At 35.7% G+C, this 63,619-nt stretch overlaps 4 protein-coding genes and 1 pseudogene across 6 annotated transcripts; 2 read left to right on the forward strand and 3 right to left on the reverse strand.

The window, feature by feature from the left end:
- Positions 1–6,908: 6,908 nt before the first annotated feature.
- Positions 6,909–8,213, reverse strand: LOC145604193 (uncharacterized). Its single transcript, XM_081660134.1, has 2 exons — positions 8,060–8,213; positions 6,909–7,714 (listed from the first exon to the last, which is right to left on the reverse strand). The coding sequence occupies exons 1-2, from the start codon at positions 8,211–8,213 to the stop codon at positions 6,909–6,911; spliced, it is 960 nt and encodes a 319-aa protein (XP_081516260.1).
- A 5,737-nt stretch (positions 8,214–13,950) lies between these two features.
- On the forward strand, positions 13,951–19,718 carry LOC145605335 (tRNA-splicing endonuclease subunit Sen2-1 pseudogene; annotated as a pseudogene). Of its 2 annotated transcripts, none has more exons than XR_014105046.1 (2): positions 13,951–14,080; positions 18,820–19,718. The product of XR_014105046.1 is annotated as a tRNA-splicing endonuclease subunit Sen2-1 pseudogene, transcript variant X1 (transcript). The 2 variants fall into 2 exon arrangements; XR_014105047.1 differs by having other exon boundaries at positions 13,964–14,080; positions 18,920–19,718.
- Positions 19,719–20,481: 763 nt separating this feature from the next.
- Positions 20,482–23,963, reverse strand: LOC145605169 (dolichol-phosphate mannosyltransferase subunit 1). Its single transcript, XM_081661199.1, has 5 exons — positions 23,798–23,963; positions 21,987–22,086; positions 21,857–21,890; positions 21,707–21,783; positions 20,482–21,038 (listed from the first exon to the last, which is right to left on the reverse strand). Exons 1-5 carry the CDS (start codon positions 23,893–23,895, stop codon positions 20,628–20,630), a joined length of 720 nt encoding a protein of 239 aa, XP_081517325.1. The 5' UTR covers positions 23,896–23,963; the 3' UTR covers positions 20,482–20,627.
- Positions 23,964–29,093: 5,130 nt separating this feature from the next.
- Positions 29,094–45,151, forward strand: LOC145604194 (uncharacterized). Its single transcript, XM_081660135.1, has 4 exons — positions 29,094–29,189; positions 30,166–30,261; positions 42,236–43,269; positions 44,323–45,151. Exons 1-4 carry the CDS (start codon positions 29,094–29,096, stop codon positions 45,125–45,127), a joined length of 2,031 nt encoding a protein of 676 aa, XP_081516261.1. The 3' UTR covers positions 45,128–45,151.
- A 7,657-nt stretch (positions 45,152–52,808) lies between these two features.
- LOC145605227 (uncharacterized) lies at positions 52,809–59,249 on the reverse strand. Its single transcript, XM_081661265.1, has 7 exons — positions 58,224–59,249; positions 57,465–57,704; positions 56,686–56,775; positions 54,959–55,108; positions 54,728–54,852; positions 54,256–54,385; positions 52,809–53,181 (listed from the first exon to the last, which is right to left on the reverse strand). The coding sequence occupies exons 1-7, from the start codon at positions 58,785–58,787 to the stop codon at positions 53,056–53,058; spliced, it is 1,425 nt and encodes a 474-aa protein (XP_081517391.1). The 5' UTR covers positions 58,788–59,249; the 3' UTR covers positions 52,809–53,055.
- Between the last annotated feature and the right edge of the window lie 4,370 nt (positions 59,250–63,619).

Consider the following 63,619-nt stretch of genomic DNA (forward strand, 5'->3'; position numbering starts at 1 on the left):
CTTTATGGCCTAATTTAAGTCCCAAAATGATTGCCCCATTTGCCTTTTCCAACTACTATTAATACTCCCTCCGTCCCCTTTTGATAGTCCCTTATGGGCATTTTTCACGGGGATTAATAAACACAAATAAGAATAGTTAAAGTACATTGAAAAAGTAAATTGACATTGAGTATGCAAAAAAGTAGAGAGAGAAAGTAATAAAAGTACATGGGATAACAAAATTTACATTGGAAATATAACTTTTCACAAGTATTGTTGCAAATTGGAGGGAATTTTAGTAAAAAAATTAATATTAATGGTTGTTGGGAAAAACAAATGGGGTGAACATTTTGGGACAAAAATTTGCCCATAATGGATTATCAAAAGGGGACGGATGGAGTATTACTCCCTCCGTCCCCAAATGATAGTCCCTTATGGGCAAAAATCACGGGAATTAAGAAAATTAAATAAAAGTAGTAAAATTACATTGAAAAGATAAATTTACATTGGCATGTAAAATAGTAGAGAGAGAAAGTAATAAATGTACATTGAAAAACAAAATTTATATGGGAAAGTCAAATTTGCACAAATATTGTTGCAATTGGAGGAAATTTTGATAAAAAAATTGATATTAATGATACTTGAAAAAAGCAAATGGGACTATCAATTAGGGACTAAAAATAGGCCATAAGGGACTATCATTGGGGGACGGAGGGAGTATTATTTTTTTTACCAAAATACCCTCTAATTTACAACAATTTTTGTGCAAATTTAGCTTCCCTATGTAAATTTTGCATTTCCATATACTTTTATTACTCTTTCTCTCTATTTTTTTGCATACCCAATGTAAATTTATCTTTCCAATGTACTTTTAATACTTCTTATTTAAGTTATTTAAGTTTCTTATTCTTGTAAAATTTCACCATAAGGGACTATCAATAAGGGACGGAGGGAGTATCAAATTAGTGCATTAATTAACAATTTGTCAAGTTTTTACATTTTGGTTATGTTTCAAAATAGAGGTACAATAATGCGTTTTGTGTGTGATAGGTCACACCATGTGGCCGCTTATAAAATAACAAAGTAACCTCGACAATTGACCGAGTAACCCTGAACAATTAACCTTATAATACAAACGATGTAACCCCCGTAACACTTATTGAATAACCCTTGTGACATTGACCATGTAACCCCTATAACACTAATAAAGTAGCCCGTATAATGGTTGATCACGTATGAAAGTTTGTGATAGAGGTATTAAGTACTTTCTCCATTATATTTAGTTTTAATATTAGGAGTTTTAATTAAGCTTGACAATGCACCCTCTATATCATTAATTAACTAGTATTTGAGCCCGCACGATGTCTCAGGTCATTTCATTTATTTTTTTGTCTAATTAAATTTGTTAAACTGATTAACATTTTGTATCAAAAGATACCATAAATATCACATAACTTGGTTGTAAGACGCTCAGTTCTAGAACTAGCGATTGCTTGTTCAAATCTTGTGGAAAACTTCGTTTTTTTATTATGAGTGCATGACATGCAATGAAAAACATATGGAAAGGGACGGAGAGTCATGTGGCGTTGAGTAGGTTACGTGATGTTATAAGACGTTAAGTGGATGATGTGACGATTGATGAAATAAAGGGTTTTACATGACACATAGACTTCTTAGAAACGACTTTTCATATATTAGTATAGATATCTTTAAATATTTTTTTATAAACATTAAATATATCTAATATTTTAAAACTACATATGTATACAAATCTAATAAGTATACAAATCTAATACTCCCTCCGTCCCCTTTTGATAGTCCCTTATGGACAAATTTTAGTCCCAAAATGTTCACCCTATTTGCTTTTTTCAACAACCATTAATATTAATTTTTTTACCAAAATTCCCTCAAATTTGCAATAATACTTGTGCAAATTTAAATTTCCCATGTAAATTTTGTTTTTCAATGTATTTTTATTACTTTCTCTCTCTACTTTTTTGCATACCCAATGTTAATTTACTTTTTCAATGTACTTTAACTATTCTTATTTGTGTTTATAAATCTCATAAAAAATACCCATAAGGGACTATCAAAAGGGGACGGAGGGAGTAAGATTTTACATGATTATATTTTCTAGACAATATAAATCACCAAAGATGGGACATCTGAATAGGGTAGCATTAAAACATGGTTTCCTAGGAAGAATATAAGGGAATTAGTTGCCAATTGGCGATAGTAAATGCTGCAAGAACTAACAAGTTAACGTCAAAATAACGGCAATAATAATATAAGTTGCAATCTACATTTTCATGCAGATATAGGGTTGTAAGTCAATAGTATAAATGCTTCACCAAAAGCTTTTCTTTGTGTATACGTGCGTGCAAGTGACTTTACTGCATACATAAACATAATATATAGTTATGTGCAAGTGACCAATTAAATAACAATAGAAGTTGGTTTCTTAACTGATCGAGATTACTCACCCCATTAAATCAATCAAATAAAGTTATCTTAATTTGTATCTAAACATGTTATTTACAAATAGTTTATCTATTAACATCAACATTTCTACAAGAAATCAATGTGCATCTATCAATCTTTTCTTGGTGGGTATAATATCAATGTCTTATACAAATTTTAAACTATATCGACTTCGTGGAATCGTTCCTATTTGCTATATTACTCTTGTACGTTTTCTTGTTCAAGTTCACATGTATATGAGCAATCCTTAAAAATGAGATTTTTCTTAACTAAATTCAATGTATTGATTTCATGAAATTGTTCATATTTTATATATAATTTATGTATGTTTTCTTGATCAATTGCACATAGTAAGAGTAATTCTTAAAAAAAAAAAATGAGAAACTATTACTTTTTGTAACTAGATGCAACGTATTGATTTCATGGAATTGTTCGCATTTGCTATACTACTCATGTACGTTTTCTTGTTCAGGTGCACATAAGAGCAATTCTTAAAAAATGAGAAATAACTCCTTCTCATACTAAAGCTGTGGCTACAATTAATTACGTAACATATTATAAAATTAAAAAGACACACTAGATGTGACACATGTCATCTCCTGATAAATTCATTCTAATAAAAAATATACAATATTATTTTAATATATATCTAAAAATTAATTTGAATACCATACGTTTTCCTTATGTATATGTATATGTATATGTATATATATATATATATATATATATATATATATATATATATATATATATATATATATATATATATATATATATAATTTTATTTTTTTAAAGTAAGACCCTGTTCTCTTCACCTTAAAAAATAATATTAAGTAAAAATATTCAGTTCAGTAAACTTAAGTTCAATTCTGCAAAAATAATTTCAATTCAGTAAAAATAAATTCAGTTCAGTAAAAATAATTTAAGTTCAGTAAAAATCAATAACTTCAAAGAAGAAATATAACATGAAATCAGTAAAATTAATTTCAGTTCAGCAAAAATAATTTCAGTTCAGTAAAAATAATTTAAGTTCGGCAAAAAATAATTTCAGTTCAGTAAAAACAATTTCTGTTCAGCAAAAATAAGGTGAAGAGAACGGGGCCTAAGATACAAGAAGAAGATTAGGATGGATTTAGGGTTTCAGTAGATGAGAGCATATTCTCTATCTTTTGTTTCTCTCTATAGAGTTTTCTTATTACAGTACACAAATTATATGTTTTCCTTATATAATCACCTAAAATACATTCAATCAATCAATCAGCATCAATAATCAATCATCAATCAATAACTATATACTAAAAGACACACCAGCAATGACACGTGTCATCTTATGGTGTGTCTTTAGTATTTTTTTTTTTTTTATAAAACAACTTTTGATAAAAATGATAGAGAATATACGTAAAATATTATCTACCAAAATTTAGGAAAACAATCGTACAATAATATATTTACCAACTTAAATATCTAATCATATCTTTATATTTCTATATAAGTAATTGATTTTTAATGTATATAATTATTATTTATACTAAAAAATATCATGAATATAATCTTTGAACCTAACATAATTAGCTAATGAAATTTTTTTTTAAATGTGAAATAAAAATTATAAAAAAGAAAGTTTGAATTAAAGATACAATATGTAGTCATTAAAAAAAAATAAAAAAAAGTAGTATTTTAAGTTGCTAGATTTGGGATAAAATAAGAAATAGACTTTGGACCAAATTTTTTTTATTTATAAATATAGTTTTAATTGATGCTCCATAAGAAGAGTGAAAAACCGTGCATGGCACGGAATCTAAACCTAGTAATAAAATAAATAACAGCTTATAATATTCTATTCAAAATAAACTTTTATATATGGCTGCCCAAATGGCATGGTCAATCATCATAGGATTACTTTGTTAGTGTTATAGGCCGAGGTTATTTATTCGGTCAGTGTTACAAGGATTACTTCATCAAATTTATAGGGAGGTTACTTTATCAGTTTTATTACATGGGTTACTCGGTCAAGGTTATAAAAATTACTTTGTCTTGCCATATAGAGTGGCCACACACAAAATGCGAATAAGGATGTTCAAATTATTTTAAAAAAAGTATGAAAATTGAATTTATGTGTGAACAGTAACATCTTAGGACTTGTTCATATTTACTTAATTTCAGTTCAGTTCAGCTCCAATCAGTTCAGTTCAGCTCCTAATTTCCCTCTCTAATAAAATATTCATTTCAGCTCAATTCAGTTCGGTTTAGCTCCAATCAGTTCAGTTCAGTTCAATTCAGCTCAATTCAGTAAATGTGAACAGGCCCTTAGTCTTATCTATGCAATGCACAAGATCAATGCTAGTATTACATAAAGTCAAATTTTGAAAAATAATACTATGTATAATCATTATTAGATCACATTTGAGTATTTGACTCTTGCATTGATTGTCAAAAACCATTGATATTAAGGTGTGTTCTACTCATATCACTTGATTTTTAGCTATATATCTGACTTTAATTTTGATTATTTATTTAAATTTAGTAGAATTAATTTTAGTTGACGTAAATTGAACTTAATTAGACCTTTTTCTTTAAAAAAAAAAAAGAATTAATTAGACCTTGGTAATCCTTATTCCCAATTATTTTATCTGAACTAATCATAACTTCTTTTTCTCAAAATAAATTATAAATTGGTGACTAGATTAGGGTCTAGCTTAAATTATGGTTTTTGACAAAAGTTTATAATATGAAAGTAATAATATGATAAGATTTTTTTTCAAATTAAACTACTTTTCAAACAATTATTTTCTTTTTTTTTTTTTTTCAAATATTCTATTTTGATTTTTTACCAAAACCGGATTGCAGTAAATCTATAACATGTGTTAATCTTTGACCACAAAGTTATAATGGCCTCCTATCTATTAAAAAGTTGCATATATTCATTCATATTAAATCCTTAAACTAGAAAGGGTGGTTGTTATTTGTCTCTTACATACTAAAAGATTTAAAATTGATCACTTTCACATGGCAATCTTAATTAAATTTGTCCTATTGTTGTGAATCATAATTAACACGTTTGAAGCCAAAAACTTAGAAAAATAGTTGAACCAACCCTAATCTTGTTAAAGAAAGATGATGTATTTTTTAAGATAATGCATTTTTTAGGAGATTTCAAAGCATGCACTCATCTAAATATAGCAAAAACTAAAGCCTTAAAATAGTAAGCCATTTAATTCTTCTTCTTCAAGACAGCTAATAATTATCTCTCTTTGTCTTCCATTTTAATTTGTGCTCAGCAACATGTACACTAGTAGAAAATGGTCCATTTTTTCCTTTTTCTAATTATGGGGTTTAAGTTATACTTGGCAAACCAATTTACAGTGAGAAACAAATACACTACATCTCAAATTTAGCATTTGAGCAAGTTTTATATAGTGATAGTGACTTCATCAACCAACTCATCAATATTAAAGCTAAACCTTATAATGCATTGTGACTTATGTATAATGAGTACCAAAATAATTTAAACTAGTACGGACATAATAAAACTCAAAATTATGTGCGTAATCCTTTCAAATCGAGCATAGGTGAATTGAGTGTCCTATGTAAATTTGCAGCTAATACGACTTTATCAATACGAAAGTATCCTAAAAACCAAAGGACTATGAAAATTGCATCATAAGAAATAAAAACACATACTTCATTTGTATTAATTTAATTAATTTGTAATTTTTTTTACGCATTAATACGTAATTTAGTTAGTGATATATGCCACATAGATTTTTTTTTTTTTTTTTTTGACACATATGCCACATAGATTTACAACTATATCACTAGATAAATTCTTCATTATATAAAGAATCCAATGAGTTTATTAAAGATGACATTAATAACCAACTTACCTACACAAAAGGAGGTAATTTCTTTTTATTTCTTAGTATAACGGTATAACCAACAAGCTAAATTAATTAATATAGTTTATACCATGTACCAACTATACATAAATTTAAAGGTGCGTTAAATTATTCATGTATACTACCATCTTGGTGTAACTGTAATGTATAGTTTATTAATATTCTTGATCCATTAGCTTAATTGATCTCACTTTCACAAGAAACAATTACATAAATTGATTGAAACAACAACAATCATCAACTAGCCCATCATATATTATAAAAGTATATAATGCTAAAATAATTATTACTAGTGTAACAAACAAGTAAAACAGTTTTATAATTTATATTAGCCATAACTAGTTTATAACTAATTACTACTAAGATTTATAATTTATATTAATTCCTCGATCTCTAGTTACATGCATTTTCAGATGCTCAAAAGAAAAACAAAATGAGAAGAGAGGAGATTAAAAAGGCAGTAATTACACAAGCCGGCTTTAAAATCATAGATTAAAGGAAATAATTTATGTTTAACTAAACTTAATTATGAGAATTTTGTTGATCAAGAAGCTAAGTGTTGCCCACCCCAAGAAAATCAATAAGCTTAACCTCTTTTGTGTTACTTGCTTGTTCTTCTTCTTTCTCCAATCTTTCGAGTAATGATGATCGCCTCATAGCAGTTGATGTTGTTGTTGTCATCACCTTGTTTTGGCTAGAAAACGGAGCATAGCCAGAAGGAATAATACCCTTGTGATCGGAACAATAATTGACTCCATAAGTCGAACTACCAAACCCTACTCCACACTGACTCCCATCCAATAGTATACTCGAAGGACCACATGAAAACCTTGTATTAAAACCATTTGAGTGCTCAAATATTGAGCTACTAGTACTATTGTTATTAATACCGCGCCAATTCCCTAGTAAACATTGTGGTTGTGTCATCGAAGCTGATGAAGATGATGCCCTATAATTTCGCAATTTCCTCTCATCATTTGAATATTGTTCGAACTTGTACAATCCATGACCATGATCATTATTCTTTAGGGTACCATAATTGTTTTGGGACTTCCAAGTTTTCGAGAGAAAGTCATGAGTTGATGAAGTGGTAGACAAAACACTAGAACTACTAATTAAGCTTGATCTCTTGTTAGATTGTTGCTTGGACCGTTCTCTTTGCATCCTAGCCATGATAACATGCCAATGGTTCTTGACGGCATTGTCTGTTCTACCAGGGAATAATCGCGATATTAAGGCCCATTTGTTCCCATGGATCCGATGAGCGGTCAAAAGCCGCTCTTCCTCCTCTTCGGTGAACGCCTTTCTATTGATTCTTGGGTCCAATTGATTGAACCACCTTAACCTACAACTTTTACCTAAAAAAAAAAAAAACCTTGTAATTAGTCCATTTCACTTGATGATATAAAACAATAAAAAGCAATTCTCTAAAATTATTTTTATTTTATTTTATTTTTTCTAATAAACCTAGATAGGATGCTTAAATTTCACATCAACCCCATGAGCAAATTAATTATATAGATTATATAAAAAAAAATTAAAAAAAATCCCAAATCAAAGAAATTGATGTTTTTTTTTTTGTTTATGTCTATATATTTACAAATCGTATGAATAAAACTCCCGTGTTAATAATATCAAAATCATTCGAAACATGGAATTCGGCTTTTAACAAAGAAATAGCTAGAAGGGGAATTTATAAGTACCTGATCTCCCTTGGAGCTTCTCAGCTAAGGAATTCCAATTCTGAGGGCCATACTGCTCGACAAGTTTTCGAAGTTTTTCATCTTCTGCTGGTCTCCAATGACCTCTAGGACAGCTGCTAGAAGATTTCATCTCATTATCGTTATCATCCTCCATTTTTCTAGACTTTTCAAAAATTACTTGAGCAACAATAACAGTCAACAAACATATAGAGCTTCAGCCAGTGTTTGCTTATTATGATGAACAAGGATTCGAGGAGGACGAGGTGGTGGCGGACGAGGTGGAGGAGGAAGAGAATTAAAGACAGCTGAATAGGAGAAGTGTATAAATAGGAGGGACAAGGAAGAAAATGGGTTAACAGAATAAGAAAGTGAGTAGGTTGTGTTTTTAGGGTTGTGGATGGAAAGTCATTTTCATTTTTTTTTTTATTGTAATAAAAACATTTTTTTATTTTAGACCATGCAAAAAAAAAATTAAAAATAAAAATAAAAATAAAATAAAATAAAATATTGTGGATCCTTGTATCCATTGGTATGTACAATTCTACATACATACTACATACTTTTATTGTTTATTTTATGTACACATTAAGAATGTCTCATTTAAACAATCGAGATTTTGATCATAAATATTCACCAATACGCATGTACTTAAAGACTAAAATAATTGTCTTAAATAAGAATTATAGTTTCATGCAGATGGCAAGTCAAGTAATTAAAAACATTTACCATAAGCTATTATTAGAAATTGAGATTTTAGGAGGTGACACTTAGATTATATAAGTAAGAAGAAGTAAAATAAAAGTTGGTTTCTTAACTGATTGAGATTTCATAACCCACGAAATTAAACACTTACCTCGTCAACTAAACATGAATTAATTCTAAATAGTTTATGCTTAACATCATGATAATTACACTTAGAGACAACAAAAGAACCCATCAACAAGTTAAGGTTGGTATTGGTATTAAATCAGTTTCTTAATAATTGATTTTATATTATCTTATAACCCATCAAATGGTTGTGTTACTCAATCGATAAAGATTTGTAGCTGTGTTTAAGTTTACCTTTAATTGTTTTCAAAAAAAAAAAAAAGTTTACCTCTAATAGTTTAATTTATACTACATATACGTATATAATAATATGTAGTATATGCACGTATTATGGAATATTAAATGGGTTATCCTCTTAGGAAGTCATAACACTATTTAAATTATACACAAAGTAAGATTGTCACTACACATTATATTTACTTAACTAAAGACTTATTTATATTACATACGCATCAAGACTTTATTTTATTTTTGTCTCCAAGATAATATTATTTAGCATTGTCATGGATTTTCTTGTGTAACATTTGCCGTAGATAGAATTGAATCGATAATATTGCTCCATTAACACACCACACACACATTTTTACATTTTCAAACCATGCAAGATCATTTTACAAGTAATAAACCATGAAGTGTTAATTGCATGCCACTAATAGCATTTGCGTACTTTACCCTTAAAACATATATACCTTGAGCAACCAATGCAAGGAATAATATAACACTTTGCTAATAGTCTCATGGATGCCAGCTAGCGTACCTGATAAATAAAAGTATTGGATCGATCAAAGTGGTCCCTAATATGTAGGATCGATATCGAATTTCGTGTAATAATATGCTAATGGGCAATAATTATAAATACCCTTTAACTTTACAACTCTTTACCCCCAAAAAACATCAATATCACTTACCTTGTTTTTCAATAACAGTTCTATATTATCATCATATCATGTTAACTACTCCAATATAACCTTATATAGAATGGTCATATGTAGCGCTACATATATAAATCACTAATAATGTGCTTCTGCAAAACTCCATTTTCTGCAATAAAATGAGCTCATATCTTTAAAATTCACATTTTATTTCATTATTTTGGTTACATTATCTTAAATGCAATTTGTTACAAGGTAGTTGAATATGATGCTAGCTTCATTTAATTTTACTATGCAATGTAAGACTTCTTTTTTGCTATTTAGAGGTCTTACAAAATTTCAAGGGATACAAAGAATGGCGATTTACAACTCATATGGTAGATGAATTTAAGAATATGACTTACCAATTTAAATCAAGTTGTTTCTAAAAGAATTAGTGTCCTATTGGACCACATGACCTCTTATATATACGACAATTTTTTTTCTTTTTTAATTCATACAATTAAATTTATTTAAGTTTTCTCAACTAATTGCATATTGGATTAACTCCACTAATGAAAAACTAACATATTTGAAAATTTGAATGAAGCTGGGTGGAATTATATTTTTGCAGCTCATTTTAGTCCTTTGATAAATAAATGTATAGTAATTATCAAAGTAGCAAAAAATAGCATTCGATACACCTTGCACTTGGACGTATATATCGAGAAATTAGGATACATGTTCACTAACAATTATATACAAGTAACTAATAATACCAAGTTGTTTATAGATGTCTAAACACGATGCAATTTAGTTTAGACATCGCCTAATAAAAATAGTACATACATACACCACTACTACATTATTATGCTTTAAACATTCCAAAATAATACATACATTGCTGAATTAAGTTTTAGATGTTCCTGAAATCGCGGTAACTAGACTACTAGGGGCCTGTTCACATTTACTGAACTGAGTTGAACTGAACTGAACTGATTGGAGCTAAACTGAACTGAATTGATTAGAGCTTAACTGAACTGAACTGAACTGAATTGAGCTGAAATGAATATTTTATGAGAGAGGGAAATTAGGAGCTGAATTGAACTGAACTGAAATTAAGTAAATATGAACATGCCCTAAAGCTCATAACCTAACAATTGCTACTAATTTTTTCACCTTAATAAACTTAATGAAATTTGTGACAATAATTTATATAAGTACACCAAACGGTTATACAAGCAATGATACGCTAATAATATTTTTAGTACAATTTTACGTTGATAGATGCGCCATTTTTTTTTTTTTTTTTTTTTTTTTTTTGAAAATATAGATGCATATATTTAAGTGTCATCTAATCTAGAGAATAATTAATGTATTGCTTATGCCTAAAGTATCCAATGGAAAGGGTATGATCCAAAACCGCACAACGGAATAAAGAGAAAGTCCAAATGTACAACCAACCATTTTCTGGGTCAAGTTTGTCTATGCACTTTACCTAAGACTAATCTCTAATTTTTTTTTTTTTTTTTTTTTTTTTTTTTTTTTTTTTTTGGGACGGAGACTAATCTCTAAATTCTTATTCTTTTTTTTAATAGTCTAAATTCTTATTCAACTAAAAGCTTTAAGTATACATAAGGGTATATAAAATATAATTAGATAAATCCATTCAATATATATATATATATATAAAATAAAATTAGATCCTATATATAAAGTGAAAGGGGGTTTTGGGTGATAAATTTCACTTTCCCAAAATACCCCTCTCATTTTTGTCTCTTTTTTAAGAAAAAAAATACCATCCTTTAAAAAAAAAAATATCATTCTTTGAGTTGGCGCGAGGAAGGGGTATGGGCCGGCGAACTGGGTTGGGAGGGGGTTGTATCTAGGCTGGAAAGTGGGAGGGGAGGGGTGGCACCGTGGCAGCACCGGCAGGGGGATGGGTAAGGGAGGGGATTTTTTTTTTAGTTTAAGTAATGTTTTTTAAAAAAAAAAAAAATCATGATTTTTAAAAGAATTTTTTTTTTCTTTTTTATATAAAAAACTTAGCTAATCACAATGTGACACATATTCAATGCAACCTACAAAACAAGTTACTGGTTTTTTTGTTCCATTCTTGACAAATTTGTGTCAAAGGTCATTCAATTTTGAAATAAACTAAAGGTCGTTCCATTTTTAGAAGACCGCTGAAAGGTCGTATTATTTTTGGCAAATGTTCCTAACCATTATTGCATTACTATTATAGGAATATTATATCATAATTTAACTTATAAAAGATTTTGTGCAATCAATGATTGAAATTGTAATATATTTAGTGCAATCAATAAATAGTGTTAATATATTTTATTATAAATTGATCTTATTAGTATAAGAATATATTTTAAATTATATGAATATACATATTTATAGCGATTTAGAATATCATAATAAGATTTAGTTGATATTTGTAAGGTAAGAAGAATGAGCGGGAAAATTTTTAATCAAAGAGTGACATGTGTCAAGTTGTAGGTTGAGCGTCCTCTGTTTTAGTATATATATATATATATATATATATATATATATATATATATATATATATATATATATATATATAGATTGATATGATTTGTTATTGGTTTTCTTATATATATCTTCAATGTATATACACAATCAACTAAAATTTTATTCTAAATACTCCCTCCGGTTTCAATTATCTGCAACAATGGTACTTTTTACGGACTCCTAGGCAAAACTTCTTAAGCATGATTATTGAAAATTAAGAGGAGAGGAAAGGGATAATTAATCCAACACCCACACCCACGCAACCCTCACCACTCACGCAGAACCACCGACCTCAGATCACCAAAACCACCACGCAACCCCCACTCACAAACGCAAAACCACTAAACTCAGACCACCGAAACCACCATGCATTCCCCATTCACGCAACCCCCACTCACGCACCAGCCCCACGAACTCAGACCACCGACACCCACCACGAAACCCACTGAATCGAAACCCACCGCCCAACCCGCGACCTCAGATCTTGAATCTAAACCACCGCCCAACGCACGACCCTAAATCTTGAATCGAAACCCACCGCTCAACCCACGACCCCAAGTCTAGCCACGAAACCCACCGCAAAACCCACAAACTTAGATTAGTGGTTGTGGTGGAGTAGTGGGGTCTGGTCAAGGGTGCGATGGGATCTGGTCGGAGAATGGGGCGGCGAGCTAGGGTGTGGTCGGAGATTGGCGCGGCGATGGGGTATAGTAGCGCTATAGCGGTGGGGGTGGTGCTCTGGTTTCGTGTGGTTGGGCTGGTGGTAGGCAGGGTTGGGTTGGGATATGGTGGTAATTAGTTGGTAAGTAAGTGTAATTATAAGATGTTAAACAAAGTTTAAAAAATAAAGTAAGGGTAAGGTGGTCATTTTATTGTATAAAACTTACTAAAAAAGGAAAGAAAAAAATTTGTTGCAGATAATAGGTAGCACCTATTTATGGCAAATGTTGCAGATAATTGAATGCAGAGGGAGTATTATAAATCATATCTTTTCTTGCCAAAATTTTAAAATAATATTTGTATAATATATATAATCGATTTCCTATTTAAATATTTTTTTTGGGTAATCATACACTTTTTAATAATGAGATGCATTTTATATTGTGCTGAGAAAAATAAACTAATGTGACTATTTTCTTTTCTCCAAAAAATTGCAAGATCACTTTGACTATCAGCTTAACTCTATTTCCTCTATTTAAACCCATTTTACCATATCAAATTCCTATTTTGTTTGATTTTCTTTATCACTTCGTACATACCATTGAATTAAGGACTATAATATCAAACATTATTATTATTATTATTATTATTATTATTATTATTATTGTAGAAAGTCACGTATTGATTTTAAAACTATTTCAATAATAATATACAACTTTTATTTATGCAAAATTAAATTTTTTGGTTAAATTCGTGCATTGCACCGACACTAATCTAGTTATAATTTATATTTGAAACAAAATTATGATTTATTAGCAATTAATATTTGTTGTTGGAATCGATCCTTACCCACATCACATGCTGAAATTTCCCCCGCCCCCCGTTGTACCCGCCCTTGTGGTTGTGGCTCATATGAATCAAAAAAATTATATGTTGTTGCCGCCAAAAAACACAAGAACCAACTATTACTCCTTAATCCCTTTTCACGTACAGTACATACTGTTCTTCCTCAAAAAAAAAAAAAAAAAAAAAAAAAAAAACGAAGGCCAAGTTCAGTACGTACAGTACATACTGTTCTTCCGATCAAACTCGTCGCCGTCGTCTTCATCTGCCGCCGCTACGCCACCACAATTCCTCCCAGGTTAGTTACGCATTCTTCCCCTTTCTACCGATCATTCCATCTTTTTCATATTGCAATTTGCTAATTGCGATTTTTGGGTTATCATTGAGTTTTTTGTCCAATTTCTTATTTTAATCTGGTTTCCATTGCGAATTGCGAATTGATTTTAATCTGATTATTGATTGAATTGCAAATTGACTGAGTTGCGAATTGATTAAATTGATTTTAATCTGGTTTCCATTGCGAATTGATTGAATTGATTTTAATCTGGCTGCCAATTGCGAATTTTAGGGTTATCATTGATGTCAATCAATGTCAAACCATTCAAAATCGATTTATTATGCAAAAATCCCTAATTATTTTCAATTTCTTTATGTATACTTTGCTTTTAAACTGTCAGCTGCGTTGCAAATTAGGCAATATAGGTAATTTATGTAGTTTTTTTCATCTACAATTGAAGAGATCTAATCTGTATCGCTGTTTCTTTTACTATATTTTACCATGCTGTTTGATTAATTTCTGTTGACATGCGGTGACACGAATGTGTATACATGATTGAAAATCCCTCCATTTAAATTAGATTGCCCCAACTATTGAGTAGTGGGGAGGATTGTGGACTAGTGGTTGTTAAAATTTACGGCCAATCCAATGCATTTACTCTATGCAGAACTGAATGATGCCAGAATTAATTGATCCGTAACTATATTAGTTATGCCCACGCTTTATGCAGGATGATTTTCGGTATCAGCTCCTTGTGGCTCTTCATTATCTGTGATAAAAACTAAACTTTTGTCTTGCTGTACCAAAGCAAGTATCCTACTTCTTTAAGGAAAGAGTTGACTGTTATTATGCTGATGTGTACTTGTGTAGCTGTCGACATGTTTCGCTGCTAGGGAAAGAAGAGACTTAAGTTAAAATTCCTAGAAAATTATCTTCAGTCACTATCTCTTAGGTTTCTCGTTAGAACTTCAGCTCCTACGCTTTAGAGTTAAGGATTTTGTTAGTTTTTTTCATCTGCAATCGATATGTTACTTGTGCTAGCAAAGAGTGAGAGAAACGGAGCTGCCCATCAAGGGGTGCCCCTGGCGGGTTGATGAATAGACTTGAAAATAAGATGAAATAATGTGCTTTGTTTGTTTCATTATAAAAAGTTGCTAATTTATAATCTTTTTTTGCACATTGAACAAGGGACTTGTTTTAAGGAAATTTTGTGGTTCTCAGTAAAGTTTTTGTGTTTACTACTTTTCCTCCTGTATCACTCATGTTATTTTATACATTTGACTGACCTGATAACTGTCCTTCATATGACAGATACCTTTTTCTTTGATTTTGAAATAACTTCTGTTTTTGAGCCTAATTTGCTGCTGGTTGGTTGTCATGACCATGGTTGTGGGTGGTTGCTTGAATGATGTGGTGTTAGTTAATTGAGTTGTGGGGCGGCAAGTTAGGGGCTAGAATAACAGTAGGTTAATTGAGTGGGGAAGTATTTTCTTTCTTTGTTGCTGAATTGTGAAATACCTGTTTGGATGCAGCTTGTCATGACCTTCCCCAAGTATTATCTGTATAGCTTTTCATGATCTGGTTATGTCTGCTTCCCTGTTTCTGCATTTAGTGGTTGTAGATTAGTGAGGCGTTTTCTAATTACAGATAGCCTGGCATTTAAATAAGTATAGAAGATAGTTCGTAAGTCTTATCAAATTATTAGTTATTGTAGATCTGACTAGTTGGTTTCAAACATGAGTATTTTCAAGACCCCTTATCAATTGTTCGTTCAGTCGGTGATGTTTCTCTACTAACAGTTTTAATCACCAAACAACTTATGTTGCAAGGCCGCATTTTAACACAGTCATAGTATTGGCACTTGAGTGTTATCTATGTCTAGAATGACATGGGGGTTGGGAGGGGCAGGCCGGCCGTTTTCAGGGGAAAGGGAGGTGGCCGGTGGGCTGGGGATTGGAGCTAGGGACTGGCTAGGGGAGGGGGTGGTAGCTGTTAGGGTTCTTTGTTTTTCTTTTTTATTTACTTTATTTTTATAAAAATAAAAAAATTGGACCAATCACTTGTCATGGTTACCTGTTATAACGAGTCGTTGACTCGGTGTTGATCGGTTGGGCCTACTAGAGATAAACTCATATCAAAGGTGAAACTATTAAATAATAATCAAAAGTTGAGACTATTTAAAGTAAATTGGCCAAAGTAGGGATTATTAAAGTGAATTTTTCCTTATAAAAAAAAAAAACCAAAACCCGCAATTTGTTCACTTTCAAATTCTTCAAAATCTGGGTTGCTGAAGAACAGAGCAGCAGTTGCAGCTCGTTTAACCAGAAGAATTCTATAATATTTGTATGATTCTCTATCTAAATTATTTGTATTTGCTTTCAAAATTTAATTTGAATATTAAATATCGTAGCATTCCTATGTTTGACTCCCATCGCATAAATTCATACTTTGCTTTTCTAGTTGTTTATTGTTAGATTTTGTTGAAACCTTCTTCAATCATAGAGTTTTCTCCCTTTTTATCCGAAATTTTATGTAAATTCAACCTTAATAATCCTCATAAAAATGCTTCTTTTTTTTTTTTTTTTTTTTTTTTTGGGTGCTGAAATCTACTTCATTGATGTATGAATAATATGATGTGTAAATGTATTGATGATATTCAATATTTTCTCTTTGAGTTAGACCCTCATTAATTTTTGGGTTTAGGAGATAAATTAATTTTTGGCTGTGGGTTATAGTCTTAGTATAATAACACTTAATCTCATAATTAGTTAGATTTGTGAGTTATTGAATGTTTAATCACTTATTTCGTTGTTCTAATTTGTTAGTTATCGAGTAAAATAGGAATAGCTTCTCACCTAGATTTGTAGTAATTTGTTTGTGAATATGGTGAATTGATTGCTCTAATTGTTGTACTAATAATGGACATAATGGTAATTTTTTGTGCTAATCGATTGATTTATGTTGGTGTTGTATGAATTAGGCTCTTATCAAACATATGCATTCCATCATAATTTTAGAAAATGAAATCAATAGCAATATTGCCCAATATATGATACTCTAGTTATTTTTTCTTCATTTTCTAGTCTAGAAATAAGATTTTTATATAAAATGTAAGCCCAATATATATATACTACAAAGAAAATGTTGATTGTAAAAAAAAAAAAAAAAAAACAAAAAGCAAAAAAAAAAAATTTTAAACCTCTTAACCATACTAATACAATAACTAAATCGGGGATTGCGGATACAAATGTTGAGAACTACTTGACAATTCAAATAAAGGGGGCTGAGAAAATCCATCGCCGGCACTAGCCATAAAGATGTTCCAAGCTTGTTCCCTTGCATTTAGTATATTAATTATCTTTCTTTAACGTCATTGTATGTTTTGCTGTCCCTCGTCCTTTTAAGGTGGATTTTTGAACTATTGGTTGCAAACTTGTAATTACTGAAATTATGAATGATTGTATCCAGCAATTATGTTGCTAGAATTTTGCAATTTGCACTTTATGTTGGTGGTCTTAAGCAAGAAGAATTTTATGTGATTATTTTGTGCACCTTATGTGATTTTCAAGCCTAATTTGACAATAAAGTCAAATTTGGTTGCTATTGTGTTATAGCCTTTTGTTTATATGTTTATAATCTTTATGTTAGAATGGAACTATGATATGGATTATGGATCATTTCTCCTTGGCCCAGGATGGCTGGTGTCCGTTCGGTTTTCGGTTTGGATTAAGGCCATATCCAATCCGATCCGAAATATAATTCGGTTTTTCATTTTTTAATCCGATCCGATCCGAATTACTTTTTCAATCCAATCCGATCCAATCCGAATTAAAATTCGGTTATTTGGATCCGATCCGAAAATCCGAATTAAAATACGTTAATTATCTTCTTTAATAAATACACTAATATGAAAATATAAATGCAATTATAAAAATAATATTTTGTCCAATACAATTCTAAAAATAATCTGATTAACATAATTCTAGTTAAAACTAAAAGGACATCATTTCCATTACAATAATTACTAAGCTACATAGCAGCAACTTTCAGCTATATAAGGCTTAAGGCAGTAGTAGCAACTATCAGCAGATTTAGAGAAGCAATTGGGCTAAATGTTTAAAGCCTAATTGTAAAACACAAGAGTCCATAAAATATTTGCTCAATTCAAAATTTCGGTGTTCGGTTTAGTTTGGATCCGATTAGGGTCAATCCGATCCAATCCGAAAATCCGAATTTTCAAAAAATCTCAATCCGATCCGATCCGATTTAAAGTTTGGATCCAATCCGAATTGATAATTCGGTTTGGATTGGATTGGATTTCGGTTTTAATCCCAAATTATGGACACCCCTAGTCCCTTTTCCAAGATATGGGACAGGCCTGGTGGCATAATGTTGTGCTGAACATGTTTCGCTGAAGAATAATTTTTTTGGTCAGTATTCGGCGAAGAGTTTATCCTTACCATGCTTTATCTCTTCAATTACTGCAATTTGAATTGTGAGCTGATTGATTGATAACAAAGCCTTTAAATGAATTGTTTATTAAATATAATAGTGAAGTTACTGGAGTCTAACTCGGGTTATCATTTGAGGCATTCATGTATTGTTAGACTTGATGCATGAATTTTTGTATAGGTCTTCTTCCTTATTTTAAGTAGTTAATATGCATTTGCTTTGCTTGAATGCTTGATTGCCTGTCATAGTGAAGCATTATGCTGTTGCTGACCTTCATGTTACTCAATAAGAGATTTCTCCATTTACAGCTATATTGACTTGGATGTGAGTTCAAGATTGTGATTATCATAGAGTCGACGTTACAAAAGAAAATGTCGATGCACATAATTGAATTCTTGTTCTGAATAGAAAATGGGTCCACGGTGGAAAGGAAAAGATGCAGAAGCAAAAGCTTTTGCAGAACCAATGTCGGGAATAGTTTCTGCACTTCAATCATCTCTACACACATCAGAATGCAAGGGATCGATATCTGGATGTAGGGTGCTTTTTGAAGCAAATACAGAACAATCTGAACTTCTGGACCGTGCATGTTTTGGTCGGGTTATTACGACCAGCCAAAATGATACACACTGGTATGAATTTACATTACAAGAAGCTTTTTACTTGTGCTATACATTGAAGTGTTTGAAGATTGTAGGAGGCGATGGTGCTGTGAAAACTTATGAGAACCTGTGGCACTTCATGATTTCAAAAGTTGAAAAGTTTCCTGAGTATTTCAAAGCATATGCCCATCTAAGAATGAAAAATTGGGTAGTTAGGTCAGGATCCCAATATGGTGTTGATTATGTTGCTTATCGCCACCATCCAGCTTTGGTCCATTCCGAATATGCTGTTCTTGTTCTGTCAGAAATTAATGGCATCTCCAGTGGACGACTGAAGTTGTGGTCTGATTTGTATGGTACAATTCGGCTTTGTGGTGGTGTTGCTAAGACATTGCTAGTTTTACATGTTCTAGGCATCAGTAAAGACAACAATTCTCCGGTGTGTTTGGAAAATTATGAAATAGAACCGCGTATAATCTCTAGATGGATACCAGAGAAAACTCGTGAAAAGAAAACAGATTCTAAAATTTGTAGTGAAGCTAAAATGCATACTTGATATTTGAAGTGCTATCTTTTGTATGATAACTATAGCGTACTCTGTTTTAGATTCTACTCCGTACTAAGGTATTATGTAACGTATAGTCTTCTTTTAACATGATTACCCAAAGAAGAGCACCCCTCTGTTTGGCATCATTTGCATTGATCTTGTTTGTCGATAATTTTCTAAGACATCCATTCAACAGCTTCATTACTTTTCTGTCTGTTGAGTTCAACCCACATATCCACAATGGAGCTCACCTATTTGTTGTGAGAATTCGATATGGATTGTCCTCATCAGGTATTCTCTTAATAGGCCGGATCTCTAATTGGCCCTCTTCCATGGTGTACCACATTCATTTCTCAACAATGTTGGTTATATCGGTTTCTGAGCTGCACTAATGATATAGATTTGTCAAAGAACATATATCAGTCTCTGCGTATTGTTGTGAAGATTGTTTACCATAGTTAACATTAACTTTGTTGTAATTTGTTCGTACAACTCAAGGCAGAATATCAAGCTAGCGTGTGTAAGAAATTGAAAGTTAAAAAGATCATTTGCAGTTTAGGCAGAAGTTGGTTTACAAGAGTGGCCTATATCGCATTGTCGCACATCCTTCAACCATCCTGTGCTTGAACTTTGCTACCCTCAAATAACTGTTTGGATAAATCAAGGTCTTAAAGATGTTGCTTAATGGACTTTTACACATAATGAACCTTTTCACCTTACAATATACTATAAAATATAAAGGGTAAATAAAAAAAGCATCCACAGTAGTACAAGGTAAAATAATAGGGATGAACTTGACTGTAACATGATGCCCAATCATCGGAAACAAAACTGTATAATCTTTAACCTAGCCCAGACCAGGGCAAAAAAAATTCACGATGTAGGACAAGAAATTCTCTCCTGTTTAAAGTCTCATCACACACATTTGCTATGCCAAATCCCGGAAAAAAGCTGTTAATTACAGGTATTAAGTTGTAAACAGAAGATATACAAGGCCTTTTAAATACTCAACTATTTCAGATCCACCAAGTTTTGAGCTTCCGTACACTCTATCAACAAATGTTATGGGAACCTCTTCAATATGATGGCCTTTTCTTGAAGCTCTGACAATCATCTCCATTTGAAATACATAACCTTTGCTGACACAAGAGCTGATGAGATCTTCAAGAACAGATTTTCTGTAGAGCCGAAATGATCCAGTCAAATCTGAAACACCTGGCCAAAGAATAGTGTGTGCAAGTACGTTTGCCCCCCTGCTTGTAAGCTTGCGCATAAGATTCCACCCATGTACACCACCACCGCTAACATAACGAGTTCCAGTTACTATACTTGCACCTGTATCCATTTGTTTCTTGATGAAGCTTGGTAAATACTTTGGCTGTAAGAGAAAGAAAAATAGAAAGTCAAGGTCGATTCAAGTTTCTCAATACATAATTATTAATTAACACAGATAATTACGTCCAACAGCCAACCAGACATTCCGCTGTCAAGCAAGGCCTTTTCCATACTGCAAGGTAATTGCAAAATGTTACTACCCAATAATTCTGTACTCAGCATTATTTGCTACTCTCTATAAACATGTTCCATTTCAAGTCAAACGGAAATACCAAACCCTCTTCCAAAAACACTAGCATGATGCTAAATACGATAATGAACCAGAATTTGCAGCCTCTACAAACCAAAGGTTTATCCAAGTATCTTTAACTGGGGGATGAGACAATCAGCTACATTTGGTAAATGTGTGGCTTTCCAGAACGAAAAAAACGAAACTGCACTCTAGCATGAAAGCTACGCTGATTAGCTATGACAATGATCTAGGATTTACGATGTTTGAAAACAAAATAATTGATAAATAAAACCAAGCAAATAGTGACTTAGTAGTTGTCACGCTAAAACATAATCAAATTCTAGAGATGAGACTAATTCACGGTAATATTCTGCACTAATGTCCATGTAGAAGGAGAAAACGAAATTAATGTAGGCAAGGTAAACTTGAATCCAAACTGGATCTATTTAACAAGCTATATTAATGTGAGACATACATACATGATGCGAGAGATCAGCATCCATAATTACAACAAAATTGCCAGATGCATGCTTCAACCCATGAGCATATGCAGTTCCTGCAAAATCCATCGAATATGACATAGGTCTCTTCAATTTAACACCAACAAGTCAACAAGAATTAAAGCCTACCTAGTCCAAGTTTCTTAGGTCTAGCTGCCAAAATCTGAAAGGTTAAGAAGAAAATAAGTGATCAGAACAATAGGAGTAACCAAAATTGAGCATGTTAGTTGAAGGAGCAGAAAATATTTACGACACTTACTATTCGACCATCCCCGTATACTTGCTGCAATTGTTTAACAATTTCTTGAGTGCCATCTGGACTCCCATCATCCACGATAATTATTTCAAAGTCGATATCCCTACATACAGGATACCACAAACACTATCATGAACATTGACTTCAGAAAATTGCAAAGTGATATTGCTCCTCAAAAGCTCCACATCAATTAATAATTTTTAGGTTCTCACATAGAGTTTATCATAAGATGAATATTAAGAAAGAAAGAAAGATTGATGCATGCAAAAAATCCCAAGCCAACAAACCTTCTAAATTTTGGCGTGGCCACTAAAGAAATCAAGAAAGTCCAACAACTGTGGTAAGTGACAGCACGGATAAAAGCTGGGTAGTGTAATAGTACTATGATACTACTCTGTCTGCCAGAATAAGCGCATGAATTTGTATCATTGTATTGTATGTTTATCACACCTGCTGAGCAGATATTATTTATTGTTTAAGAAGGAAAAGTAAAATTGTTCCTAAGATAAGTTGAGCTCACTAAATATTGCAACTTTACAGGAAAAATTAGGATCATAGTCGAAACTCTTGAAAAGCCTAATTTTCCACTTATTTTTATTTATGGGGGCATGCCTCTCTTTCAACTTGCAATACTTTTTTTTTTCTTCTTCACCTCCTTTTCCTCAAGTGAAAAGGAGTACAGAAAAATCGGTTTTAGAATGGACATTTAGGATGGAAGATACATCATAGCTTAAAGCTACTACAATCCAGGACTCTCTTCCCTTCTCTCCCGGACCAGAATTAACCAAAGAAAAAGAGGAACCATACAGATGAAAAGAGAACAGAAAATCGGGAAAGCATTACGTTATACACAACACATAACAAACCACATAGTTAACATTAGACAGCTTCAATTTACAGGGAAGATAACTTAATACAAACTTAATCATATGAGTTAGCATGTTCTCTTATAATATAACTTATATCAGTAAGTATAATCCGTCATACAATCCTAGCTTATCAGCCTGGCAACAATAAGGCTGATATTAACTTCTTCCCCTCACCCCTTTGCAATTACACTGAGCTTCTGGCAGATCCAATCAACCAATTTCTGTTACAAAAAAATTCCCCCTTAAAATTACTGGTACAAAATCATGAACAGAAGGTACCAGCATACCACAATTACAAATGCAGCAATTAAACTCAACCAACTAGTTTTCAAATATCAAACGGAACGACAACAATCATCAACAATCCATACATAGTGAACTCCATTTAACAACCTACAGATCATGAATCAAATCCTGGCTCTCCTTACAGAGTCCCATCCCTAAGACTGTGTCAATAGAGTACCGAATCCAAATTACTGGGACGGTACACTTAAATATCCCAATATTCTAAAACAAAAACAACGATAAACCCGGATTTTCGACACCGGATTCAATCTGGAAAGAAAATACTGCCCACCACCCGCCTCCCCTCGAATCTTGTACATGTACAATTTTTAAAATAAATCAATGAATCAGACACCCAATAATCCTCAAAATTCTCTTAATTACTTGCATTCCTAATTCCCTCAAAAATAAATAAATAAATAACAATAATCCCATCAAAAGTGTTATGAGTTCATCAGTGATCACATGACGATCGGACTTCAAATCAGATCAACAATCATAATTACACAATTCCAGCAACTAAATCTCAATCACTAAATAATTACATAAATAAATTGTAATGCAACTTCTATATCGAAAAATTGCGCAGAATTTTTCTATAATTAAAGCCAAATCAAGCAGAAATTAGAAAGACGAAAAAGGGGGAAAAGGGATGATTACTTGAGATGTTTGAAGATGAGGTATACAACGAGGGCAATGTTAAGACGTTCGTTGTAAGTAGGAACGATTATACTGAATTTGTTCTTCTCTTGCGCCATTTTTGGGTTGGAAGATGAACCCTAGAATTCTCGATTACTTCAAAGTTCAAACCTCAATGCGGGAACAAAACTCCAAGTTTGAGTTTTGACTTTACTACTGTACTTTTTCATAACAAAAGTATAACTTTGTGTCAAATGATTTTGGCACTGCCCTATGTGAGAACACAGATTTCTATGCTCTTCTCACACAAGGGTGTGCCAAAATTAATTTCCGGTAACAAAGTGTATTTAATTTACTGATTTACACATGCAACCCATTCAAAAAAGATGCAACGGTTAATCTGAATTCAGGTATACAGGTCGGATTCGATTTGATCAATTTTATTTTTGGGTCATAGTCCGATCGGCTTAATCTAGCCCCTGGTTGGGTTCGGTTAACCCTTAGCGCATAGCTGCTATTTGTTTGCAAATAAATAAGATAGAAAAAATGTACTACTACATACATAACTAGCTACTTTTGTGTCCCGTGCATTGCTCGGATTGTTTATTGAATTCAGTAAACATACCTTAATGTTACATATTTGATATTTCTAAATAAGATAAGTTATACTCCCTCCGTCCTCGAATATAATGTTTGTCACTTTTGTCATTTTGGGTGGCCCTATATATATACATATACATACATATACATATACATATATATACATATACATATATATACATATACATATATATATATATACATATATATATATATATATATCAAAAAAAAAAAAAAAAAGAGATTGGTTTTACAACAAAGGATCTCAAAGAGATCAAAAGAAAGCTTTTAGATACTCCGATAATTGTGTGTATATTTCCTTCAGATTATGCGGGGATTTATAGTACCCTTGTATGAACAGTGTTTACTAGATATATTAAACATGCAGGGAAATGTCTAATCGAGCATGAGGTTCTGAGCGACAATATTTACTCTTGCATGGGAAGCTAAACGGTGATGTTTGGCAGTATCCTTAATCTGTTCATATTACGCATACGATGCATATTACGGAGCTTATATATAAAAATATAAATTAACCTTTGCCCTCATTAGACGGTACATATAAATTTATAAAAGGACATCTAATCATACAACCAAAATCTTATACGCACGAGCATTACAAATAATGAGTCTTAGTTAAAAAAGTGTAAAGTAAGGTAAATTGTACGAAGTCATACATCATAAAATTGACGTGGTCAAAGTAAAGATATACTATGTAAAAAAAAAAAAAATCATACAACATAAAGTTGACATGGTTAAGAGTAAAAAAAATGTTATGCTAAGTCATACTACATAAATTTAACGTGGTCAAGAGTAAAATATATTCCCTTAACCGGACGACTTTTAAAAAAAGTGTGAACTCTTATCCTTTCTTAGGGCCTGTTCACATTAACTGAACTAAGCTGAACTGAATTGAACTGAACTGAACTGAACTAAACTGATTGGAGCTGAACTGAACTGAACTGATTGGAGCTGAACTGAACTGAACTAAACTGAAATGAATATTTTATGAGAGAGGGAAATTAGGAGCTAAACTGAACTGATTGGAGCTGAACTGAACTGAATTGAACTGATTGGAACTGAACTGAACTGAACTGAAATTAAGTAAATATAAACAGGCCCTTACTCTATTAAAACATAAATTTACATTTATCACAATCGTATAAAAAAAAAGATAAAAGATACAAAACTAGATCAAAACAACATGAAAACGAATAAAACAGAGGTCTAAATTCACGTAAGCAACATAACTAAATGTTTCGGGGTTTTTTGTGATTCCCTCGAATACTGGTCACGCTCTGCTGGCAATGAGACTCGGACACCTGCAAAATAACGAATATTCCGGTGATCGGAATATTCGCCTCCGACGATCAAGTTAGTGATCGGAAACCGGAAAAGGCTAGAGAGAGAAAGTAGAGAGAAGTTGGAGCTTTTAGTGCTCTATATTTATGTTACGTCAAAATCCACCCCTCACATCATAAATGATTGGGGTATTTATAGGGGTGGGAACATGTGCCCCTATAGGGTTTATGCCCTTGAATCTCGTGACATGATTGGCTGCGCAATCAGAGGTCGCCACGTGTCATGGGGGGCGCCGTTTTACGGCTTTCAAGGGTTTCTCGGGATCTGGGCCTGAAGTCATCAGGGCCTTTTTCTCTTTCTGATGTTGTATTAGGGTATTTAGAGATGGCTGACATGTGTCACCCTGACAGGTGGACACGTGTCTCACTCTCATAGGGCCACGTGTCGCCTTTTTACTGAGCCACGTGTCACTATGAGATTGGGCCACGTACCTGGGGTATTTTTACCCTAAACATTTGCCCCTCAGAGGGGGTGGCTCGTACACTTACTGGCCGCCTCCTCTGATCTTGCATTCTGGACGTCCTGGTACTCTGGATTGGGTTTGCCTCCCATCTGCCCTGGACGTCCATATACTTTTGTTTCAAGGCTGTTTTTGCTACCTGGACTTCCATATATTTTGCTCTGGACGTCCTCGTAGTCTGGAGTGAGCTTGTCTTCTTGCTCATTTGGACGTCCATACTTTGTACTGGACGTTATCGTACTCTGAGAGAGGCTTAACCTCTGGGTTCATTTGGATGTCCACTTACTTTGGGCTGGACGTCCTGATACTCTGGGAGGAGCTTATCTCCTAACTACCCAGAGCGGCCACAGCAATGGGGCTGGACGTTCTGATACTCTGGGAGGAGATTATCTCCTAACTACCCAGAGCGGCCACAGCAATGAGGCTGGACGTTCTGATACTCTGGGAGGAGCTTATCTCCTAACTACCCAGAGCGGCCACAACAATGAGGCTGGACGCTCTGATACTCTGGGAGGAGCTTATCTCATAACTACCCAGAGGGTCCACATATTTTTTGAGATAAACTGGGCTTCCATGATTTCAGACGTACTCTCTGGCTCTTTAATCATGCTGCGTACGTCTGGATTTTTCCTTTTGGACCAATCGTCTGAGAACTGGGCGGACGCTTTTTCCTCTTAGATATTCTCGAGTTTTTGAGACTAAGTGTTGAAGGTGTAAAACTCTTGAATTTGTCACTTAACTCATTTCAACTCACTTTGACGTGCCGTCAATTGTCCGTCTGATTTTTCCACAAGTTAACAGAACCCTAACGTCGTTCTGTCCCTTTCTTCGAGTAATTTCTTAAGAAATTACCGTTTGAATGTTTAGGCGGGAAAAATGATTTTACCATTTTGCCCCCATGAGTTCATTCTATAAATATGGGAAGTGAATTCTCATTTTCACACTTTACCCAATTGTGAATTCTAGAGAGAAGTCAGAGCATTTTAGTGAGAGAAATTTATTTTTCCCTTAATCTTCAAGAGCGCCGCCGTGAGTTTGAGTTTTCCGGGCATTTTTTGAGTTTTCCGGTCAACCTTCAAGAACTTCACCACCACCTTCAAAGTTTTCAGAACGTACAAAGGTAGGCCGTCTACATTTTCTCTTTTACTTTTACTTGTTTTCTTTTTCTTTTACTTCAATTCTGGATCCATACTCGGCTACGTCCGACTCTCCTCATGAGGCCGGCCGTTCGCCTGGGACTGAGGAGTCTAGAGTGGACGGAGAAGAGTTGTCTCCTCCTTGGAGTGAGTCTATGTCTGATATGTACATACTCACCCCCACTTATTCTTCTCTGTCCCAACAGGCAATGGCAAGAACAATGCGTACGCGCGAGATTCATGCGGCCAGGAACCCAGACGGTAGTCTGGTTCACCCTAGGGTCCCCTATGACCCTAGTAACCCAAGTACAATGGTGGAGACTAACTCCACCACCCAAACAACGACCGCCTCCACTAGCTCTCATCACTTGGCCGTGGAGGTCACTTCTTCCTTTGAGGAACGCCTACAAGCTGAAGGCGCCTCGTCCACTCCAGCTGCGGAACTTAGGTTCCCTCAATTTGCCAGTTCGGTCATGGATGGGGCCGAACTGGTAGCCTGCAAAGACAATCCTACCAATCCTGGGGCGGACGATGCTGGTTCGTCCGTCCCCTCTTCTTCTCAACCTCTGCTTCAACTGGGCGGGGCGGACAGACCCTTGACGGGAATCTCAATCAGAGAACCGTCCGACCTGCCTATTCGCAGCGCCCCTCCTTCGGGAAATCAGGCGGACGCTGCCAAGGACAAAGGCAAGCGTCCATTAGTTGAGGAGGGCGTTCCTTCTTCCATGGGCGTACGTAGCTCAAGAGGCCGAAGCTCGGCCGAGGCAGCAGACCTGGACAGGGTTCTGTCTTCAGAGTTTGGGAGTGCTCCTTCTCACCAAATGGAAGAAGAAGAAGTTGAGAAAGAGGCCGTGGGTGAGACGGCCGAAGGTAAGGCGGCGGCCGAGGAAAACGTCGCCAATATTGACAACTTCAGGGACCCGTACGCCTATACGGTTGGGGAGACGGCCCTGAAGTTTTTGAAGAAGGATTTTGAGAAATACAAGGAGTCCCTCCATTTGGGGGAGGGATTCGAAATACAAGTACCCAGGAAAGCCATTGCTGTGGCTACCTGGGATGAGGAGAGGCCGCGCAAACGGGCATTTTGCGTTTACAGGGCCGCCTTGGACGTGGGCCTTCGCTTCCCTCTTCATCCATTCGTCCGGACAGTTCTGGACGAATACGACATTGGCCTCTTCCAACTGACGCCAAACAGTTGGATGAACATTTTTGGGTACTTAGTGACGTGCATCTGCAAGGGTTTCACGCCAGACTTTGCAGTCTTCTGTGAGATGCACTCACTCACTCGGCTGGAGAAGGATGTGGATGGTTGGCTCATCTTGAGCGCGACCAGGGATTACATGGTCGTGGTCGACCGTGTCAGCAAATGGAGGGACTGGAAGCACCGCTTTTACCGCATCAAAACTCAAGATGCGGAGTTCAACCTCCGCATGAACAAGTGCCGTCCAAAACCTATTCAGCTCGGACGCGGAGACCATAGACCTGACAAGCTGCCCATCCATCCTAGCCATGAGCACCAGCTTGAGTACTTCAAGGTCAACCGAGTCAAGCGGGGTAACAAAATTGAACGTGTCCCTAGCCATTGGGTTCCTCTTGCCAATTGGCTCAGGGACCCTATCTTCATGTCTGCGTACGGCCTGTACCAGAACATGCCCCAAGGTGGACACTTAGATATATAAACTTTTTGTACACACGTAGAATTTTTAGAAAAATATTCTAACACTTTTGCTTTTTTCTCTTTGCAGCGGAGGCGTACGCTATGCTTGACTCGACCCAGAAAGGGGAGGTGGAAATGTCCGAGGTGGACTTGGCCAGATACAAGGCTCGTTTTAAGATGTACGAGCCACTCAAGGAGGTAAACACTTAGTTTATTTTTTGAATTTCTCCTTCCTCATTGTGTCCGTTCTGCTATATTGGGAGGAGCCTGCTTCTTGAGTTTGCACGGACGCTTTACGTCCGTTCAGGCATGCTGGAAGGGAGCTCCTTCCCCAATTTACACGGACGCCAGCATATTCTTTGTCTTGTAAAATTTTTCTAACTTTGATTGTGTTTCTTACAGTCCTCCTCAACTCCGAAGGCTAGGAGGAAGTAGCCGGCCACGCCCACTCCTGATGCGAACGCATCTAAAAGGAGGAAGACGATTGCTTCCAAGACGTCTTCAAAATCCGCGGCTAAGGCGAAGTCGCAGACTGCTACAACGCAGTCTCAAGAAGAACAGCCCCGGCTGACACAAAGCGGGGTCTCCAAGCCCGTGGAACCTGTTGCTGATCAGGTCCACGATGAGCCCGTCCCTTCGTACGGTGGGGATAAGTCAACCCCAGAAAAAATGACCGGCTCCTTCACGATTCCAGGAGTCGAGATAGTACGAAAATCTGACTGGCTACATGCCAGTCAGTCGGCCAGCGATGCTGATGCTGGTCGCCCAGAAAAGGAGGGGGAGGCTTCTTTGCCGCCTCCTCCCACCAATCTCTCTCCTCCAAGCTTCTCCACTGGTTAGCCTTCTTTCTTTAATTTTGTACATTTTTGTTTACTTGTACTTGTAAATTTTAGCTAACTCTTCTTGCACGGTCGTCCGCAGATATATCAGAGGAGATACAATTGAGGATGCCCGGCCAGTCACTAACTGGTGCGGACAGGAAGGCCATGCGCGAGGCCATGGTTCGCGCGGTCCCCCAAGCGCAGCGTGACAAGCTGCGGGGGATCAATGAGGGCTTCCTCGGCCCCATGCTCAATTGTAGCGCTGAGGTACGCTTTATTTGCATTGTACTTTTTCTTTCCAACACTTAGCAAAATTTCTTATATTTGACTAAGTTTCCCTCTTTTGTCCGCAGCTCTTCCTTCGCCTGCACGCCTTCCTCGACTGGAAGGACAAAGAGAACGAGCGGCTGAAGCAAGCTTGGCTAGAAATTAGAAAGGCCGAGGACGCTGTGACTGGGACGGCCGCCGTCCAAAGGGTGCATTTTGAGACCCAGATAACCGCGCTGTCCGACAAAGCGGCGCGGAAAACAGAGGACCTGGTCAAACTAGGCAAGGCACTCGAACAAGAGTCCTTGGCCAGGAAGGCCTTGAGGGTTGAAAGGGACGAGGCCGTCCTAGTGAAGGAAAAGTGGAGGCTGGGCTTCGAGGCGTCTGAGGCCTTGAAGAGTGAGCTGAAGTTGGCCCAAGCCAACCTTAAGTCTGCTCTAGATGAAGCGGACGCGCTGAAGGTCGAGGTTGAGACCTTAAAGAAGTCCATTGCGGACTATGAGGAGCAACTTAAAACTCCTCGGCCACCCAGCGCGGAAGAAGTCGTCCGCATAGAGCAAAATGCTGAAGACAGACTTAAGGCATACTTCTTCGATGCCTTTGACTTGATGGTGGATGAAGGTGAAGTCGCCTATTATGAGGAACGCTTCAAGAAGCGGCTTCAGTACGTCTGCCTCAGAGAAGAGGCAAAGAAGGCCGGCATGCCTCCTCCCGAGCTAGTAGTTACTTCCCTCGAGTCCAGAGAGGACGGGGATAAGGAGGAGGAGGCGGACGACGGGGCTGCCAAGGCCGAGGACACCAAAAATGCGGAGGAGCCTGCCAAAGATAATACGGCTAAGTAGAGCTCAGGTCCTCCAGCAGCTGTCTGCTCAGCTTTCAAGCTTTCCTTCTTTTTTCAGCTTACTTTGTACTTAGCTTATTCTGTACTTCTTTTTTTTTCTTTTGTTTTGTATTTTGAGGCCGCCTGTTCGAGCGGTTTTGTACACATTATGGCCGCCTTTGCGCGGTCTTATTAATGAAAAATTTGTCCGCCTTTGCGCGGTTCTTTCACCTCTGTTTCATACTTAGCAATTTTTTGCAATTTTGTGTTTTTTGAATGATTTTCGTACGTCTCAATATTATGCCTTTTCGTACGTTCCTAGGGGTATGCCTTAAAGGGTATGACGACTAGCAAGTTAATCAAATCATAGTAATGATTGCCCTTGGACTAGGTGAAGCACCGAATCAATTTAATTGGCCGTTCGGCTATCATTGTACGAGTAGTCCGTTGAATCTATCGCTCGGACGCACCCTAGAAATCCCAAGTATTATCTCAACTTAGAGATTTCTTGCTCGGCCGGGCCAAACGCCTAGGTATGCCCTTGCCCCACTTGCTTTCTACACAAGTTCGGAATACCTGCCTCAATCGTCCGCCTAGAATTGGGCGGACGCATTGTTCTCTGAATTAAATCAGTTTTTTTTTTTTTTTTTTTTTTTTTTTTTTTTTTTTTTTTGTGGCCGAATTGCTATATTGGGAACAACCTTGCTTCCTTTCCACTTCGGCCATTTAGTAAGAATGATAAGCCGTGTTGCTATATTGGAAGCAACTTAGTAAATCATTTCATTCGGCCTTTAATCATAAGTATTAATATGCAAATAACAAGTAAAACAACAAATAGTTCAACAATGCCTGACTTTTCATTTATTTTGTCAAAAGTACATTGTTGTGGCCGTATGGCTTTAATTACAAGGCTCGGTCAGTAGACCTAGCTGTATACACAGCTTTTTAGCTAAGTACTTAAAGAAATAAAAACTTAAACATGATATTTCTTCAGGTTGTCAGTGTTCCATGTCCGTGGGATCTGACGGCCATCAATTGCCTCAAGGCGATATGTGCCGTCTCGGACTTCTTCCCTGATTCGGTACGGCCCCTCCCAGTTTGGAGTCAACTTGCCGTCCTCATTGGCACGGCCAACAGCTTCCATTTTTCTCAACACTAGATCCCCCATTTGAGCGGCCGCTTAGACACTCGGCGATTATATGCCCTTGTCATCCTTAAGTGATAAATTTCATGCCTAAGCGCCGCATTGCCCCTAGCTTCTGGAAGAAAGTCTAGGGCGGTCTTCATAGCCTCCCAATTGGCCGATTCATCATAAAGCATTACCCGCAAAGTGGGCTCGTACATTTCAATCGGGAGCACAGCCTTAGCTCCATAGACTAAAAAGAATGGAGTCTCCCCTGTAGAACTCTTTGCTGTTGTCCGTATAGACCATAACACGTTAACCAACTCGTCTGCCCATAGGCCGCCTGCTTTTTCAAGCTTGCGCTTGATCCCATTTGAAATCAACTTGTTATAGGCCTCAACTTGACCATTGGCTTGTGGTCGGCCGACTGAGGCAAAACAATGAGTTATGCCTTGGTCTCCCAACCATTCCTTGAGTTGGCACGTCTCAAACTGGGGTCCATTGTCGAACACCATTGACTGAGGTACCCCATACCGAGTGATTATGCTCTTCCAAATGAAGGCTGACACATCCGTCCATTTAATGCCCCGGACGGCCTCAACTTCAACCCATTTAGTGAAGTAGTCTACTGCCACTAGTACATATCGTCTCTAGCCGGATGCAGGAGTATACGGCCCCAAAATGTCCATGCCCCATTTAGCAAAAGGAAGCGGACTACTGATGGCTGATAGACTATTTGCTGGACGATGAATAAGGGTTGAAAATCTCTGGCACTTGTCACATTTTTTCACCATTTTCATGGCGTCCGCATTCAAGCTCGGCCAGTAATATCCCAAATGTGTCGCTTTTTCAGCTAAGGCTCGTCCTCCAATATGTGAGCCACAATGTCCCTGATGAAGATCGTCCAACACTTCATGCCCTCTTTCAGGAGTTATACACTTAAGGTAAGGTTTCACAAAGGCTCTTTTGAATAGCTCCCCATCCTTCATCTCGAACCAGGCCGCTCTCCTCTTCATTAGCCAACTCTCTTTTGGATCGTCTCGAAGTTTTCCATCCCTTAAGTAGGAGATAATTCCGTCCATCCAGGTTGAACTTCTATCTATTATCTGAACGGGCTCGGCATCAATGCTCCTTTTCTCATTTACTTCCCAAAACACTGATCTTGGAGTATCACATGATGCCGAGGAAGCCAATTTGCAGAGGGCGTCCGCTTGATGATTTTCTGAACGAGGAACTTGTTTGAGAGAGAAACGTTTTAGGCCCTCGGCCTCATCCTTAACTAGCTGCATGTACTTCATCATGGCCGGCTCCCTGGCTTCGAAGCCACCATTGACTTGGTGAACTATTAGTCGGGAGTCCGAGCATACTTCAACTTTGGTTGCCCCGGCCGCTTTACACATCCTTAGGCCGGCCAACAATGATTCGTACTCAGCTTCATTGTTTGACGTTTGGAACTGAAATCTCAATGCGTACTCATACTTGTCTCCCTCAGGAGATTCACATATAATACCAGCACCACACCCGGTCGCTGTTGCACTACCATCCACAAACACTTTCCAGACTTGGTCCCCGGCCGGCTGAAGATCAGGCCGTGTCATTTCAGCCAAAAAATCCGCAAAAGCCTGCCCCTTGATTGCCTTCCTTGGTTCAAACACAAGGTCAAAACCTCTAAGCTCCAAGGCCCACTTGAGCATGCGGCCACTTGCCTCTAATGTTGAGAACGGCTTCTTTAAGGGTTGGTCTGTGTAAACCACAATTGAATGTGCCAAAAAGTATGGCCGCAGCTTCTTCGATGCCATGTACAAGGCCAGACCAAATTTTTCAATTGGGGGGTACTTAAGCTCAGCATTGTGAAGTACATGGCTGATAAAATACACTGGGACCTGATGGCCGTCCCTTTCAGCAAGAAGGACGGCACTTAGAGAGTGTTCAGAGATGGCAAGATAGATATATAGCTTCTCATTCCTGAGCGGACTGACGAGGCGAGGCAATGTATGCAAGTGACTTTTCAACTGTACGAATGCTTCCTCGGCCTCCTCTGTCCACTCAAACATGGCTTTCTTCTTAATGGTTTGAAAAAAGTAACGGCACTTATCCCCTGACCTTAACAAAAATCTTCCAAGGGCTGCTAAACAGCCGGTCAGTCTTTGCACCTCCTTAATTGTTCTTGGAGACTTCATGTCAAGAACAGCTTGAATCTTTTCAGGGTTGGCCTCAATTCCACGTTGATCAATAAAAAATCCGAGAAACTTGCCGGACTCAACACCAAATACACACTTCTTTGGGTTTAACATCATCTTATGCCGCCTGAGTTCAGTGAACGTTTCTCGTAGATCCTTGAGATGGTCGGCCGGCTCTTTTGACTTGACAATCATGTCATCAATGTATGCCTCCATGTTCCGGCCGAGCTGGTCTCTAAAGACTGTATTAACAAGCCTCTGAAATTTAGCAGGGGCGTTCTTGAGGCCGAATGGCATAACTTTGTAACAGTACAACCCCTGCTCGGTCACAAACGTTGTTTTCTCTTGATCTTCTTCCCACAAAGGAATTTGATGGAATCCGGAGTATGCGTCCATGAAACTCATTAGGGCGTGTCCGGCCGTAGAATCAACCAAACGGTCAATCTTAGGCAAGGGGAAGCTATCCTTAGGGCACGCCTTGTTCAAGTCCGTGTAATCCACGCACATCCTCCAAGTCCCATTCGTCTTTTTCACAAGAACTACATTGGCCACCCAATCTGGGTAAAAGCATTGCCGAATGAAACCGGCGTCCAGCAGCTTTTTCACCTCTGTTGCGGCCGCCTGATTCCTCTCTTCTCTGTGATTCCTCTTCTTCTGGAGGACAGGATTTATCAGAGGGTTCACGGCCAACTTGTGCACGGCCAGGTCAGGACTTATTCCTGGCATTTCACCAACTTCAAATGCAAACACATCTTTGAATTCTCTTAACAGCTGAACCAACTCATCCCCGAGCAATCCCAAGGCTATAGTGCCAACACTAACTGTCCGTTCTGGGTGGTTGGAGTCAAGCACTATATCCTGGTGGCTGCCGGCCGGCTGGGGCCTCAACTCATCTGGCCGGCCGACAGTCATTAATTGCTAGGCTTCTTCTGCCCTGGCCGCCTTACGCTTTTGGCCGACCTGGTATGCTGGGAGTGAGGTTCCTTCTTCTTTTGGCTCAGACAATTTTGGGCCGCGTGCTGTTGGCTTCACGGTCAGCTGATTACATTCCTTAGCCATTTTCTAACTTCCTTGAATTGTTCCAATTTTTCCGTCCGACCTTTCAAACTTCAGCAACATCAAGTGGGGCACTATGACCGCCTTGGCTGCATTGAGAGTGGGACGGCCAAGGATGACATTGTACCCGGTCAATTCTTTGACCACAAGGAAGCGAACGACCATGTCTCTTCCTTCTCCCTTCTGCCCGAAACGGATGGGAAGGTCAATCCGTCCGACTGGATGAATGATATTCCCCCCAAATCCTACCAAGGGGTGAGTTATGTCTTGGAGAGCATCTTCTGGGAAGCTTAAATTCCTCAAGGCAGAGAGGCTGATGATATCGGCCGAACTCCCCGTATCAATCAATATCCGTCCCACCTTCAAATTTGCTATCTTCATTACAAAGACCATGGGATCATTGTGCAAAGCCTTGACCTCTCCACGGTCAGCCTCACTTATGATCACTTCAGGAAATGGCTCGGCCTTAACGGCGTCCGTTTGCATCACATTTGACAGATTTCGAGCGTCCTGCTTGATTCCTTTCATGGTAGGGCCGCCTGAAGCAAAGCCTCCTGATATCACGGCCACAAAACCTGAATCAGTGCTATTCCCATCATCTTCCTTGTCACTTTTCTTATCACTTTGTTGCTTTTTCTCGGACGTGTTGTCTGTCCGTTTGAAGGTAAATTTGGACTTGGTCACATAGGGTTTCAGCAGACCCTTGTCGGCCAACTTATCCAACAGCCTCTTCAGATTGATACACTCGTTCGTGTCATGACCTACATCCTTGTGGTAATGACAATACTTGTTCTTGTTTCTGTACTAGGCCGAGCCTCTCAAAGGCTGAGGCTTCTCAAACTCAAACTTGTCTTTTATCTCCATCAAAATGGAGTAGCCATCCTTGTTAAACTCATACTGAGGCTCGTACGTCTTGCTTTTCTTTGACTTGGGTTGCTTGTCATCAGCTACCCAGATTTCTTTTCTTTTGTTTCCTTCTCTCTTTCGGCCGGCCGAGTCTTGCTGAGAAGATTGCCTCTTCTCAGCCCCCTTGGCCGGCTGTTCTGATTTGGTGAGCGAACAAAAGTCCGCGGCCTCAATATAGGCTTCGGCTTCCCGCAATACGCCTGCGTATGACCGAATCTTTTTTCTTACCAAATCGAACTTAAAACCATTATGCCTTAATCCCCGGAGAAATTCTGAGTAAGCCATTTCGTCCGGAAGATTATGAATTTGGGCTTTTTCTTGGTTAAATCTTTGGACGTACGAGCGTAGTCCTTCATTCTTTCCTTGGACAATTGTTGCCAAGTTGAGACTTGTCTTTCTTGGTGGGATGTTGTATGAGAAGTTTCCCACAAACAACAAACTGAGGGTGGTAAAACAATTGATGCATCCGGCTGGAAGGCTGTTAAACCAATCCTGGTCCACCCCTTTGAGAGTGGCCGGGAAGCATCTACACCATGTAGCATCATCTACACTTTGCAAGTACATCAAGTTTCTGTACGAGGTAATGTGCTCCTCTGAGTTGCCCGTACCATCATAGGCACCCACTAGTACACTCTTCACTTTGGCTGGTTGAGGGGACGCTAGTATGTCTTGCGAAAACGAAGGCGGCTTATCTCCCAAATTCAACAAACGCATTTGCCAATCAATAGGCTGAGGCTGCGCGGACGTTCCAGCCAGGTAGGGAGCCTGGCCGAACATCTGACCATACGGCCCATATTGCCCAAAGACTTGGGGAGTTGGTTGTATCAACCCATTGAGTACTTGAGGGGGCTGATATTGTGATGACTGAACTGGAATGGGAGTAATAGTATGAGCAGCTTGACTTCTGCTAGAAATGGCCGTGTTGGTGTATTGGGAGAAAGATTGGTTGGAGACTTCATCCGGCATGGTTGGGGTAGAGGCCGTGTCAGAGTATGCGGCCCTCTCCCTTTGCTTCTGCCGAATGTAATCCCTTGCGTCCTTGAAACGCTGTGACGGCTCAGTCTCAACTCTTTTCGGCTGTCTGCCCCTCCCCCCAGCCGACTGTGTTTTCGCCAGCAGGCTAAAGAAGTTGGTCCGTGGGACTCAGGGAGACCTTCCATGCGGACGGCGGAATGGGGTGTTACCAGCATCAGTTGAGTTGGTCTTGTTGTTGGCTTTCTTGGAGGTGCCTCCTCCCCCCTTTTGCTGAGTAGCGGCCAACTCCTTACGGAGCTTAATCAGCTCGGCCATTAGGGTAGCTGGGGTGACAGGAGGTTGTTCGGCCTCTTCAAATGAGGCAGTCAAAGGATTGCTTGAATGTATGGTAGTACGTATGTCTTCTACATATCCATCCTCGCCTGGACGAGGACCAGAATCAGGTGTCTGACCATCTATTGCCATAACGGACGAGTATCCCCACAGACGGCGCCAAATGTTTCGAGGTTTTTTGTGATTCCCTCGGATACTGGTCACGCTCTGCTGGCAATGAGACTCGGACACCTGCAAAATAACGAATATTCCGGTGGTCGGAATATTCGCCTCCGACGATCAAGTTAGTGATCGGAAACCGGAAAAGGCTAGAGAGAGAAAGTAGAGAGAAGTTGGAGCTTTTAGTGCTCTATATTTATGTTACGTCAAAATCCACCCCTCCCATCATAAATGATTGGGGTATTTATAGGGGTGGGAACATGTGACATGATTGGCTGCACAATCAGAGGTCGCCACGTGTCATGGGGGGCGCCGTTTTACGGCTTTCAAGGGTTTCTCGGGATTTGGGCCTGAAGTCATCAGGGCCTTTTTCTCTTTCTGATGTTGTATTAGGGTATTTAGAGATGGCTGACATGTGTCACCCTGACAGGTGGACACGTGTCTCACTCTCATAGGGCCACGTGTCGCCTTTTTACTGGGTCACGTGTCACTATGAGATTGGGCCACGTACCTGGGGTATTTTTACCCTAAACACTAAACATGATGGTGAAAATACTGTTTGAACAGTGTCAAATAGTGTTTGAATAGTAACATGCAATATGTGATGCGTACGAAATCCAGTTATTTCAATTACCATTAGATAATTTTTGATACTGTTGGTCCAAATTGAAATTTATTGGATACAATAATAACCGTGGGAGATAAAAAAAAGGTAACATTATTTCACTATTGACAATTGTTCATCAAAATTGACGAAAGAATACAAAAATTAGACAGAAATAAGCAAGACATAAAAAATAAATAAGATAAAAAAAAATTAAAAAAATAAGGAAAAGAACGAAACAAAACAAAAAAGAAAAAAAAGAATGTTAGAAGGCAGAAACCCATAACCTCTTGTTATAGTTTCCACCAAAGACAAAAGAAAAAAGATAAGGAAAAGTCGGTGATAAATGAGCATCGAAATATAACCGATGAGGCGCAAGACCCGAAATGTACGTTGCGCATATAGTAAATTATACGGCTATTTCACCAAATGCCACTGACAAATTTAAAAATTCACCAAATGCCATCGGACTTTTCAGAATTCCCCAAATGTCACCGAGTTTTTAAAAAATTTCACCCAATGCCATTAATGACTAACGGCAATTAACTCCGTTAGTCATTAAGGCTAATTATGCCACGTGGTGGCTTATGATTGGTTGGTTATTAAATTAGTAAATTAATTACTTAATAAAAGACTTTAAAAAAAAAAAAAAAAAAAACCACCCACCATGACTCAGCCCCAACCACCGTCTTTCACTGCCACCACCATATTCCCGCCTCCAGCCAGTCCCCACCGCGGCGGCGGCCATCCCTGAAGAACCGCGCCGGCCACCCAAGCTAGCCAGCCTGCTCCGACGACGCAATCCAGCCACCATTCTCGCGATTCACAAACTATCTTTCTCCCTCGAAAATCCCTCCCCTCCCCACCGCCGACGACCAAACCCCCCTCCCCACGCCGGAGAACTCAAATAAGTTCATCCCCTCCGAGCTCTACCCTTTCAACTACCACGCCGGAACCCTAAATTAAAATCCCCAAAATCGAAATCTAGGGTTTCGACACCTTAAATCTCGAATTCGAAACCCCCTCCACTCGCCACTGCTCCCTCCCCGCTGGAAAACCAAAACCGCCCCTCCCCCTCCCATCTCCACACCCTGAACTACCTCGCTTAAACTCCAAAATCGAAAAACCTTAAATACGAAATTTAGGGTTTTGTTTTTGGAGATTTCAATTTTGGGGTTTTAGGGTGTCGACGATGGTGGTTTAATGGGGGGGGGAAGTGGATGGAGATGGTAGGGGGAGGGGGAAGGGTGGCCGCCGACAACAAAGAGGATGTTGTCGCCGGTGGGGGTGGGGGAAAGGGGTTGGGCTGGCGTAGGGGCGGTGGTGCGGTGGGAAGAGTGGCTGGGGTTTAGTTGTTTTTTTTTTATTTTTATTTTCTGATTTTATTTTTTTTTATTTTTTATTTTTTGAAAACTTCTTATTTTAATTTTTTTGATAAATAAAATAATAATAAAGTGAACCAATCAAAAGCCACCACGTGGCATAATTAGCCTTAATGACTAACGGAGTTAACTGCCGTAAGTCATTAATGACACTGGGTGAATTTTTTAAAAACTCGGTGGCATTTGGTGAATTCTGAAAAGTCCGATGGCATTTGGTGAATTTTTAAATTTGTCAGTGGCATTTGGTGAAATAGCCGTAAATTATAACCAAAAGTGAAATAATTGCTCCACTATAATTACTAAAATATAGATAGTATTTATTCCGATGTACGCGGTCAATTCTTACATTCTAATTATCAAGTTCCCACTGCCCTGCAAATCACTCATGGCCATGGAGTATGATAGTGGTTCACTGGTTTGCACGACTCTCTTGAATGCCATGGATTGAGAAATAGAAAAAAATGCCTTAAATGGCAAGCACACGGCAAATTTAATCATCATATCGATTATATAATCTAGGGTTTAGGATAATGTAATGCACAACCCTTAAGTGGCGGACCCACCCTTTGTCACGGTGGGTCAACATGACCTAGCAAAAAAAAAAAAAAAAAAAAAAAAAAACTAAAAGGCTCCCTTCAAAAAAAAAAAAAAAAAAACTAAAAGGCTGAACGAAGGAATTGAAAGGGGGAAAAACAAAACAGAGACATAATATTCCGTAACATTCTCTTCTCTCTCTTCTACAATCTCAAAGTCACGGATTTCGCCATTCGCTACACTGACACCGCTGATCTAGTCAATTAGTGTGTATGCTCTTTGAAATTGTTGATTTTTTATTAAATTTATCAAATTAGGGACTTAGGGTTTCTGATTTTTTTTTTTTAGGAATTGATAATATTGAATTGCTGATTTTTATTTCTTTGAAATTGATATTATGAATTGGCAATGGGCTAGTAAAATTAATGATTTCATATTTTATCTATGAAATTAGGGGAGTTAAGATTTAAGAACTTAGGGTTTCTGAGGTATATTTCTCGCCTCTTCCTCTCTCCCTCTCTAAAAAACCCTAAAATCTCCGGTAGCCGCTAGGGGCTACCATCATCATCTCTTTGATGATGGTAAGCCCCAATTCTTTCTTTATTTCCTTTGTTTTCTGTTTTCTAGTCATTAATAATCCTCCTTGCTCTCTCTTTATGAGAGTTTTCTTCCCAATTTTTGGGTTTGTTCTCTCCTTTTGTGAGAGTTTCGTGTTTGTCTTTCTTATCTTCCCTTATGGAAGATTGGAATTTATTTTTAGGGTTAAATATGAAAGTTTGGATTCATGGGTTGTTATTCGTACAATTTTGCAATTGGCGTTGGAATTGAGGATGCGATCGACATGGTCAAGTAATGAATTTTCCCGAAACTATGTCAAGAAGATGGACTCCCTCACAGAAGGCTGCATATTTCAGCGAACAATCGGGGACTGTGCTTCATCGTTAGATCTAGTTTCTTATCATCATAGTTTCTTTAAAGAGGATTTTTACTTGATTAATTTAGATTGTATTTTACTTTTCTATATTGCTTATTGTAGATGCCGTATGGCTTTCAATTAATGATATTTTATCTTACCCTTCACAAAAAAAAAAAAAAAAAAAAAAAAAAAAAAAAAAAAACTTAGGGTTTCTGATTTTTGTTTTGGAATTGATTAGTTTGGATAATTGCTTTTCTGATTTTTTGAAATTGATATTAGTAGTGGTCAATTGGATATAGTGATTAGTGATTTTGAATAATTGCCTTGAATCTTTATATGTTCACTATTAGTGTTTTAGCTATACTTTATTAGCAAGTTAGTGTGTATAATTAACTTGGATTTTTGAAGCAATTGTGGTTTGCTTAATCTAATTGAAAATGTAACTTAATTTTCAGAATGAAAAGGAAATAAATGTGTGATATCACAAGTTTCTTTGGTCCGAAAAATCCCCCTCCTCCACAAAGTCCTCAATGTTTAATGATTGCTTGGTTACTTATATAGAGAGACATGTTTTTGAATGTTGACATAAATGATATTCTAGATCAATATTAAAACATGAAAACTCGTAGAAAGTAATTGTAATTTCTTTTATTTGGTCGTAGTATGGATATTTATTACTTTTGGCATGTTATTTTTTTTTAAAAAAATAATTATTAGCTTTTATAATATTCTTGCATTAATTATTTATTAGTAGTCGGTGGTGACCCCAACACCCGCAAAATCCCGGATCTGCCACCCTTTCCCTGATATTGATGGTAATTGTTTCTGATGATGAATTATTGAAAGTTCTAGGAGCTAATTATTCAGATTTAAGTTAAATTAAGGAATTTACTTGAAGTATATGATGCTTTGTTTTGACTTTTGAGCTGTATATGGTTCATAGTCACTTCAATTGAATAAAAAAGTACACTTGCTTTGAATGAATCTTTGGTGTGAGTACATTATTAGATGAACAAATAATGTAGCTGTTTTATTTTCAATCTTGCTTTTCTTCCCGCGTTGGAGTCTGACTATATAGTTATTTGTGAATTCAAATACTTAATCTAGTTGAATTTTTTTGTTCAGTTTCTTGTATTCTTTTGACCCCAATGTATTGATGATTATGCAGTTAATTTATTCATTTCTTGATATGGATTTGGATCTCAAGCAGCATGCTGACAAGTATTACAATGTTTCGATAGAGGAGATTCAGAAAATTAGAGCTGAGAATTATAGTAATGTGTGGTTTGATGCAACAATCAAATCTCTTCATGAGAGGAGGGAGTGGGAAAAGTTTTTTGGCAGACGTGCTCTCCGCACACAGCCCCTTGCTCATGTATTGTCAGTAGCTTTCAAACCAAAAGATGGAAGTAGGGATAAGCCGCATTCTATGTATGGTTACATCTGTGTTGAGTATTTTGATTCGAAAAATAATGTGGTGTCTGAGTTGTATAAAAGAGAGAGGAGTGAAGCTGAGATTTTAGGAAGTGACGGGTTGTTGACATTAAATGGTCCTGATTACTCATTTTGGCCATATTATGCATGTATGCCATTGATAAAAAATAAAATAACTCTGAAGTTATTTGATGAGACCGGCAAAATTATTGCAAGATCTTTCTTTTTGGATGAAACAAATATTGAAGATGATTATGAACAAGTTAAGTTTATGTCCATTGATTGCGAGCAAGGGTCTATTATTTTTAAGTACATTTGTATTCCATTTGGAGTTCATTGTAGAATAGAAATTAAAGTTTGTAGTAGACAAGGTAAACAACATGATGGTTTGAATGTGAATGGAAGGATTATTGCTCGTTATGCCAATACATATGGGAATTATTCTTCTGAAGATTGTGTTTTGTTTGATAAGCATGACTCCCCTGTTGAGATCAACACTGCCAAACGGTTTCCACTTTCTAGATGTTGGGTGTCATTACCAGCTTATTCTTCTCTTGTTGTGGACCTTAATTTGTATGAATCTAAAACAATGCGAAATATTGTTGATCAATCAGTGGAGTTGTCGGCTGAAGATGGGAGAATGACATCAAGTTCCATCTTGCTGGATGATTTAGCTATTCATGTTCATGTTGCATGGTTCTCGCCTGATGTGGTTGGACAGCGGATTGACTCTAAGATTGGATTCCCATCTAGCTTTGAACTCTCGTGGTATGTTGCCTGTTTATCTATGCTTAAAAATTCTTATATGATCTATCTTGCTTATATGTCGATAATATCGTTATTTGCTTGGCAAATATGAAACTCAATAAAATCCATAGTGTATGTTGGTATGTTTACAATTGTCAAATGGTGCAACAATTTTACCCAATGAATGCCTACTTGTAATTGTGACTTTGTTTTTGGGGCTGTGTTTTGCCTTAAATTTATGGTTAGATTTTACTAGACACCTTTCCCTATATCTAGTATTAAATTTCATAGAATAAATGTGATTCTAAGGCTTAGGCTGTAACATGGATTATTCTGTAATGGTGTATTGTTTTCATTTTTCTAATGCACTAAGTGCTTCTTAGTCGATTCGGCAACTGAGCTTGATTTCGAATTAGATTAATATCGGATGTTAGTTAAGGTTGGTAGAATTCTATTGACAAGTTTATAATTCGATTTTCAATAGAGTTGTAGGGAATTAATAGGTCTTTTAGATATCTTATGGTAATAATATTTGCTTATACTTGCTAAGTTTGAATTTGGAATGTTATATTTTACATAATCTGACTACATATACTGCTGGAATGCTTTAGTTTACTTTATTCTTTAACGGGGATGACTGAGAGATTTGATTTATGTTATTTAATGTGTATGAACAACAATGCTAAATGTTGGGTAATGTATTGATATCAAGTAGTATTTTTTTCTGGTTTTATATCAAGTATAAAATTGATTCCGAGGTTAAATTTATTTGTGAGGTTCTCTAGTTATAATCAATATCCATGGACTATTATACATAGCTTTTGGCTGTTAATTGATATTGGAAGATAGATGAGCTAGTCTTGTTCATGAACTAGTGAAGTATCAAATGGGTCTTATGATTATGTTTAAATGCCAAAATATTGGACTATTTGATTGTGATTATTGAGCAAATTAAGGACTTCGAGCCATTTGGATATAAATATCATGTGAATGTGAATGTATATATTATTTAATATGTTGTTTGAATACAGAATGAATTTTTTTCCTTGGATTTTGCTTGAAAATTTTGGTCAGGAATCTTCGTGCTCGTCAGAGTAAGCCATGGGCATCTCCTGCCTTGGAGATTTTCTCTGTCTTTTTTGGTGGAAGAAGGCAAAAGACTGTGCAAATTTTTGGTTCAATTGAGGTTTTATCGGATGATGATGACAGGATTTGTTATATCTTTAACAGAGATAAAAAAGATGCCTTGATATTATCTGAAAATGAGAAATCATTACCTGTATCAGATGGTTCCAGAGTTTTTGATGATTGTAGTTCATTACAAATTAAGTTTAGCATAAAGGATACTGAAGACCGTTTAGCTATTCGAGGCTTAGTGGATTGGGCAGCTTCTGTACTTGACACTTCTTTGTGGTATGAAAAGCAATTGTGTTCTCTTATTCCGGGTCAACAGGGAGGATTTGCAGCAATACACTATTCAATCTTCTCAGAAGCTGTTGGTGCAAACATTAAGGTGTTTCTAAATCCTAAAACAGGATGTGGTGATGTTTGTCCTAAGATTTGGGGTAGCCTTATTGCTCAATATAGTTGCTATGACTATACATCGCGCTTTAACAAAGACTACTACCGGATTGTGTTATTCGAGAAGATTCAGGATGATCTAATTCAAGTAAGTGATGATTCGAGAATACCACTTTCAAGATCTATGATTGTTGTTCCATCATATGCCTCTCTTATTGTCAACGTAGATATATTATTTGGCAAATCTGATGAAAAGTTTTCATGTGCTACAAAAATTGAAATTGGTGAAGGTTTCAAGATTGTAGAGACAAATAGTTATCTTCTTCGTATTGAGGTCGATTGGTGTGAGATTAAATGATATTTATTGTATTATTTAGGAACTCTTTTGGTCACAAATAGTTATCTTCTTCGTAATGATTTTTTCTGAGAGTTTATTCTTAGTGTTGATCATTGGAAATGCTTAGATAACAATTGTGATTTTTATATAGTTTGCTTGCCCACCATCATCATGTGTCCTTTGTTGAGTAAGATGTGTATTCTGAAGCCTGGTGTATCTTGCTCAAGCGTTACGCTTAAATGTATTACAGTGTTGGATTTTTTGAGGCATGGTCAGGTTTGATAAGAGTTGTCTAATATTGTCATGGCTGGTACCTTAATAAACTTATATAGTGATGAATTACATATCCTACCTGAAGTGCATCATAGGGCAAATTGGGAATTTTGGTTGCTCTGTTTGATAGCATGTTAAAAAAAAAATACAGGATTTAGGTTTTATTTAGTCTACACTTACCAACGTTAAAATGCTAAGAATGCCTTTTAATATGTTGAAAATTTCACTTAACATGTTGAAACGTTTTTAAAGGGAATACGACAACAATGGATAGTATGCCACTGTTATCGACCTGAAATAACCAATCTTTGAGCTTTCTTGTATCGCCTTCTAATCCAACCACATGAATATGATCATAGATGGGAGAACTCCATCTCAGTGGTCCATCTTCTTGTGCATTATTACCATGAAGAGACTAGGAAGCGGCACAAAAAAAGATGAGATATTATGTTTGATGCTAGTATTATTTTCACTAATTTCCCCCAACCTCTTTCCCATTTGGTATTTGGATGAAACCTTTGTAGGGGAAAACTCATGAAGAAGTTTTCCTGAGCTATCTGACAAAAGGTGGCAATCTGCAAGTATTTCTTCAACTTCATAGACAAGCTCTTACAAATCAGCTAGAGTGCATTTCAGAAGCTCGTTTTTCCTTTTGAGCCTCTCTGCGTCCTCGTAGAAGCTTTTCATGTATAGGAGATCGGTTTGTACCTTCTGAAACTGATCCCTGTAACCAGTAGAACATAAGGACTTTGAAGAGTCTTTCCAAACATACATTCACTTCTCTCCTGATTAAACAGCAATGGCATTTCAGAATTGCAAGTCACAGAACAAAAAGAGAAAAGTGTGACATAATAAAAGAGCTCTCTGCTTGGATTACCTTGCTCTTGATTAGCACAAGCCTGCTCACTTAAATCATTCATGATAACTTCAGGCTGTTGGAATGTAGATGGGTGACCTTAAGCAGTATCATCTCGCTCATCATGCTGCTTTGTGAGATTTGGGGATTAGGTGCATTTGATTCGTCTTTCTAATGGTGGAACTGAGCTAGCTTGTATGTGAAGGATTGTTCTCTCACCCAAATGAGATCTGGGACCTTGCTTCTTGTCCTTTTGATCAGCGTATCTTCTCTACCGTCTTTTTTAACGGTAATTTATTGACTATTTTATTGCTTTCTTTGCGTTTCGATTTATTTGATTGAAGTTGGACTTGTAGAAAATGCTACTTTAGTTGATGTCTTTGTGCAAAATTGGCTGATATATTGGAATGTAATTGTTGATGATTGTCATTTGTCAAAACTACTTTTTCACTTGGTTCAGGTGTATTTTCATTTTTATCTGAATTCAGAACTTGAAATGTCGTTTAATGTGGGCTGGTGAAGAGAGCGAAAAGGAATACCGTTTGTGTCAAGATATTCTTTTATTGCGGAGAAATTGCATGGTGTTTCCTAGGAATGCATTGGTGCATACTTACAAAACTAGATTTAAGCATCCTCCTGAATGATTACATCTTATCTAATAAAAGTTTCTGATATAATTCAAAATTTCCAGTTCAAAGTGTTAAGATCACCCGTAAAAAAAAAAAAAAAAAAAAAAAGCATTGAGTCAATTAGCGAAACACGCTTTTGTTCAAATAAGGTACATTGTAATGATGATGTTGCCTGTTTAATGCATACCTGCATACCTATCCATCAGCAAGTCAGCTCCAGTTTTTATATGTATAATGTCAAACAAAATCCAGGAAATTTTTACATGAATAGGTATGCAGGTATGCTGATGGATATGTATAATCTCAGTAATGATTTACGGACAATGAAGTATGTTCTGATACTTGCTCTCATCGTTGATATTTTCTCCTCTGTCATATATTTGTCTCGAAATTAGAATAGGTAGTACATGGACACTTGTTTTGGACTGGAGGAAGTAAATACCTTCCAGCAGACAATGCTGAAGCCTGAAGGATTCATTTTTCGGGATTTATTTGATACTGAATTGTTTACTTGTATATGTATAATTCTCTCCATTATTTGACCACTTTATTTGTGGCATCTAAACTATCAAGGTATATTTGATCGACAGTCTATGGGCCTTTCTCGAAAAGGTTCTATGTAGAGACCATGTTAATGTAATTAGCTAGGTTTCTTCTTGATGGCCATCTATTTAGAGATAATGATATTATTACATGAGCTGCTTTTCAATGTGTATTTTCCATATCTATGCCTTACAAGGCCCTATACCTTTCAGATTATGTTTGTACAATGGCAGCTTGGCCTCCTGTTAGCTGACCATATTATGGTCCCTGGGACATGCTGTGTTTACGTGCTGTTGGACTAAAAATTTCAGGATGAATAACTCAATTGAGCAACTGCATGCCCGCAATGTGGATTATGATGCCAATGTTCTGGTAAGCTGCTTATTTAGCTTAATGAACCTCATAGCTCCAACCTGTATTGCCATTGCTTTTAGTATAGTGCTTATTGTTGAGACATTCTTTAACAGTTGATGGTGCATGGAAGCCTTTTGATGGTCATGATTTCTACCAGATTCATTGTTAGAATCTGTTTACAGTCAATATCATAGATAGTTTAACGTGAAATCACAGTATACTAGGGCATGTAGGCTTTATACTATTTTTTTTTTAATGCTATTGACGTATAAGTGCTGGCAGTTACCTATTAGAAGAAAAGGTTTTAATTTTTGACATGAAGGTGGAAGAAATGATGTGGAATTGGGACCAGGAAAGATAGCTAATACCTTTAGACTATATGAAAGAATGTCTGGACAATTTTATTCCTAATATAAAATCACAGTATTTTAAGACTTGTAAATTTGATAAGGGAGAGGATTCCTTGAGCAATTAGAGAAGTAGAGAACTCAAAATTCTATTTTCTCTCTTAGATTAACGGCCCCTTTAAAAGGTGGTAATAAATGGTTGAATCAGCTGTGAATTTGTAGGGTCGTTACTTGGTCAATGTTAAAGGGGTTACTTCATCAGTGTAGTTATAGGGTTACTCGTTTTATTTTTTCAGCAATTTTTTTTTTCTTATTTATGGTACATCTTATATCTATAGCTTTTATTAAAATAGAGTTAAATCATATTCATGAAAATGGATATTTAATGTTCAATATATACATGTATATTTAACAACAATCTATTGTAACAGAAATAAATTTTATTTATTTTAATTATTTGCTCCTACATAAAACCTATAGCTATAATTAACAACAATCTATTATAACAACAATCAAAGAGTCGAATAGAAAGATCAAGGGGGAAAGAAGAGCGTTATTTTTGTTTTCTCTGGTTTTTGTCGTTTGAGACTTGAGCTTTTTTGTATTTTTTAATTTTGATTTTAATTTTTTTACTGGGTCACGTGACCCACCGTGACCTAAGGGCTAAGGTGGGTCCACCACCAAATAAATATAAGTATATAATAAACATATCAATGCAATTATGCAAAGTCTTAAACTCTTGATTATATAATCATGTTAGGTAAACCAAAGTCAATGTTTGACCTAATCTATCTATACTAATCTATTAAAAAGCATTCCTAAGAATGTCTATCTATATTAATTAATTAATAATCTATTAAAAGGCGTTCCTAAGAACGTATGTACGCCACATTGATCCCCTCATTTCGCCACATCACTTACTCAACTCCTTATTATGCCACGTCAACCACTCAACTCCTCAATATGTCACGTCATCCAAACAACCAACAATTTTCCATGTTGTCTCAACTATATTGAAAAAAAAATATATAGATGAAAGGGTTCGTACACTTGACATCTTAGACGAAAGGTTATTGTTTAACCATCTAAGCTAATTGACAATTATGCTTTAACTTTGCACAATAAATAATAGGAAAACATAGGTAAGAAGTATATTATGTGCATTAGCAATTTAGCATTATGGATTCTAATCAATAACTATATAAATAATTATTTAATTAGGTAAAAAATATGAATATTTTCTTATAGTAGAATGTATATGTTTTTTTATAGCTATAAATATTTGTGTTAAAGATATGTCAAATCTTTTTTATTTTAAGTAATTTTATTGTATAAGATTGCGAAATTATTTTTGTATAAGATTTGTTTATTTAATAACATTTTATTTTGCAAAACAAAAAATAAAAAAATAATATTAAAAAAAACTAAGGACACTCTAGGAGATGACACATGTCATTATCGGTGTGTCTTTTAGTATTTAGTTATTGATTGATGATTAACTAGATGAAATCCGTGCAATGCACGCTTTGTTAGTGTTTTTAAAACAATTATTTTAATTACTGTGCTAAAATTGGTTATATATATTTAGATAAATTCCTAATATCAAAAGATAATATTTTATATTTAATTAATTTAAATTAAAAAATCTCATTCGCCAATTTTGCTTACGTGGCATTTGAATTAATTAATTGTAAAAGATTTTAATAATCTCTTATTTAATTGGTTGTATTTTAAATATATAATCATACATGGCGCGCTAAGAAAATTAGATCTCACGTGGCTTCTAAAAACTCGGGGAAAAACTCCCCTATGTGTGTGTGTGTGTGTGTGTGTGTGTGTGTGTGTGTATATAACCATTGATTTGTTATAAGAATACCTTGTAGTTGAATTATGGGTTCTAATCAATAACTGTATATTAGTTATTTTATTAGGGAAAAAATTATGAATATTTTCTTTTAGTGGAATGTATATGTTTTTTTATTTTACAGCTAAAAATATTTGTGTTAAAGATATGCCAAATCTTTTTTATTTAAAATAATTTATTGTATAAGATAATAATAAAAAAAGGACAAACCAGAAGATGACATATGTCATTGGTGGTGTGTCTTTTAGTATATAGTTATTGATTGATTTAATCTCAAATAAGTCAAAGCGTCTATATTTACAATTGTCAATAATAAGAAATATTTACTATTATAAAAAATAAAAAATTTATTTTGCATGAACTTATCTAAACTTACGTGCCTCAAATGTCAAACGGTGTCTACATTCTTGTTCGACAAAACTTATCACTTTCATTTCACAAGTAGATGGCAATTATGGAAGCAAAAACTACTTGTCAACTAGTAGCTTGTAGTAAAGGTTGGCAGTCAAAGCACTAGATGTTTATGTTACTAGTATTTGGTGAAAAAAAGTTGTTGGACAAAGCCAAGATCTTGTGTAACGGCTAAGACAAATCAAGATCTTGTGTATTCCCCTATCCCTCGCTTTGACAAAGCCGAATCGCCCAACTGCATTGAAAGAAGATCCAGTGTGACGAGAACTCATCCAATGCGGTTTTGTTCTCTCAAGTTACACAGTCTATTGCTCTCAGCAGTACTTCATTGGTCATACCCTCAATGATGCCTATCAGTCCCTACTGATTGATTTCAAACCTTCTTTTCATAGATCAAGAGTTCCGGCCCGACTATGATCCCTTAGCTTGGTACAAGGTCGAAAAGAATGCTTTGCATTCCAAGTGGTTTCATGCCTAGAAGGCGCTATCTATGCTACTAAAGTCGGTAAAGGAAATGAATGAAATCAGCTTCTTCAATTCGCATGTGGTAAGCCAAACCCTTTTCTTTTTATTATTTTTAAGCTGCTTTTAGTTCTTCCTTTATAAAGTTATGGCAAATTCCCGAGGAATATGACATGGCCTTTCAGCCCTTCTTACTATAATTTCCGTGGTAGGGTGTTTTAGTTAGCTAGTAAAAGGCTTTAGGAAAAGGCATAATTGTTCTTGTCGGAAGGGCTGGGCTGTAGATAAGATTTTGTTATTTATTCCCCTGTAATATGTACTAGTAGTTCCAATCCATCTAGCAATAAAGCAGTTTTTTTATATCTCAAGCCTGTTTGAAAGCATGTGATAAAGCCTAAGCCATTTTAAGCTTCTTTTCCATTATCTGAGAAGGCTAAAAGTAAGGGTAGATTTCTTTCCTTAATGCTTTCCAAGCACTAAAAAATGTCAATTGCATATCCTTTTTTTATGGTGTATGTTTACACCTGTAAGAAAGGCAAGCAAGAAAAAAGTCTTTATGGCTGGCAACTAGAGGGAGACAGCACGGAGCAAAGCAAAGGGTTAGATTAGAGGGAGAGGGAGCCTCGGGCTTCGTCCCATGAAGCCCCAGGGAACCATGCATTCCTCCCAGGCTGGGCTTTCGCGTGTCCAGAGTCCGATCAGATCAACTAGCGACCGATTAACGGAACAAGGAGTTAAGCAAGGGCCAGGATATTTCTAGAAGAACCTCGGTGAAGTTCGTTAGTATTGTGTTCAATTCCACGGGTTGGCTGGTTGGAAGGATTGCTTTCTGCCATCTGTCTTTCCTTTCTCTCTCTTCTCTTAGCAAAGAAAGTAGAAAAAAAGTAAAACTTTTGGCTTGCTACAAGCTGGGCTCGGGTTTCTAGCTTGGAAAAAGCTTCCCCTTTAGTCGTCAGCTAGCTCGTTCTTGACAGATCCGATCGGCTGTTCACAATTTGGAGTAAAAGGATTTGAACCTTTGCATGCCGATACCAAAAACCGATGCCTTACCACTTGGCTATACTCCATATACGGCCTGGTTCGGACGATATAACGGGGGGAGGAGGGGGGAAAGGTATTTCGAAAAGAAATTCGAGTCGTGCAAGGACGCGGTGATATAACAAGTAGCAAGATTCTCCCTTTAGGATCGACTACAACAAGCTCGTGACTCTAATAAAACAAACAGTAAGCTCTCTGCTCTATTTGCTTGTAATGTTATGTCTATAAAAGTTGGCGAACGCTTCTTGTTCTCGTCCACCCTTCAATGCTTTGCAAGCACTAAGCAAGAGTAGTTCTACCTTACTCTCTTGAATAAGCAAGTCAACTACCTTAATGCAAGCACTAAGTCAACTACCTTCCTTTTTTTTTCATAACCTAGACTAGAGAACTGTTCTAACCTGCCACCGGTGACTTTATCAGAGCTCTACAGGAGAAGAAAGAAAGTCCGAGTCCAATTTCTACAATTGCATTGCCTTACTCCCTATTCTCTCTTAAAACTTTTTAAAGCTCGGCGAGGAAAAATTGGTTAAGAACTATCGACTTTAACCCATAGTAGTTACTGTGAGGATATGCTCGCCTTTGAAATTAAGATGGATGAAGAGGTACTTGAGCCTGGAAGTGATATACTAGAGGAGGGCAAGACATGACCGCGACTTAAAATTCAAGTACCGTTAAAAAGACCAAAAGAACGAGATAGTGATTGCTGTAATAAAGCACAAGCTGATACGAGCCGACCAGAAGAAGCAAAGCTTATATTACCAGATTATGGACACAATCCTCTAAGAGATGGAGAGACCCTTGCCTTTTCTAGGCTCTCCTTGCTTGCTTACTTAGCTCTTGTATTTAAGTAAAATGCAGTAAAACCTATGAATATACACTAGTATGATTAAACACTACTCTATAACTACACATACTAGCATAACGATTGCAAGAGTGAACCAATTTCATACTTTGAAAGCTGCTCGAGCATTCATTATTCCAAACATTTCCAAGTATGAGAAGACAGTTCCACAAAATTTCAGAATCCAGACATATTATGGATCCTTAGATAATACAAGGTACCAATGTACCAGTATTTACGGAAATGTCGATATTTACAGGTGGCTGTAAGGTATGTTACAAGTGTGGTACTATATACAGTTCAAGTTAATACATGATGTGGCATGGAGGGGCTAAAACTCGATGCCACTGTTCAGTTGTACAGAGAACGCAGGTCTGCCAACATTTGAGAGAGGAGTCTCAGCTTTCAGGACAATCCCAGTGCTTCCAACATTCCCATTCCACTTAGACCTACCAAGCTGAAATTTCGCAGCAGAAAAAAATGTAAATATATGAGCCAAAATAGACGATTTCGCAAGACTTTGCATAAGAGAAAGAGTATCGTGTCCAGCCACAAGTCATCTTAATCTGAATTTACATTTGTAACTCAATAATCAATTGAATTTTAAGATAAGATGAAAACTTTCACATGCCATGCAAAACTTCACATATTGCTAGATCTTAAGAAAACCCATAACTGACAATATGAAATTATGAATGTATAATTGGTAGTATAATAGTAATAAAAATAATTTCATACAATTGTAATCACATAAGGTTTAATGTTCAAATATGCACATACTAACAGTGTATTCTTTTCACCTTTTATGAAAGTTTCAAATAAATAAATAAATTAGTTCACATAAGTTCCAAAAATTTAAGATCAATTCAGAAAACAGTAAAAAGAAGTTAAATTCATGGATACAATAAATTCAGCTCCAACTGTTAAAATAAGTTTTATGCAAAGAGCACACACACTAAAAGTGAAAGCAAAACTCTTCATGAAAAAAGAGGGTCAAAACTGTCTGACCAAAAGCTCAAGGGCACTAGGGTTACATCAAAAATATGTACACAAGCTAGTATTTTATCCTTTATGGGAGAATGGAAACAATGCAAATTCTTTCATAATATTTTAATACAGAGGCAAATTATTATTTAAGATACTTCTTATAAAAATGTTCTAGCACTAGCATTCAAAAAAGCAATGATAGCTGAAGAGAAAGTTAGGGGAAAACTAAATGAAGCAATCATAGCCACATACATACTTCATGAAACATGAAAAGATCATAGGATAGTTGCAGAACCTACTACAAAATTACACTTATACCTCTCAATCTCTCAGTCACTTAACCAGTTTTATGCATTCACAAAAATATACTGGAAAATGCATTTGCACTCAGTACCATCACCAAAAGTGCAAGGATACAGATATTAAAAGGACCTCAAGCTGAATTTCAAAATTTGACCAAGGAAAAAGGGCATTAAAATGAAAGCTATGCAGCAAAAGGCAAGAATTAAATAGATAAATCAACAAAGGTCATTGTGCAACTTACAGATACAGATGCAAATGCTGACGAATATGTTGAGTACGAACACCCATAAATGAGATTCAACTCATCCTTGACTGAATGAACAAGTTCTGCCCGTACACCAGGATCACTTCCACCAAAGGTAGGACATAGACTAACAAATAAAAGTAGAGGTATTTTAGTAGATATAATGACAAATCCCATGATTTGGGCCAAAAGCTGTAGAAGTGAAAAAATACAACAGTGCCAATCTTCATGTCTAAAATCCAACATGACGCCATCAGATTATCGGAAAAGTGAAACATTTTGTCGGTTTAATCCCCACCCTAATCAGCACTACATTGACAAACCAAGCCTCGGTACATGAAGCTATAATCCTAAGATATAGGTAGTACAGCATGAAAATCATAATCAGATTTCACTTGAAATTAGACAGAACCTGAAAAGAATGAAAACACGAGGGAAAGTGTAAGGATACAAGGAAGTTCATACTTACTTAAATTGAATGGTTGGCCTCACCAAGAGACCGGAACGCTTCCAAGCCAAGTCTTGTGCAAAACCAAGTGTAAATGACCTATCCGGCAACTGTATCATTGGAGTAATTTGTGTTCCCCATTTATTCTGCAAACACCAATAAAATAAATAAGAAACCAGCTGAAGAAAACAGGACATTTAAAGAATAAATGGGAGAAAAAGCAAAATAGTGTTGAACAGGCCTCTAACCAACCTTGCAAGAGAAACTGAACCTCATTTCACCAGGGTATTGACCCTGAGCTTGAAGCAAACCCCCACAAATAGGAAGAAATGCACTAGTGGTTAGTCCCTCCCCTGCTACATAAGTAAGCTGCCCATTTGGAAACTGTAGATCCATGAATGACTGCAAGGCAAAGCACATAAAGGAAAATTTTAGAGAATATTTAAAATAAACAGCATTAAACACACTAACCATCCTTCATGTACACAATTCATCCAATAGCAGGGACTGTAACAAAAGACATCCTAATAACAAAATTTTCCGAGAAAACAAGATAAGCTTCATTACAACAAATGAATTAAGTAATAAACCATAGAGTAAAAGATCTTGATGGCGCTCCAGTAATAAACCATGGATCTAAGTCATCTTACAAGTACAAAATTAAGCACGGATTCTTATCACCAAATACCTTTAACCATATAGAGTATACAGTATACTGTTGGTTCATACACAATGTTTTGTGCAAACTACAAAAAAGTTATAGAGAAAACCATTTCGCTCAATTTTAGGCATTGGTTCATAGTTTCCAGGTCCCATCTCATGACATAAATAAAATGAGGGGAAATATATTACTTTTACAAAATAAATTACCAATTCAGGGACAAGTGATGATGCAAACTACTGTTAATCAGCAAAAGGTCATAAAGAGATGATGCAAACTTGTCGTTACATTCAGGGACAAGTGATTTGTTCAGTACAAAAAATCTACTACAACATCAATTTTCTTCACCAAGTTCTTTGAATGTGGTCATTGCTCAATTTAAAAAAGCAACTCTAACTAAAATGACAACTAGTGGTGTTATGTACACATTCTGTTGCACCATATCACTAAACTAACTAGAATACATTACTGCTTATAATAATATCTTAAAATTAAAGCAGGGAAGCAGAGAAAAGTTGGTTTTGCTGTCCTGACTGTTTTTTGCACGACATCTGGTTTGCAAGGAATACTGCATTCTGGTTGAAGGCTGTTTACTCTCCTGACTGGACTGTGGAGAGGGTTAAAGCTGAAGTTTGCTGGAGAATTCAACATTTAATTGATAAGAGATGGACTGCAGCTAATTGCAAATGGTTTTTATAGCCTAAAAAAGTCTGTATAATTTGTATAGTTTGTAGTTTTGGGGTTTGGTTGTTTTTGTTAAGCTTGTCTTCTTGGGAGAGGATCTGTTTTGGATTTGTTTTGTCCTAATTTTGTTGGTTGTTGTTAGGGAGATTCCCTAGGAGAATTCCCGTTTTTTATGTACATACTCCTTTGTTTAATATATTACTTACCAAAAAAAAAAAAAAAAAAAAAAAGTAACATTGAGAATTCCCGTTTTTTATGCTAATTGAGCTGCAATTTTCTAAAACACTTGTGTACAAAAATGAATAACTAAGTAACACAGAGCCTGTGAATCCTGTCAAGCTAGCAAGGGCAATCACCAAAAAAAATCACAATACAAAAACTACTGCATTCCATTATTTTTCATACAATACTCAGTCCTCTTTTCCTTACTCCTGACATAAAAAGAAACCTCTTCTTTAACCATGTGCTGTCTTACAGGAGAAATATAAGAGATGACAGATGCTTTAAAGTAAAATAGCAACTTAACAAGGTAGGGTTAACTACGTCTTGGAGGAATTAAAACCCTTCAAAATACAACAAATGTAACATCTCATATGAAATGCCTTCAAATTTATGCCAGAAGAGTTGAACTTACACAAGCCAAAGGATTGAGACAGATCATTGACATCAAAAGCCACCTTCTGTGCTTAGTCCATACTGCTGGACATAGGGAGTGCAAACCATTCTAAAAACAAATGCAACATATAGGCAATTAAAATCCATCTGGAAAAGTAAAAGAAACTTGTTACGGAGAAAACCTATAATCATACATATCTAGGCATATTGATGGTAGAAGGGTCAATCTAACACCTTTTCTTTCTAATACAAGGTTAAGGCTGCAAATGAATGAGCAACCCCGCACCCCCACCCCCCTTCTTTTTTCAAGCCAAAGGCAACTTGCACCTGTAGTCTATTAATAGTGTAACAAATCCATAGTTGATTAGAATTAATTAAGTTGAACCATAATTTCAAAAGCTCAAAAAAGATCTCAAGTCAAGGCTTTATGAGTAGGTTAGATAGAGATGCATCAAAAGTTTTGCAAGAATGCTTATAAATCATTTAAGAATATATTTCATCCACTTTTAATTAATTAAACATTCTGAATCAAAGTTAGAAATAGAGATGATGAAGAAATGGATCAAAATCAGGTTAAATGGCTTGTTTTGGAGCATTGAGGCATATTGACAAACCTCATGAAGCAGAAAGATCAATATCATTATGCAACATACAAGATTGCTTTTTAAAGTGAGGAAAGAAAACCCAATTGTGATTTATAGATTATTATGACAGGGTAGTTTCATAGCAATAATGTATTTAGATTCACCTTATCAACTATGTTTTATAAGCAAGATACAGACAAAGAGCAGAACGCACCTTCCTATCATAACCATACCAAAGCAAGTGCTGCTTGGATAGATGAACTGGCAAAAGAAGTGTTGTATCACGAATAAAGAGAAGAGGTCCAAGCTGGACCAGAAACAAAGACGAATTATGAGTTCCTGATGTAGAGCTACCACTTGATGCCTCAAGTCTCCATAGATCACCACGCGCAACAACAGAGCTTTGAATGTCGCGAGTTCTACTGTCATAAGCAGATGTAACATTTACAGTCCCCTAAATACACAAATAATAAGATGTTTCAGAGACAAGGTGAAGAACCAAGACAGAGCAGCATACATACATTTTTACGTATCATGTGTGCTTATAGAAGAATCGAGAATAAAATGAGATTATGTTTTATATGAAAACTTGTATGAACTTATCATCACTGTAGCATAACTTATGTGTGAGTGTGTCAAAACTTCTATTTATAGTGCAAAACTTATATTTATTGCAGCAAAATTTTTTTTGTCAGAATTTATTTTCTTTGAACTTATTTGGTCTGATATTATCGAACTTATCTTAATTGAATAAAAATTATTCTTTCTAAAATAAATAAAATAATTTGACACACTCACACATAGACAATATATCATAGACAGTAAGACAGTGGTTTATAACATGACATTGCAAACAGTGTAACTTCAAGTATTATATCAATGTAAAAAGAAACCCAAAATGAATTTCCTTCCAAATTATCAAATCAAAACTATAAGTAAACATAGACAATATATCATAGACAGTGGTTTATACCTGAGATTTACCGAAAAGACCAGCAATTTTAAGGTTAAACCCCGAAAGCTCTTCATCAGCAACTCCATCGATGCCGGCTTCGGATTTCTCAGAAAACCTTAAATCCCCCCATTGTTCTGCCAATGAACCCAATTCCTCCCTAACCAATATACTCATATCACTCCTCTCCCCGCCATTATCAGCATGATGAAGCTTCACCATACCCTTATCACTATCATTATGCATAAACGGCACCGGAATCGACCGAAAAAACTGCTGAACCAACCCATTTACACAAGCCCCAAAATCAGCCCCAGCTTGACCTATCCTATTCCCAATATCAAAAATCCCAGTAATCCCAGAATTATCAATTGCAAGCCCAAAATCCCTGGGCACAAAATTCTGGGTAGGAAACTCGAATTCGACATCGAAAAGCTTAGTACTCGGAGGATTAGGCCACGCAAATGAAGGCGGCGCAATATGAGATTGAATCAACCCAGTAAAACCTTGTGCTAGCTTATCAGCCAAGTCTTGGCCGTGTCGCTGCACCTCTTCCCAAGCTTCAAACGATCTCTCAACCGACATTCGCCGCCGAATTCAATCCTCTTCTTCCTCTCTCCACCCCAGAAAAATTAATCACACCCAACAAAATATTATGGATTGAACATTCAAAACGATGAAGACTCGAAGTGAAATTTGATGATCTGAGGTGAAATGGGGATGTTAGGGTTTATATTAGGAGGAATTTGGGGGAAAATATCTTCTTCCTCTCTCCACCCCAGAAAAATTGATTATACCCAACAGAATATTATGAGTTGAACATTCAAAAGGATGAAGAATCGAAGTGAAATTGGATGATCTGAGGTGAAATGGGGAAGTTAGGGTTTATATTGGGAGGAATTTGGGGGAAATTGGGGAAAAGGGGGAAGAAGAAGAAGATAAGAGTGAGAAAGGAGTGATGGGCGGAGGACGAAAAAGTCGGCGAGAGAGAAGGGGAGGAGAGAGCGGTTAAAGCGGTGTTGACACGTTTTTAGGAAGAAATTATTTTTTGTGGATTTGAGAAACTAATTTTGGAAAATATAAATAAAAAATCTTTATTTGTGTTTGTGTTTGTGTTTAAGGTTATGGAACATGATTGGAATTTTGCTTTTTTTTGAGATGGAATTTTTTTTTTTTTTTTTTTTTGACAAATTTGAGATGGAAATTAAAGGATAATGATGGGATGTAAAAAAAATAAAATAAAATAAAAAAATAAAAATAAAAAATAAATTAAAAAAAAAACATGTGGAATTGATTCAAATTTAGATAGGTTGTTGGCTTCAAAAAAAAAAGATAGGTTGTGAACTTGTGAGGCGTTTGTAGGTGAATTGATGTGTTTTTGTATTGATAGTGTCTTTTTAAGATTAAGTTTAATTGGATATATTGGATAAGTAAGGGATTGATGTGTTGTATTTAAATTTAGATATGTTGTGAGGTGTTTTTAGGCGAATTGATGTGGTTTTGTATGGTTTTTGTATTTTAAGGATCAAGCTAATCTATAGTACTTTGACTACTTTCTCCGTTAAATGTTAACTACGTAAAATCCCGTGCAATGCACGGATGTTGAATAATTATAATAAAAATATAATTATAAAAAAATAATTGAATTGATTAACCCAATATTAAAACGCATTAAATACATATTAAATCAATAAAAATATACCTGTTACGGAGAAGAAAAAATCTTTAAATATGCAATGGTAATAATGTGCAAGTTGATATTTTAAGAGATTTACTAGTATCTCCAATGGTAAGCTATAAAGGCTTGTAGCTTGCTTTGTCATGTTAATTTTTGAGGCTACAACCTATTTAAGCTACAAAGTACTCCAATGGCAAGCTACAAGAAGTTGTTGCTTGATTTGCCACATCATTATTGCAAGCTACAAAGTACTCCAATGGTTGGCTATATAAATTTGTAGCTTGCATGTAATATTTTATTTACTACACTACATGAGCTGAAAATTTCATTGCTATTTTGTAGATATGAAAGTATTTGTAGATTATGTTTTTATGAAACAATATACTGGTTGTATTCTTAAGTTTAAAAAACTTATTTATAGATGTATTAGCTAATAATTCAAAGTTAAATATGTAAAATTTTGGCAAAATCTTTTATTGACAAAGTCTAATTTGTTATCATATATAACGTAATCAAAAATTTTAAATGTTAAAATACCTATAATCTTGTACAATCTAGGTACAAGTGAATCTTACGAATGAATGTTTGTAAATTTTTTAAGAAAAAGAATAAAAAAAGTATACATATAACCTATAAGCTAGGAAGTACATTAGTCAACATCAGCTGGAGTATGTCAGTTAAAACTTCTGGTAAAGATGAAAATTTGATTTTAAAATGTAATTTTTTTTTTAGAAAAAGAAAGATAAGAAAAAAAAAAGAAAAAAAAAAGAAAAGAAAAGGTTGTTGCATTATTTTTTGAGCAATTGTAGATCACGTAGAGCATCTCCATTAACCGTGCATACCACTCTCCAATTTTGTAAAATAATATATAAATCTTGAAAATTTCCAAGCAGTGTTGCTCTTCCAAACAGGTATGTCAACTTTGTTCCAATGGTCAAGCTACAGTTTTGATTTTTTTAAAATTTGCAAGCAAGTCCCTTTTATAAACCATTGGAGATGCTATTAGATTTTATATAAAATAAAAGTCAAAATCTAAATGTAACCTTATTTTTATATAGCAATGATTTTATTTTTTAAGAAAATAATTTTGGCGGGAATTTTTTTTGATAATACATTGCCAAGTGTCCCTTAAAATTCGCTTTTAGTAGTATGTAATGATAGCAACAAAAGGGTATATTTGTAAGATATAAAATATTTCTTTGTTGCAATTAACATTTAACGGAGGAAGTAATATATAAAGAGAAAGGGCATTTTGGGTGATAAATTTGTCTTTTCCCAAAATGTTCTTCTCAATTTAAAAAATTACGTATTAACTAATTAATTTTTTTCTAGAGAAAAAAAATCATAACTGCTCCCAAAAAAAAAAGGGTTCGTTTGGCATCACTGTGGTTTTCTGTTTTTTTTTTTTGGTTTTTAATATGATATATATCATATAATAAATCAAAAATTATTTAATAAATTTATTAAAATCAGGATAATTTTGAAAACTAACAACAGAAAAGTGGAAACACCTTTTTCTTGTTTCCTGTTTTTGGTTCTTAGTTTTTTAAAAAATATGAAACTGAAAACAAAAAACGATGCCAAACAAGCCCTAAATTATCTATTCTTTCAAATAATAAAACGAAACAAAAACTAATAACTACCCACAAATCAAAATTATTATCACTAAAATAAACACACCAAAATTATCAACTTTTCATCAATCAATCAATCTATCTATCTATAAATCATCATCACTTTTAAAAATTGTACACATGTCATGATGTTGTTAGAATTTTTCCCGCCTAAATTAATTGCCGACATCATATTTTTTTTTTTACCTTAAATTATTACAAGGAAATTTTGCCAACAACTACCACTTAACTGACCAGTTTTGAGAACAACTACCATTTAAAATTTTCTTTTAAAAAAACTACCACAAAGTCACAAAAACTATGAGTAGCACTACCACGTTTTATTTTCCGGCAAGAATTTCCGGTTGAAAAAGCCTAGTTTATAAAATTTCAATCAATTGTGGTATGGAAAACAAGAGATTTCGATGGTAAACACAATCATAGGTCAACTATCTTTAATTTTGCATTATAGTTTATTTAATTTCTCAATTAAATCTTAAATTTAGGGTTTATGGTCAAAAAATTGAATTAGGGCTTTACGAAATTGGGGGATTTGGGGCAATTGAAGTGTATAAACCAATTACGGGTTAATGTAGTGCAATATTGTCATATAATTTGGGTGTTTTGAGGGAAATTTTATAATATATGCCCCAAAAACGGAGATTCTTGCCGAAAACAGTAAATGTGGTAGTGCTACTCAAATTTTTTGTGTTTTTGTGGTAGTTTTTTTAAAAGAAAATTTTAAATGGTAGTTGTTCTCAAAAGTGGTTTTTTAAATGGTAGTTGTTCGCAAAATTTCCTTATTACAATATTATTTTTTGAATACAATTATTATTATTATTATATTATAGTATAGTATTATACTCCATATTTTATATTATGAATTCATGATTGACTATCTGGCTTCAAAATATAATTACTCTCGGTTAAAGAGTATTCTTTTATGCATAATTTGCTTAAGTTTTTACTCTTTTTCAAAATAATTAAGATCTAAATATCATTGCAAATGACAATTAATGGTTATGTTTCTATAATTTATCTCATATGAGGGACATATATAAAATATATACTACTTATTTCAATGAATTTTTTTACTCCGTGCATCACAAGAGGCTTATTTAGTTAAAAAAATAACTACCCACAAACCACATTTACCTTATAGATGAATTTTTATTCCTTTTTTTTATTTAATAAATTTTAAGGTTTTAAGGTTGAATCTTTTTATATATAAAACTCAACGATCAATAATCAATAATATTTTTTAAGGTTAATTTAGGTACAAGAAGTGGCGTAGATGTGTTATTGACTATTTCTTTTTTTTCGTTCTTCAATTTAAAGTTTATGTAAGTAATGATTTTTGAAAAATAAACCTACAATAACAATATTATGAGTAAAATAATAAATTTCCTATATTGTACATGTGTCTCGTGGCTTGTTTGGATAATGGATAAGCACGAAACAGATGAGTTGTACTTGGGCTATTTGTTTTTAAAATGCGTTATTTTAGGTAAGTTTAAAAGGAGTTTTTTAAACCTATAAATTCAAATTTGGTGGGAAAATTGAATTGAAAAAAGTAATGTTGTCAAACATACTTCTAAAAGTACTTTAGGCTTGATCGCAAGTGATAACATCCATAACTAGTAATTGCATTTTTGCAACCACTATCAAGCTTATTTGATGTAATTGGTTAAATATTTTTCTTGTAATTTGTAACCTTGATGTCATTAATCTCTGACCTTTTTCCGTCACTCTCAAGTGTTTAGCCCAAAGGGTGAATGGGGTGGAATAGCAAACAAAAAAAAAAAAAAAAAAAAAAAAAAAAAAAAAAACAGACCAAAATATATGTGCGGGTTTGGTTAGGATCGTTCTCTTTACCTTAGAAAATGAAATACAATTTTGTAATCACTTAGGCCCTGTTTACTTCACCTTATAAAAATAATATTCAGTGAAAATAATCTTAGTTCAGTAAAAATAAGTTTAATTCAGCAAAAATATTTTCAGTTCAATAAAAATAATTTCAGTTCAATTAAATCAGTATAGTTAAAGAAAAAATATAATAGAAAAACAATAAAATTATTTCAGTTCGGCAAAAATAATTTCATTCAGTAAAATTTGTAGGGCTTTAT

This window comes from Chenopodium album, chromosome 22, assembly GCF_948465745.1.
Source record: "Chenopodium album chromosome 22, dcCheAlbu1.1, whole genome shotgun sequence".
NCBI classification, from domain to species: Eukaryota; Viridiplantae; Streptophyta; class Magnoliopsida; order Caryophyllales; family Amaranthaceae; genus Chenopodium; species Chenopodium album.

Coding starts and splice junctions, on each gene's coding strand:
- LOC145604193 (XM_081660134.1), bottom strand. CDS start 8,213: ATGGAGGATGATAACGATAATGAGATGAAATCTTCTAGCAGCTGTCCT. Junction 7,715..8,059: donor GAAGCTCCAAGGGAGATCAG/GTACTTATAAAT, acceptor TTTTTTTTTTAG/GTAAAAGTTGTAGGTTAAGG.
- LOC145605169 (XM_081661199.1), bottom strand. CDS start 23,895: ATGGCGCAAGAGAAGAACAAATTCAGTATAATCGTTCCTACTTACAAC. Junction 22,087..23,797: donor CTCATCTTCAAACATCTCAA/GTAATCATCCCT, acceptor TCCTGTATGTAG/GGATATCGACTTTGAAATAA. Junction 21,039..21,706: donor ATGCTGATCTCTCGCATCAT/GTATGTATGTCT, acceptor TTTCTCTTACAG/CCAAAGTATTTACCAAGCTT.
- LOC145604194 (XM_081660135.1), top strand. CDS start 29,094: ATGCTTGACTCGACCCAGAAAGGGGAGGTGGAAATGTCCGAGGTGGAC. Junction 29,190..30,165: donor TGTACGAGCCACTCAAGGAG/GTAAACACTTAG, acceptor TTTTGTCCGCAG/CTCTTCCTTCGCCTGCACGC. Junction 30,262..42,235: donor TTAGAAAGGCCGAGGACGCT/GTGACTGGGACG, acceptor ATGATTATGCAG/TTAATTTATTCATTTCTTGA.
- LOC145605227 (XM_081661265.1), bottom strand. CDS start 58,787: ATGTCGGTTGAGAGATCGTTTGAAGCTTGGGAAGAGGTGCAGCGACAC. Junction 54,853..54,958: donor GGTTCAGTTTCTCTTGCAAG/GTTGGTTAGAGG, acceptor TGGTGTTTGCAG/AATAAATGGGGAACACAAAT. Junction 54,386..54,727: donor AGGCCAACCATTCAATTTAA/GTAAGTATGAAC, acceptor TTTATTTGTTAG/TCTATGTCCTACCTTTGGTG.